General features: G+C 33.7%; 4 protein-coding genes across 5 annotated transcripts in view; all 4 read left to right on the forward strand.

Annotated features, from left to right (window-relative positions):
• The window catches only part of LOC149478586 (nose resistant to fluoxetine protein 6-like), an 11,338-nt gene extending 2,174 nt beyond the window's left edge, over positions 1-9,164 (forward strand). The window contains exons 2-12 of the mRNA XM_089708971.1: positions 2,401-2,537; positions 3,296-3,581; positions 3,944-4,055; positions 5,198-5,285; positions 5,784-5,950; positions 6,309-6,494; positions 6,967-7,146; positions 7,470-7,620; positions 8,003-8,180; positions 8,641-8,783; positions 9,044-9,164. Of these exons, the coding sequence (XP_089565097.1) occupies positions 2,401-2,537; positions 3,296-3,581; positions 3,944-4,055; positions 5,198-5,285; positions 5,784-5,950; positions 6,309-6,494; positions 6,967-7,146; positions 7,470-7,620; positions 8,003-8,180; positions 8,641-8,783; positions 9,044-9,154 (1,739 nt within the window). The 3' untranslated portion in view covers positions 9,155-9,164. The remainder of the gene's footprint in view (positions 1-2,400; positions 2,538-3,295; positions 3,582-3,943; positions 4,056-5,197; positions 5,286-5,783; positions 5,951-6,308; positions 6,495-6,966; positions 7,147-7,469; positions 7,621-8,002; positions 8,181-8,640; positions 8,784-9,043) is intronic.
• A 12,340-nt stretch (positions 9,165-21,504) lies between these two features.
• LOC149478587 (nose resistant to fluoxetine protein 6-like) lies at positions 21,505-40,118 on the forward strand. Its single transcript, XM_089708375.1, has 12 exons — positions 21,505-21,604; positions 27,277-27,413; positions 30,297-30,612; positions 33,304-33,415; positions 33,939-34,026; positions 34,383-34,558; positions 34,806-34,991; positions 37,325-37,504; positions 37,879-38,029; positions 38,450-38,627; positions 38,995-39,137; positions 39,725-40,118. The coding sequence occupies exons 1-12, from the start codon at positions 21,550-21,552 to the stop codon at positions 39,833-39,835; spliced, it is 1,833 nt and encodes a 610-aa protein (XP_089564501.1). The 5' UTR covers positions 21,505-21,549; the 3' UTR covers positions 39,836-40,118.
• A 1,931-nt stretch (positions 40,119-42,049) lies between these two features.
• On the forward strand, positions 42,050-57,389 carry LOC149478588 (uncharacterized). Of its 2 annotated transcripts, XR_016317378.1 has the most exons (12): positions 42,050-42,429; positions 47,492-47,554; positions 47,837-48,003; positions 48,353-48,473; positions 48,576-48,697; positions 48,942-49,119; positions 51,281-51,441; positions 51,737-51,877; positions 52,324-52,495; positions 52,852-52,938; positions 54,722-56,352; positions 56,966-57,389. XR_016317378.1 is itself a non-coding variant. In XM_089708970.1 (11 exons), the coding sequence occupies exons 1-11, from the start codon at positions 42,253-42,255 to the stop codon at positions 54,812-54,814; spliced, it is 1,482 nt and encodes a 493-aa protein (XP_089565096.1). In that variant the 5' UTR covers positions 42,050-42,252; the 3' UTR covers positions 54,815-56,957. The 2 variants fall into 2 exon arrangements, 1 of the variants encoding a protein (XP_089565096.1); XM_089708970.1 differs by lacking the exon at positions 56,966-57,389 and having other exon boundaries at positions 54,722-56,957.
• An 8,131-nt stretch (positions 57,390-65,520) lies between these two features.
• The window catches only part of Pex12 (peroxisomal biogenesis factor 12), an 11,907-nt gene continuing 5,338 nt past the window's right edge, over positions 65,521-72,089 (forward strand). Inside the window, exons 1-4 of the mRNA XM_089708397.1 lie at positions 65,521-65,757; positions 66,114-66,222; positions 66,583-66,785; positions 68,558-68,781. Of these exons, the coding sequence (XP_089564523.1) occupies positions 65,638-65,757; positions 66,114-66,222; positions 66,583-66,785; positions 68,558-68,781 (656 nt within the window). The 5' untranslated portion in view covers positions 65,521-65,637. The remainder of the gene's footprint in view (positions 65,758-66,113; positions 66,223-66,582; positions 66,786-68,557; positions 68,782-72,089) is intronic.

Genomic DNA, 72,089 nt, shown 5'->3' on the forward strand with positions numbered 1-72,089 from the left:
GCTAAAACCCGCACAGATAATATAATACGATAATACCGGTATATTTCAGTTAAATTATTTCTAAATAAAAAAAAATTATAATTCCCAATCTTTTACACAAATTGTCAACAACAATTTTCAGTCACTTTCAGATTTAAAATAACTTGTGACTAAGTAAAAAATCCATAAAACGTAAGTGAGCGTTTGGCAAATCATATTTTACAATTGAGGGCTAAGAGTTACCAAGTAAGGCAAATTATGCCTATTTTTCTTTATTTTTACATATATATAAAATCAACTTAACTTGTTACAAACAAAAACATAATAAACATTTAAATTGTGAGTGGAAAAACAAGGATATAATTATTATTATCTTAATTTTAATGTTTAATTTCAATTTAACGTAAACACTTTTAAGATTATTTTTTATAAATAAACGGAATATTTTTATTGGCATTATTTGAACGCATTTTTTATAAACTTTGTTCAATTGCTCTGATTTTGTAAATGTGTTAGTTACCCATACTCTGACCTTACTTTCCGTGAGACGAAGCTTCCGAGGCCGGTGACCCCGCAAACGTCAGAGCTTTGTAAAGTTCACCTTTCTTCGACGAATGACGTCTTCGCCTTTCTTTTAACATTTGATGAGTGAAAATCCTTCCCTAGATGAAATAATTGGACACATTTACGGATGTACATCGTAGATTTGATATGTAATTGAAAATTGCGTCATGAGGCAGTGGTAATAGCGCTTACCATCAGGTGACCCACCTTCTTTGCCGAGATAATAAGAAACATTTTTATCTCATGGTTATAGCTCACAACATAATTTATACGTTATGTATGTATGTATCTGAATAGTGTTGCGAATTAATAAACAAATAAACTGTAAAAGTTTGAGCAGCGGCAATAACAAGCAATTAAAAACGGTGTTTTTAATCAAATTGTTTCGCTTTCATTAGGCGATGTCCTTTCATTAATATAACACAGCTTCCGTAATTAATTATCAGTCATCGATTGTGTCTAAATGTCGCGATCTGTATGTCTGTAGCCGACTTCCGCTGAAAGCTTATAGTTACATTCATCTTTGTTCCTTCATGTTGCTATAATCAATCTTTTAAATTCCTTGAAATCGATACGTAATTCATAATATGCCTCTTTGCTTTAATTAGGACAAGAAAAACTTGGACTAAATATTTTATTATCTTTAAACAATTCTTAATTACCTATACAATTTCAATTTGAAAAATTGAAAATGTAAAAATAAACTGCGGTTTCCTTATGTAATTAAGGATAGTTATAGTTTTTAAAATAAATAACATTACATAAGACAGTACATTCCGCAATTTGCGACAAGTTCAATGACGTTCGAAAACAAGAAATTCGTTCATAAATAAACGAAACAACAACGAAAATGTTTATTTTTGTAAAGCTCTGATAGTTGTTTTATACTAAAATGTGATAGTGGACCTTCAAAATGTAACAATATTGTTATTTTTAAGTATGTTTATGCATATGTTTTTAACTCGTCTACTGAATATTCCCTATTAAAAAAAGAAAATGACATAAACATATTGCTTTTAAAAATAATGTGGTCTCTTTATTTTATGAGAAAAATATCGAATTTCTCTGATTTTCTTTCCCGTAGAGGCAGTATTCGAATTTCAAACTCAAACTCAAACATTTATTTATTCAATTCTAAGACTTCTTCTAGAAGCACTAACTTACACTAACTAATTGATAGTAAATAAATCGTTTTTATAATACACTAGCGGTCCGCCCCGGCTTTGCCCGCAATAAAAGGTAGTCTATGTTCTTTCTCAGGGTCTAAAGATTATCTGTGCCAAATTTAATCAAAATTTGTCCAGTAGTTTATGCGTGAAAACCATACATACAAACCTTTCCTCTTTATAATATTATTACTATAGAAGTATACATATATTATGTATCATAAATCGTTGCAAAGATAGCTTGATAGTGTGATAAATGCATAAATAAACGGCAATAATTTATAGTTTGTTGAAAAGCGGACGCAGTAAATTAAGAATAATATTATTTTACTAAGTTTAAGAAATTAAAATCTTTTTTTTTTGCATTTATGATTTATGTCCCGTATTCAATATTAATGCCTATAAATTAATTATTATTTGCATACATTTACATAATTGTTATAATAATTATCAAATAGTTAACAACTTGATTCATAGATTAGATCTTTGTTGACATTTATAAAGGAGCAAAATTGACACAATTAATAATTATGCTTATATAAAAACTGCTTTATTTTTCTCTTGGTTAGATTAATAAAAGAACACAGTATTTTATCATTTATTTACATAATTTGTAAAAAAAAGTAAAGCTAAATACACATCCCAATTTTGGCATCTTAAGTGTAAAACTAATAAAAGTATAAATTTGTAGAGTTGGAGCGAAGTCAGCTACCGCGTCTGTTCCACCTGGACGACTACGAGCGGTGCGTGGGGCTCGGCGGGCTCTACTGCACCGGGACCTTCCGACTCTACCCAGAGAAGGACTCTATGGCTTATAAGTTTATCAAGGTAGAGCTTAATTTGATAATAAATGAGCTTATTAATGTTGTTTGTTGTTCTACTCAGAAAAATGAAATGAATGATAATTATATGATGGCAGAAAAACACAGAAGATTATTTCTTACGAGGGCAAATGTGTGTTTGTGAAAAGGTTTGTAGAGTCATTGCTATAATGTTCATTGAATGGGTTGTTACGTAATTAGGAACAAAATCAAATTTAAATTCAAATCAAATTGTCTTTATAGTTTATTTCTTTGCAAAATTTTCTTTAAAAAAATTTAAACACATCCTTATTAGCGTTAAATCTACTTAATCTACGCTGAGGTTATCTAAATCAGGATGAATTATGAATTAAGATTTTTTACGCATTCATACATTTACGGGTACGTGTGAATAACCGACTGGAGTATTCGCTTAGATTAAATTAAATTTATAATTTACTTTAAGAGTAAACAAACTGAATTATAATATAATAATATTATACTATAAAATAAAATAGAGTAAAATTAATCGAACACTAGGTGCCTATTTGTATTGTCTCAAATCTTAAACCCAACTTAGAAAAAAAATGTTTAAAATTGTAAAGCCTTCTAAATAAATAAACATTTAAGTAAATTCTGAATAACAAATTTAACAACGCAATTATACAAATCCATTTATATCGAAAATGACTTAAAATCGATTAATTTCACCCCATTTTTATTCAATGCAAAACAACCACATCCTTGATGTCTTATAATGCAATACAATGATATATTCTTCTCCAGGAGTATGCCTCCGACCGCCGTCACTTCGACCGCACACTCCTTCACCGGGGCTACTGCCTTTCGGCGCGCTGTCCTACCCATGAGGCCAACACCACGCTGCGCTTTGAGCGTTGCGTGGAACAGCACGCGCTGGTACCCGGGCTGAGGGCCGCCATGGTGACCCACTCGTGTTCCACCCGCGTGGAGGAGGTGGACACCCCACAGCGCATCTTTTTGTACGTGGTTGTGCTGTTCGTGGCGCTTAATGTTGTGGGGACGATGTATGATCTGGTTGGGGGGGAGAAAAGTGAGTATTTTTTAATCGTAACAATTATTAAATAAGACTTGTTTTTTAAGCGCATGCCTGTCTTTATTTACAGTGTTTTAAAATGGAATTTGATTGCTTGATTACAGAATAGAGCTAAAAAGCCCAATAAAGAGAGCTTTAAAATATTTCGTGTTGAGGCAAGCTTTAAAATTATCATCAACTTTAATGAGTGCGAGAAAGCACTTCACAATTATCTTAAAGCTTTTTACAATGCTAGCTTTATTATACTTTCTACTCGATAGAGTGATTTCACGATAGTACACAAAAATTACCTTCTACATAAAACTCATTAGAATCTCGTATGAAAACGTAAGCTCACCAAATGAATTGAATATTTTCAGAGAACAAGTTCATAGTAGCATGGTCGGTGCGCGCGAACTGGCGGCGGCTGGTGTCCACGTACGAAGACGGGGACCCGCGCCTCTCCGCGCTCGCGCCCATACAGGGAGTCAGGTATATACTTTCATTATTTACTCAACTTTTATAGTTCAATGTACAAATCACTTCATAGTATAGAACAAATCGCTGACGCTGTCTGTCCGTCCCTATGTAAACTTAAATCTTTACTACGCAACGGATTTTGAAGCGGTTTTTCTTTCATATAGATAGAGTGATTCAAGAAAGTTAATGTATATTTTGTTAACTTGTAGACAATATTATCACGTAATAATAATTCTAAAAACAAAATTTCTTACTATCGGCAAGTTTTAAATAACCATCAGCTGTGAGTCCACCTTCGTGTATAAAACATCAACGCGCGCAAGTACTAAATACAGAAGACAAATTATGAAATGTTACAAGACGTAAATTACTTACTTAAAACGTTTTGCCTTCAAGACTGTACTATTAGACATTATTCTATATTTACTTATTACTAAAATCTTTTTTTCTCCCCATTCAAATATAAAATTGAAAATAATTTTTCATATTAAAATTAATAAACGTCAAATCCTTCATACTATTAATAACTTAACAATTAAAAATTTCTCGGAATGCAAACATCAGTTAATTATTGCAAAAAATTACGCAATATCAACATAATTTAAGGCCAATCTCATTGCAAAAATATGTTATTTACATATCACACATCGAAAGCATTCTCTCGATTATAAAAATGTTTATGAAAAGCAATGCGGTAAACAATATTATACCCTTAACCTTGCTATTCTTTTTTTTATTTGAACGTTATATTTGTTGCAGATTTTATATTGAGTACTTTTTTGCTTCCTTGAAGATAATAATTTTTTAGCTCATAATATAATAATATACTGCGTAAAATTTACAGGGCTTAAATACTTTTATCATTGTTTTTTTTATTATGTTCAATAAATTAATGACATCGTTCTTCATTTACGCAAACTCTTATGTAAATAATCAAAGTTCGTTTATTCCAACATTTTTCGCTTGCTTCTATCGTTTAATGGACATAAAATATTACCATGCGGGTCAACATCAAACATGTTATTATTTGTATCGCTTTTATTTTAACATTCTGTTTTTGTATTTAGTGAGCAATAGAGAATTTGTTCATTCATTCATTCATCAAAGATTTCGCTATTAGGCATTAATTTGTATTTTTCTCTATGTATCCGCAGAGTGGTGCTTCTAGTGCTGGTGATGATGACGCACTCGGCGGAGATACAGCACAAGCTGTATCAGTACAACCCCAATTATTTAGAGCAGGTAAGTTATGCAATTTAGAGTCAATTTTTCAATCCATATCCATCCAACTTTATCCGCCCAATAAAGTATTACACGATAATATTAAAATGTCACCCGTAAACTGTCAAAGACGGGCAAAGAATACATTTTTGAAATGGTAGTTATTCGACGAATAAGTATTAACCAAGGATTGAAAAATCAGCCCTTATTATAATTGTAATTCTTGTTTTATAATAATACAATATAAACATGCGGCTTTATTTCATTTAAACAACACGAAATTTAATTTAGTGATTTTTTAACTGTATATATTAATTTTAGTACACACATAGTATGGAAGTTAGGTATCAATAGAGAGGAAAATAAATTTATTTACTGTCATGCTACACAGAAAAAAAAATGAATATGAAATACACTAAAAATTAATGCAATAGAGTCACACATCTTTAGTTCAAGATATATTATCAGGAATGAATTAACGAAATTAATAAAAATAAAATAATGAAATGGTTTCTTTAGATCCTGAACCACCCAGTGACAATGCTGATCCGCAACGGCTCGGCCCTGGTGCAGGGCTTCGTTGTGATCTCCAACTTCCTGTTCGCGTACAGCCTGCTGCTCATCGCGCGGAACCGCCAGCTCGGCCTCGCGCACCTACCCATGTGCTTGCTGCATAGGTTCCTCAGGTAATTTAGAAACGCTGCTTTAGTCTTAAATAATATAAAACATTATCATACAAATTTTGCGATGACGATATCAACACCGAATACTATTTATTTATAACAAGGGCAATCATTTGATACCTACCTACCTACGTTCAAACTTAGAAAATGATAAAAGAGACCGAAAAAAGATTATTGCCTCCGTATTTGTTGAATAATTAATAAAATTTAAGAAATTTTATGACATTGAAGTTAATTGTATCCACAGCTTGGTAGTTACCAAGCTTTGGATACAATTAACTTAAGCAGTTGGTTACAGTTTAGTTTAAATACAACAATCTATTCACATAAAATAATTATCAATTGCATAATTTAATTCCAGACTAGCGCCAGTACATCTATTAGTAGTGGGTTTCGCGGCGACGTGGTGGCGGCGGGCCGGAGACGGCCCCCAGTGGCACTCCATCGTTGGCGCTGAGAGTGATGTCTGCAGACGCAAGTTCTTCAGCCACGCTTTCTTCCTGCACAATCTGGTGAATGCTGATGAGCACTGCTTGCTGCAAACTTGGTAAGTAACGTTAACGTTGAAATAAGCGTTCGAAATGTTATTTAAAAAGTGTACCAAATCAGATGCCTTACCAAAAACTGCTTATTATGTAATTTTAAATTTCTTGTTATGGTGATTGTTTTGGAAACCACTAAGCAATACGTTTTAAAATTATAAGTTGCTATCTACTAATAATATGTAGGTATGTAGTATAGAGGTAGCCACAAGATTGAATAAGTCGTTAAATTATAATCTAATTGGCGAGATTGCAAATTGTCAAAAAATTTCTATGCTATATAGTTTTGGTATGATAAACGTATTTTGCATAAACACCTCGTGCCGATGTAACGTTATATCATATTGAAATATTTTTCTGTATAATTCTAATTTTTGCATTTTACGAAGTAATAAAAAAAATCACTTGCTACTTATTTTAACACACGTGGGCAATGTCAGTGTTTTCATTTTTCATGAAGTAATTTATTTATTTCAGGTTTATTGCCGTCGACATGCAATTGTACATAGTGGCTTCCGTTCTGACTCTCTGGCTCATGGAGAAGAAAAAACGTGCTGTTCCACTTCTGACGGCTCTGTTCTTTGGCTCCTGTCTCTTGAATATGTGCCTGGCGTACATCAACGACTGGAAATCATTGCTGTATATTATGTTGCCTGAGTGAGTACTTAAATAATGCTAAAATAATGCACCGCTGAATTTAACAAATGCACTTTTATACTAATTTTGAAATGGTTTCATCTATAAACGAAATGTAGAAAGGATTTCAGTTTGGATGGAATTATAATGAATCAGAAGCTGAAGTTTTTATGATGGCTTGTTTGAGCGAGTTAATTTCAAGAACAATAAAGAATATTGAAAGCATACTTTCTTTTTGCAGGCTACAGATTACAATTTGTTGTTTTTGGATGAGAATTATTATTATTTGCTTTATCTACTTGCGTAGGTTATATTTAAGAAACTAATATTACTTCTTTACCCAGGAACGTCCGCACCACGTTCCGCGGCGTGCCGTCGTTCTCTCGCTTCTACGTGGCGCCGTGGGGCAGCCTGCCCGCCTGCTTCCTCGGCCTGCTGCTCGCGCACCTGCACTACCACATGCAGGAGAACGGCTACAAGCTGGCTAAGAGCAAGGTGAGTGTGGGTTGTGCTAGAGTATTTTTACTGATGCGGCATTGAAGGCAAATTTTGAAAATGATGAGCGTCATCATTGGTATTTGCGTCTGTTGATAAATGCGATGGATCTTTAAACACAGCAGATCATATTTGTTGCAATCCAGAAATGTTATTTATCAACAGGAACATAAAATAATAAAGTTTCATCCAGTGCTACACTTTAACTTTTTACTTCTAACAATATCAAGAATATATTGTCATGTTTTAAATCGGTCATATTGATCGATTTAAAATGTGAAGGCTTCGTAAGTCGAGTAGAAGTAGAAATGACTTTATTACACAAGCATACAGTTAACAATTTTATTACCATTTTTAACGCCATAAATTCTCCATTCTTCAGATCCTGTACCTATGCAGCCACTCAGCAGTCCCTTTGCACGTGGCGTGCATCATGGCGGGCAACTACGTGCGCGCGCACACGGGGCGGCTCGCCACCGCGCTGTACGCGGCCGTGGAGCGCCCGGCCTTCGCCCTGCTCAGCGCGGTCTATGTCATCGCGCTGGTTAACCATGTTGACAGTGAGTGAAATTAAAATAAATAAATTGTTTATTTATTTCCACAACATACATGTATATAGTTTTTGAAATTTAATTTCCAAGCTTTAGGTGTAAAAAGCTGGTGCCTTCCTAAAGCTTTATAATTCGAAAAGAAACGAACTTAGTAAAATGTTGCAATGTTTGATTTATATGTGTAATTTGTTAGAAAGAGTACATTTATATCTCTATTTACATAATAATAGAGATAGAAATGTACTCTAAATAATCTATAAATGATTCCCGTGAACGGCTGGACCGATTTTCACAAACATTTTTTGTTCATCCTTGTCAAGAGAAAGATCTTATGAAAGAAAGCCTTACAAATTTTCGCCATAAATTAGTAAAATTAAGAAATCTCAATGGCCATTCTTGACAGTTCGCTCGAAGTCAGGACTACGTGTGTTGGGTCAGCTAGTTAATTATAAATAAATTCCTCTTACAGACATATACCGTCGGCTGCTGTCACTGCGGCTGCTGCAGGCGCTGGGGCGGCTGTCGCTGGCCGTGCTGATGCTGCACTGGTGCGTCAACATGATGCTGGTCGCCTCGCGCCGCACGCTCTCTGAAGTGTCCGTGGGGAACATTGTGAGTACATACCGCCAGATTGTACTATGTACACATATTATACCGTCGACTGCTGAATTTAAAACTAAGAAATAATTTTATTTTTTTACTTAAATGCACATAAGTAAATTGAGCACAACATCTGAAATAAACATGTGGCTGAAATAAACGATGGACAAAAATAAGAAACTACATTTTTCTCATAATTTTAGCGTTTATAGTTTTTACCGTTGACTTTAGTGCCGTAATTTCACCAGAATTAAAAATATTCTTTGTTCCAGGCCTCAGATCTAATATCAACAATTTGGTGGACGTACGTGCTGGCGTTGCCTCTCACCCTGCTCGTCGAGTCGCCCATACAGAAGACGTTCAGCGCATTCATATCTTCATAAACTTACCTTAAATTGAATTGTGTGTGTGAAATATGGATAGGAAATAATTCCGAATTTCAACAACGCCATCTAGTCCCAAGATAAGGAAATCTTGTAGGTATTGGTTGCATTATTGACGTGACAACGTCTTATAATTCGATAGAGCTGGCTGCGCGCACGAAATAACATGACTCATGCGGCGTTACCTCGCTCTGAGGCGTTCCATGTAAGGCTTGAAGTGCAAGCGAGAGCGCGGAACGAGCGACAAAGAAGCACAATCGGACGTTGTCACGTTCAACTATCGTCAGTAAACCGACTTTATAGACAACCAATTTTTTTAGAATTATTAACTGATATTAACTACTAAAAACTTTGTAGTGAATTGTTAAAAAGTTTAATAGAAACAACATTTACTCGTACAACAATTTTATCCATCCATTGTTCAAATGATATTTTTCTCAAAATTTAAAATATATAAATTATGTTGAAAGTTTAGTTTTCGTAGGTACTATGTTTGGAATATGTAAATTAATTTGGAAGCGTTGCTTATAATGGCCTCATTATTTATAAGAATTTAACTTTAAGAAGTTGCCAAATATTATGTTAATTTATAAGTAAGCATAAATACTGTAATAACAATAATATTGTATTTTAAAGGACTAATTTGAAATAGTAATGACTAAAGTTACTTTGCTCGTACAAAGTCAACTTTACGTCAAAGTTAAATTGTTATTGTTCTTTTTTTATTGAGCATTTTTATCTTCTTTGCTGAATAATTTGGAATTATTCAGTTTTATGAAGAAAAGTTTTGCCTCTATCTTGTGATCGATTGTAATGAATTATAGTGATTAATTATAATAACTTAAAGATTGGTATATTGTATTATTGCTATTGCTGTATTTTTTAAAGTAAAATATTAAAATATAATAAATGTTTTATTTCCAATAACCTAGAGAGACCTTCATAAATATTTTCCTGTTGGATCAATATACCATAAAAATGTGTTTTTTATCATCACATTAAAATAAGTCGTTGTACAAATAAATCAATAAATCAATTTTTTCGTGCAGTTCATTCTTATCTCAAAAATAAAATTGCACCTTAGAAATGACCCGTAAGAACCTTTAATAAATACCATTTATAAGAGTTGATTTTTATGACGGAGAACTATTGCGAATCTCACACATGGAATTTCAAAAACTGCGAAATATTTGTCAAAACATGACCATGGTTTTTGACCGTGTCTTGCTTAACAGCTGGAGTGACGCCTACATCCAATGTCAATCATTAAGAGTTGTGACTGATGTAAAATGTAGGCGTCGAATTAACTAGATTACCGATTGATTAGATTATTAGATAATTAATGATTAATCGAGTTTACTCTTCCTATTAATTATTTGTTACTTTTTTGCAAGAACATATTTTGATGCATGTTATATTTATATTGTAAGAATCACTGTAAACAAATGTTGGTTGACCAAATAAATAAATAAATAAATATTCACAATTCAATATCTGCACCCGTAAATATAAAAAATATAGTTTTTTTTTACTTGTTAATACGTAGTTAATCAGCACATAACACGTTCTATTGAGGACACTGACACTGATCTGTTTTTATTTATGTGTATATAGAGTCACTATCAAATATCAGTAGAATCTACATTCTATAGGGTAGGTATTTCGCTAATTTATTTTCGATTCAAAAGTTAAGTTCGTCGATACATTTTCTCCTGAGGAAATTAATTACATAACTGTAAATATTTCAATCGGACTGCCAATTGACATCTTCCACAAAAACTATTCTATGAATTTGTTTAGTTATTTAGAATATAATTAGAATCGAAAAGCTTTCCAGCTTTTCCATGTTATATTCTTACGCAAGTTAAAATCTAATGGAGATGATGTAGTGTTTGTTATAATTGAATTAACAAAGATAATTCTAGAATTATTATAATAATATATTATTATTATTTATTATAAATATTGTTCATTAGTAATTAGTGGAGGTATGTTATTAACTTGTTTACACAAATGTCAACGTGTAGTGTAGAGCACAGTATTACAATATTATTTGGTGTAGAGGCACAGACTAATAATTATATACTACGTATACAAGTAGAGGCACATATATGAAGTACACAATAAATACTTAGAGCAAAAAAGTGCATTTTTCTACAGCTTATAATATGGTATAGATTCTAGTACCTACATAAGCAATATCACTAGAAAGTCTCAAAATCGGCTCAGTAGTTTTCGTGTGAAAGTATAACAAATATAGGTAGGTACGTTTGCAACAAACCCTCGGACAAAATCAAGTATTTCTGTAGTTCATGTGTTATTCTGATGTATAACCTATACTTACTTCTGTAAAATTTCATTTAATTGCTTCTAGTAGGGTGGGAAAAATATTTAGGATTAAGTTGTTATGTTGTTCATTGCCAAAAGGTAAGTAAATATGAGTCACATTTTAATTGGGATATAAAAATTCAGTGTTTTTGAATAAAAACGAGGAAATTTTTTAAATGAAATACCTATATTTGTGTCTATATCTTGAACTCTGATTAAAAAACAAATCCTTGAGACATTTGTTATCAATGGAAAACTTTTAAAGACGACTTTATTTTCTAGTTTTTCATGTTTTATTTTATATATAATAATGATAATAATACAAACTAGTATGTGCGAAGGGAACGTAGTGTTTCCGGTAAGTTGTAATAATTAAAACAGCAAAAAAATTAAACTAGCGGTCAATGACCTTGGGAGTTGGGATACAGCAGCTATTCTTGTTAAGATCCTTGTATTCTTGAGAGAAAATAATAATATATTAAAACGTGTAGATTTTTTGGTCCTGAAAATATCTTCATTATTTATCTAATCAAAAATATCTGGTTATTTGAGGCTGCTTCTTTGTTCTATAAATAATATGAAACCGCGCAGCGTAGAGGGTTGATAACTACCACTACATACAATGTATTGAGTATTGTTACGAAAATTTGAATTTTGATATTATAGAGAAATAATATAGAAAAATAATTGTATAGAAAATAGAAGAATTGTAGTGCGTAAAGATGTTTTCGAATACATTAACTCTAACAGACGATAAACTCATAAATAGATAAAATGGAAGATATTCTGTATTTTATAACCTTATAAAAGTTATATGTTCTAAAGACAATAATAACGATAATAAATATTACACACGTGTAGCATTTAAAAACTTTTCTTTCTATATTTTGCTGATAATCATACATAATTTACGATGCCTATAATCTGTAGCCAATTTTCTGTGGATATGTGAACTATCCCGTAGCAAAAGTGACCAAAAGCACAAACATGTTTCAGGTTTTAGACCCTTAAATTCATCATACTCATGGTATATCACGTAGGTACTAACAGTGACGGTTCACATTAGTGTTATACAAAAAAATTAATAAATAGTATATATTATCTTCTCAACAACCTGGTTATACTTACATGCGTGGTCATTACGATCTCGTTTTGACTCATTAAGTAAGCAATGCAAATTTTATAATTCGTGTTTTACTCACAAGTTTATGGGATTTTTTATATATCCGCGCAGAATGTTACTCATTCGAAGGACAATTGACATTAACTGTCCTTTTTGAAATTTTAATTAATCGGAAATTCAGTTTCTGATCGGATATAATCTAATTCATTGTCAAATAACCTGTATATATGGAAATTGAGTGTAATTTAATTGTATTTATTACGATTTTAAAAATGCGTGGGTATTTCAAAATGCGTAATGGTCGGCAAGGGCATCATTAAGATTGATCTAGATGTAATCTAGGCCACAATTTGCTACTTCCGTCATCTCTTTGCTGTAATAAGGGCGGTACATACACAAAGGTTTAGTGCAAAATATGTGTAGATAGAAGATACTGCGCATAAAATCGCGATAAATATCTGAAATAAAACAAGACTGTTTATTTAAGGACCGCGTTATTACCTAGTTAGTCATAATGGTAGTTTAAGCGATTATTACTTAATATTATTATATGTCTACTACTAGATACTCTACTACGCCAATCGCCCCGGCTTTGCGTGTGTGTTGAACGATATAATAAAGCTTACAGTTTGGTTGCTATAGGTTGTAGTTCTTGGCAGATTCAATAATTTGTTTCAGTTCTAAAAAGACCGGCAAAACAGGCAACACTAGGTTGATAGAGTGGGCGATGATGAACACTAAACATCCAATGCTCTGGTTGATGCGTGCTCCAAGTAATTTAGACATAATTAGGTGCTCTAAATCTAAATCCTTTACAAGACAATGTAATCATTGAGTTTCTGCAAGCCAATATGGTACATACATTATTTTCCTTTATTTAACTCTAAAAATCAAATTTAATCTACGTATTTCAAATTTTATTATAATTACTTCACTTACTCTTACTCAAAATTAAAAAAGATAATTACGTCGAATACATGTCGAAATAAATCTGCTTAATAAATCCTTCATATAAGTAAACTATAATTTGAATTTTATGACGTAGCTACAGCTACGTTGTGATTCTTTGTTCTTGAATTTTATGTTAAACTACTAGAGATACTACTACTGAAAGTGTTAGGGATTTCAGTTGTAAGAAATGAATGCTGAAAGAAAATAATTTGAATACTTATCTTAAAATTCTACGTAATAATAGATATGAACTGGTGGTGTTCTTAGTTCTTAAAGCCTCGTAGACGACTAGGCTATCTAGTTACTAATACCAGTTATAAATAAAATATTAATTTAGATAATCATTTATATCATGGACAAAATTACAACAGGTTCTTTCCACGTGTAATTATTTCTCAAAATTAGTGAGCTAAAACATAGGCGTTGAAAGGCCATAATATATTCTTAGACATTCTGAAAACCAGTCTAGATGACCGGACTATTCGTCTACAATATGAAAATATCTAACTGAATAAAGTTAGAATATCAATGCAAAATTTATTTTAGTAAATTTATTTTTGACGTGACAACGTCTTATAATTCGATAGAGCCGGCTGCACGCACGAAAAAACATGACTCATGCGGCGTTACCTCGCTCTGAGGCGTTCCATGTAAGGCTTGAAGTGCAAGCGAGAGCGCGGAACGAGCGATAAAGAAGCACAATCGGCCGTTGTCACGTTCAACTATCGTCAGTAAACCGACTTTACAGACAACCAATTTTTTTAAAATAATATGTCTCCTGTAATTAAAATCAATTTATATTTATTTAATATGTAGGTCCTAACCATCGAAACCTTTGAACGATTTTCGGTGAGAACTAAGATATTATAAAATATTTAGATATAAATAGTCATTCATAGAAAAAATAATTATAGGTAACAAGATAAAGTCGAACAAAAGAAAATATGCACCATGATTGCAAAACGTCATAGCACGTCACTGTATGGTGTAACATAGAAATAGTATATTAATGCTAATCAGAGGCGGCTCGTGACAAAATTTTATGGGTGTTCACTTGAAATAAAACACTGAAAATACATGGTGTAAAGCAGTACATTTATCAAAAAAATTACTTATAAAGGAAATACATACGTCTTTCTTTTTGGTGTGCAAAAATATCTATAACTTAAAGCGACAAGACATTCGTAAATGTCTGTTGTTGCTTTCATCACAACCACATAACCACGGTGTTTTCACATATTGTTCAGATTTAAACACACGCGTATATGTTTTCGTTTTTGTCGTACATTTTTGCGTGATCAAGCCTTGGCGGTCCCTTAGCTTTACATTCAAGCCGAATTTGTAACGTTTTATCACACTTTTTAATGAACGCCACATTATAATTATTGTTCATTTTAACACTCACAAGTAATACTGATAACTACAGACTATTTCAACACGTATTTTATAATTTTAATTAGAAAATTGCATGAATCGCGCGCGTGCATTGAAGTTGACTCGAGTGTTTGTTTATATTATAGAAGTGGCAACTTGCAACGTCGCAATCGCTGTCCTGCCGGGCGGTAAAAACGAACCGGCAACGTTTGCGGGTGCGGCGCTCCGAATTTTGCTACTTTTCCATAGAAAATCTTCTGTTTCACGCGCAGGGCTCTGGCAAAACCCTCTCTTTCACTCCTATTGGATTTCGTATTAGGAAATGTACTAAATCTTTTTTCATTGGAGCGCAATCGTGAGCGCTCCGCTTCGCGCGTTACATAATACAGTAGGTATTATACAGGTGTATGGGATGATGGAACGATGGATATATTCATGGGTATTAACAGTAGTTTTAAAGATTACGATTGATTTTAAATAGTAATAATTAATGTTAATAATTAAATTAAGGAGTATGATTTTATTATAATTATTTATGGGAGTTCACTGCACCAGCGCTCCTTAGGGCGAGCCGCCTCTGATGCTAATCAATAACTATTATTTACTAAATAATTCAATACCATTTACATTCAAAAACTGTATCACGCCGAGGATTTCCTTGAAGCTAATCTCAATATTAAATCACTATAAACTTTTGCGTTAATTTTAATAAATTCTGTAAGCCGGTTTGTTCAGAAAATTCGTTTATTTCAAGTTTGTACAAAAATATTAAAAAATAAAGATAATTCATTTATTTATGCGTTAATTGTATTGTTTTACTTGTTCTATGTTACACATGGTAATTAGTGACCATTAATTAAACTATATCCGCGATTGTTGGTATATACACACATTATTTTATTAATTAAGTAGATTTCAAGTTTATATTTACTAAGTATAACAGCCTTTAGTTTTTCGCTGTATTAAAAAGTAACTGCCCTTTTCCGGACAGTGCGTAAATGAATTTGCTAATTTTATAGCACATCCTTTTTCATTATAAATTAAATAAAAAATATTATATATTTTTAACATTCATAATTAATACGGCCTATATGGGTTCTGAATAGTTTTTTTTACGGCACAACAAAAACTGATTAAATTTATATTTTGTTGTAATGTAATACATACCATATTTATATAATTTAAATATTCCATATTATATCCAACTGGCACGTGTACGTGAATTCTGTTCTTTGTATTAAACCAGAAAATAAATAGATAAATAGTACAAGCAATTCACAGAAACAAAAAAAATGCTATGTCAAACATATTGTTTTCCCAGACCAATGTCCTAGACGGAAAATGCAGTGAAAAGCGCACGGTTGTTGAATGTCACTCATTTAGATCATGATATACATAGTACTACATATACACCTAAAAATGCACTTTATAAATAAATAAAAGTATCGCTATAAACAGAAGAAAATTTGATTGCCGAAGTTGGGTCGTAATTTTTCAATGTAAGACATTCAATAAAGCGAAATACACGGTTTCTTTCATTGAAAAAGCTTGCTTCGTAGTGTAAAAATATTTCCGTTTATACATTTAAGCTACTATGTATATGTTTCAAGATTAAATGTGAAAAATTTTCATGGGGATCACTTAAAGATCTTTAAAATATAAGGGGTCAGAAAATCGCAAAAAATTGAAATTTAATTGCAAATGTAATCAAATTCACATCGCCGACGAAATTACTTGTATGTGAGCCGGAACAAATGAAATAAAATTACACATAATAATTATACGTAATATTCTGCAATGAAAAAGCTTATACCTAATCGCTTAAGTAAATAGAATCCTTTCAATTATTATTGCATATCAAATCGAACAATGTTTTAAAAGGATAAATAATATATTTTTACTTATAATATATGCCTTGAGATAGTGTTTACATAAAATATGCAAGTGAGTTAGCAACTCGTTTTTTCCTTTCCGTAATAAAATATATTCAAATTTCGTTATAATGCCACGCACAAAGTGCGTTATTGGTTTTTTATTAATTTTTCACGAACTCAAATTAAATATTTCAAGGCTAGAAACTGGGCTTATAGTGAAACTAGGCTTTGTTTGCGGGTTTATTTGTAAACGAATATCGTTTAACTAAAACTTGTAAAATAATGAAAACTTATAAATGTTTATCTTTATGATGTAATTTTTTTTTTGAAGGACTAGAAATCGCGTTAATGGTATTCTTAAAACATTCTCAATCTTATAATACGTTTTATGCGTCTATCTACGGCCATTTATTATAACATAAAACAATCAAAGTATAGCATGTCTATTAAAAAAAGACAAAAATAAAATAATGTTGGCAATCGAATCCTAATTTATTCTCACCTTACCATTTGGAGCCGTGACTGCAAATTGCTCAAACGAGACAAAACAATCGATATTCTGTAACACACATATGAAGCGATTTCTAATGTTATATTTATATGTAACACTTTGTGTGTAAACTTGTCAATTAAAAACGACAGGTTTACGCATAAGGTGCCCCGCCCCGTCAACTCATAATTAGTATTTTTTATATTATTATTTTATAAACATTAGCTTATAAGTCACGTACTAACATAAATGGGTCTCTGTCATCTAGTTGCTTAAAATAAATAGTTAAATAAATACATTCAACATTTTTATGTTCGACGACTCAATTTTTCCTACTTCTTCATTAGCAGACGCGTTTCGCTAATAAGTACTTTACTTTGTATTATGTGGCATATTTGTGCATCTATTAGCAATATTCTTATCTGGTCTGATTAATATTCTTTATCACAGAACTAATATAATTAAAAATATGAAGACATATTTCTAATTCCCATTAATTTCAATTCAAAACCGTTTACTATATTTTAGACAAATCATTTTTTAGTTTTCCTGTCCAATTATGCATAAAACAAACACACTGTTTGACTGTTTTTTTATTATGTTAAGTTAACAATGCATTCACGTTTTTGCATATATTGAAAATATCACAAACGTACGATAAAAAAATAGTTTTATTATATTTATTGTAGAATAGGCTTATTTTTGCAACGCAAGGTTCTTTGGTACGCGTCAAACGACCGCCAAATATATTAAATTGAACAGGATACTAATGTATGTGAATAATAAATTAAAAAAAAAACAAATAGCTAAAATTCTATTAGTTCTACGCTAATTAAAATGCGCAATTTAAAAACAGAAAAAATGGTTCACAGCACCTTCCCTATACGTTTGTTTACAATTTACGCAATGCGAAACAAATGAAATAAAATGTTTTGGAACTTGAAATAATATGTAATATATATATGTTAATTTGATTCAGTTGGAGGCTTTGATCACGCGGTGTGTGGATGAAAAGTAGCCTAATATTTTTTTGACGTGACAACGTCTTATAATTCGATAGAGCCGGCTGCACGCACGAAAAAACACGACTCATGCGGCGTTACCTCGCTCTGAGGCGTTCCATGTAAGACTAAAAGTGCAAGCGAGAACGCGGAACGAGCGACAAAGAAGCACAATCGGACGTTGTTACGTTCAACTATCGTCAGTAAACCGACTTTACAGACAACCAATTTTTTTTGACGTGACAACGTCTTATAATTCGATAGAGCCGGCTGCACGCACGAAAAATATGACTCATGCGACGTTACCTCGCTCTGAGGCGTTCCCTATGTGGCTTGAAGTGCAAGCGAGAGCGCGGAACGAAGACAAAGAAGCACAATCGGACGTTGTCACGTTCAAATATCGTCAGTAAACCGACTTTACAGACAACCAATTTTTTGCTTTCATACAATCTGAGTTGTTTAACACCACAGAGGAGATACGAGCACTGAAGTTATAACCACATGCGACTTAAAAATCTCTGATTTACCCTTTTTACTGTAATGAAATATTTTTAACAGTACGACGTCAGAATTTTTTTTATGTTAATTTCATCATTTTAAAATTGTATAAAACACATAATATATAAAAAGTAACTAAAAATTCGATAGTTTTTTTTTTTAAAAATCCTAATTCATGCAAAAGGTTTTGTTTAAAAAAAATAAAAAGGGTTATTACATTATATCGATAAAAATGTGACATAAAAAAATTTTTGGTTTTATTAAAAATTATTACTTAAGTAGATGTTTTTTTTTTTTTATCTTGGCCCTTGAATATTATTTTAGTAGTGCAAACCTACGAACATATTTAACAATTTTAATTAATTTATGTTTTGAACTGTAAGGCCACGTGTAGAGAATTAGCCAAGGTCATATTATAGAGCTATAACCCTTGATTTCGAGTTGAAAAAAAATCTGGTTTCATTTATTCAAATATAAAACACATTTGATGGAAAACTGGTTTCTAACGTCACTTAGTACCTTACAGTAATTTATTTTGTGACGTCATTTTTTCAAAAGAATTATAAATTAAATACCGAATACTACGGAAAATCTTGAAACTTGATCACAAAAAATATTGACGAATAAGCAGGTAATAGGAAGATTATTGAAAGACAAGCCGCAAACGTAAATGGAACAAAAACTAGCACCTATTCATAATGCTTATTAATTACATAATAGACGTATATATTCATAATCTCTTGAGGGCAAGGTCCTTACCACTGATATTTGCTTGGTGATTATTTTTTACAGGAACATGAAGAAGACTCTGGAAATTTATGTTTATGGAATGTTATGAGAGCCTCCATGTAATAAACAAAAAAAAAATGGTTGCCTGTAAAGTCGGTTTTACGGGCGAAGATTTTACGTGACAACGATCATAGTTGAGTGGGAGAGAGACGCAAGGCATTCGGCGGGCCTCTCTCTCGTTCGGTGACTCATCGTAACGTTACCGAGCGTTACACTTTTTCATAAGTGACTCCCAGCCGCAACCTAATTTAAGACGTTGTCACGTCAAAATAGATGAGTAGTTTTTAAAATATCACTAGTCTATTGAGATCCTATTATAATTTATAATACACTCTTTACCTAAGTACATAGAGTTATAGATTGTAATAACATAACGCTGAAAAGTTTGTTAGTTTGAACGCACTAATTTCAAGAACTACTCGTTAGAATTGAAAAAAATATTCTTGTGTGGAATAGTCGATTTAGTTAGGAAGGTGATTTTTGCACGCCTCATAAGCGAAGCGTTGAGGTGGGTACTACTGTCACTTCGCGCAAAACATCTGATTTTTCAAACTTAAAATGTCTTTATGTATCATACATTGCACTTGTAAGATAATACATACACACACATATTAAGAAAAAACACTATTTTTAACGTTCATGATATTTTTGATGTCATTTTTGTTATTTAAACTAGTTAAAAAACAGTTTAAAAAAGTTCTGTCTTGGACGTCCGTGTGTCTGTATGTGCGGATCCTTTTTCTTGTTAACACGATAGCGACCGAAATACTTTACTAATCGAGTCTTTTTTTTTCTCTTACGCTTGAGTATGCTCAGGAATAGAACCCTTTCATTTTTCAGGGTCTGATTCGATGTGGTTTAATTGTTATTAAATAAACAAAAATAATAATTAATAAATATTTATTAAAAAAAATTATGAGGCGTGCACTTTTGGATTTTCCAAATTATTTTTTATATTCTTAGCATTTATGAATAAAACCACATTTAATTATCGATAAACTATAAGTTCGTTGAAAATATCTAAGGTCTAAAATATGCATTTTATTAATTCCTACTCATCTATGTGTCATTGACCACACGATTGATTTTTAGCGTGTCGTAGACTTAAAATAATTTATTCTAACAAGGTCAAATGTGCATTATGCAATCATTATCTATGCTATTAATATTATGTACTTTTAATTAATTATTATTAATTAATTATTAGATTTATATTAAAAATGTCAGCAGTAAGGGGCAGAATGTATCAATCAATCATGATGACACAATAAAGGTTAGTAATATACTATAGGTTATGCAAAGTTCACACATCAGATACTATAATCTTAATCTTAATATGTATATATAAATCTCGTGTCACTATGTTTGTCCTCAATGGACTCCTAAACAACTTAACCGATTATAATAAAATTCGCACACCATGTGCAGTTCGATCCAACTTGAGAGATAGAATATGTAGTTTTAACATGTAGGTAGGTACCACGGGCCGGAAGCCGGCCGTGCCGCCGCGATTCTTCGCCCGTTCCCAAAACTGAAGCAAGCTTTAAACAGGATTATTTCCTTACCAGTTAACCACATGTCAATAACATTTGGATTTAGAAATAAACGTCGATGCTTTCAATAATGTTAATGCTCTATATATATGCCATATGTAGTAATTTAAACAGCTGTAATAAGTTAGAGTTGCTCCTCTTGGAACACACAATCAAACTAGATAATAAACAAAAGCACGTAGGCGAAGCTCCCCGGTTGCCGGCCTGCCTTGAAACTGCATACTTTCCCTCCTTCCTCCGACAAAGGTCCCAAAATGATAACACACGCTAACACCGACGTAATCAACGCTGTAATAAAAATATTAAGATTCTGCCACACGCACGGTTAAATAAAAGTGCGGAAACAGAAGTGGTCGAGTTGATGTCTGTGTGTGGTGCGGCTCAATCGTGACAGTGTTGTGTGGAGTGCCAGTGATGGGGTTGCTGCTTCTCTGTGTGCTCACCGTGGCGGCGGCGGTCGAGTTTAACGGTACGGCTGCTTTTAACGCAAGGAACTTTATATTTATAAGTTTGTATCAGGATAATAAGGACCGTAGTTAGGTTTAAGGGAAAGCGGAAATTTTCTTTAGAGGAAGGAAGTTTAAGTCAGGTTAGGTTAGAAATGCTGAATTTTTTTTACAGGAAGTTTTTAAGCGTTGTTTTAAAGGAGTTAAATATAAAGGACAACATTTGCAACAATAAATATCTAAACAATTGTAAATAAATGATTTAGTAATTTCGTTTTAGGGAAGAAATATCAAAGTAGTGTTTGAAAGCATTAGAATTTCTAAAAAATATTTAAATTATTCTTCTAATAAGGACGTCTAGTATACCCTATAGGTTATTTCCTGAAAAATTAAGCTATGTTTAACTATTTTAAGTTCAAGTTATAGAAGAAACCATAAAATATTATTATTTTATAAAATTGTATATATAAAACTATAGCGTATATTTTCATGAATGAAAAAGGAAACAAAATTTTAACAGTAATAATTAAATCACAGTGTTATTTACTTTACACTTTATACAGTAAGCTATTCTTGTCGAAAAATATAGTTTTTTCGTAATTATTCAAGAGGATGATTTTTTTGTTGATTTTACATTTAAATGTCATTGCTTTAATTGTATTAAAATTCCTTTGTTCCCTCTAAATGAGTTTCGAAAAATCAAAACAAATTATGATTGGAAAAAGAATTACACGACTCTTGAAGGTTGAAAGGACGAAATGTTTTATGTTGTATTTAAAAATACATTAAAATTGTAGTTAAACACACTCATAGGTTAATACTTAATCGAATGTCATATACAAAAATATTTAGGTATCTTTATAGATAGATAGTTACTTGAAAAAATAACATTTCGGCTTGAAAAAAGTAGTAAAATATTATTAAACATAACCTATTTGTATATAATGTTTTTACATTTAAAGTACTCCTCCGTACTGAATTACGATAGAGTTAACTACTCCATCAAAAAACTTAATAAAATGGATACAGTAGTTTTGCTATATATTTTAAATCAACAATTCATCTAGATCAGAAACTCGTTTATCAATATCATACGATGGTTTTCCGAACCAGTTGATTAATGATGAAACGTATTGGTTGTTAATAAAATGACATACAATCATAAATGTGGTGTGGCTAGCATTGTTTTGTGTTTCCAAGGCAAAGGAAAACTAGTAAATTTAGAGTTTTCAATCTTCTATACTGAAAAATGAAAAACAAATGAAAAATCGTTTATTTGCTTCATATCAGTGCAACATACTATAAAAATGAGTCGCAAAATGTGTCGGTAAGCGCATATAACTCGAGAACGGCAGAACCGATTTCGTTAATTCTTTTTTTATAATATTCCTTGAAGGACGAGGATAGTTCTTATGGAGAGAAACCGTAAACATGTACCACGGGCGAAGCTGGACGGACCGACAATGACTTTTATAGTCACCTATTAAAATATCTTATACTTAATCGTGATTGAAAGGAATAACTAATGTCCATTTTAATTCTTAGATACTAATGAGTGGAATTATTTTTTTGATTGTGAGTTGTATATCAAGTCCACAGAACATATAAAGAGAGGTATATGTTCTGTGATCAAGTCGCAACGGAGCTATTTAATAGTAGATACGATTTTGTATCTGGATATCGAGGAGGCTAGACAGTGGCATTGGCTTCTTTTTACCGCTGGGAAACATAGATATTCTGATTTACTCCGGAATTTCCTAAAAATTTATGTACTTATGTAAGAAACACCGCCTCCTTGGTACAGTGGTTGACGCGTGAGCGTATAACCGAGGGGTCCTGGGTTCGATTCCCGGTGGAGACGAAGAAAAAAAAAATGTCTCGGTCTGGCAGGACACAGAAGGCTGATCACCTACTTGTCCCTAAAGAAAATCGATCAGTGAAACAAATGTTTAATGCATCTGCCCCTTACCCCACTAGGGGACATTTGACTTCACTTTTTTTATGTACTTATGTATGACTCGTTCAAATCGCATATATAACATAAAACAATGAAGAAGCGGATAAGAAATATTTTAGTGCTAATAAACTTTAAATATTAAAATTATTTCCTTTGTTAATTTTAATAATGAGACGGTAATTACGTGGGAGACTCCTCGTTAAATGTAATGTATGTATTAGGGAGTTATATATACGTATCTAGTATGTAGCTACGTATTATTAAAAAAAATTAATCAGTATAATAATATGACAAATGTATTTTACGTCTGACTATCACCGCCCAAAGCAATGTCAAACAGTATCAAGATTTTTGCTCAATGTCAATTAAAATTTAAAATACATAAAAATAATATGTAAATCATCGTTTATTTTATAAATATATACTAATACCATCTAATACTAATAATATTATAAAGCTGAAGAGTTTGTTTGTTTGTTTGAACGCGCTAATCTCAGGAACTACTGGTCCGATTTGAAAAATTATTTCGGTGTTAGATAGCCCATTTATCAAGGAAGGCTATATTATATCATCACGCTAAGACCAACAGGAGCGGAGCAATGCGGGTGAAACCGCGGAGCACAGCTAGTCTAGAATGTTCTCCAATGTTCCATGATCTTGATCTTTGGCTGAAAAATATATGAACAGAGTTCTTTAATTTGTCTGTAATGCTAATTATAAAGGTCGCGTTACATCAAGGAGGTTACGTTTTTACTTTAACTCAAACTCAAACATTAATTATTTATTCAATTAGACTTCTTCTAGAAGCACTTTTGAAACGTCATTACATATTTTTAACATTTACCACCGATTCGGAAAGCAGTATCTATGGAGAAGAACCGACAAGAAACTCCATAGTTGCTCTTTTTAATCATGTCAGTTACAAAATACATATTATGTAACACCATATATTATCGTAATATGCCAAAGAACTGTCCTGTGGTTTTTACGCGACAACCCTCCATGGGTTTTTATCGTCCATATATTCCTTAATACTGTAATAGGCTCTCTGAACTAGTACTTTTTTTATATAAGTTTTAAATTTAGAACTACTAAACTCTTTAATATTATGAGGAATTCTGTTGTAAAAGCACCTTGACCCATAAATGAATTTTTAACTTTAGCTAGCCGGAAAAATGGCATTTCAATTTTATTTCTGTTTCTTGTGTCATAACAATGTCTATCTCCTATAAGGAGCTAATAATAGATTTACTATTTAATAACCATCTAATATGTACAACATTATACCTAATGTTTATATCACAACGTTATTACAATTCGTTTTTCCTGCTCACTCGGTTCAATCACTTACCTAGATTTTAAATTTAAATGATTCATTCATGAATTGTAACTTATAACTGTGCTTATTACGTTAGATATTGTATCACAACTATCAAAAAGATAAGAGAACCCAATAGAATAAAATTAGCTACGGAGCCCTTGCTTGTACAATTTTTTTTGAGCCTTTTCTCTTGTTTCTATTTGGTAGTAATATTATCAACATCAGCATAGATACGTTAATTTCAATTGATTATATATTTATATAATTAATATTAAAATGCAGCATCGCAGATAAGACTTTAAAACAATTGAAACTGTGCATTTGTGCATGACAGTGCTAATAAAACAATTTTTTCAAAACACTACGGTTAATAACGATAATCGCCAAGTACAAAAATATATTTTGTAAAACCATATCGTATCATATTTTTCCTCTTTTGTACACAGCTTAAAATAAAAAACGATAGTACATTATTTAGTCAAATTTTCTAGCTTTAGCGTAGTACTATTATATATGATGTGCTTTAGCTCGTAGCTTTTTGTTGTCGTGTGATTTTTGTAGAATGTTCACCTATGTTGCTAGGAGGATACATGATCAAAGTAACTTCTCACTATTTGATGTATACATAATCATTACATATAAAAAACATAAGATATTATACAAAAGGCTATAATTAGTAGATTTAACAAAGAGTTTTTTTCGTATTTGAACAGCAAAAAATGCGCTGTTTTATTAAAATATTATAGAAGAATAATTGTTTTATCAGTAGCTATAAAATTTAACGGTAAAAACATTGCACATTTTATCTACGATACTGAATCAAATGTCACGATGTGTTTCTTCTGCGACTTCAGTAATGATGCGGAGTTAGTTAAAATTAATTGAAAACTTCAATTTCTTTTTGCAGCAATTAAACTATTAATTTTTAGGGAAAGTTATTTGCTATAATATGTACTCAATTTATCTAAGAAGCTGAAGAGTTCGTTCGTTTGTTTGCTGAACGCGCAAATCTCGAAAATATGTGTCCAATTTGAAATATTTCAGTGTTATAGATAGTCCTGCATTTATCGAGGAAGGCTATAGGCTCTACATCATCACGATCTAGCCAAATTCACCGTAGAGATGCGCGTAGAACCGCGGGGCATAGCTAGTATAATTTATCGGTACTGTTATTTATCAGTATCATCATGCAACTAAAAATTTTGGAGAAAAGGAACAAATGGTACTTAATTATATCAGTCCCACGATGTAAAAAGCCGTGCGTCATAATAAAATTATTGGATAAACCTTTTTGTGGTTTTACTTACAAATAAGGCCTTTTTGATAATGCATGGAATGTATCATACAGTTTAAATCTAATACCAATGTATGTACATTGTCAGCTGTGCCATTTGCATATAGTAGGAAATAATATACAATTAGTTACGAGTACGGTTCGATCAATTAATTGTGTTATTAATCACGTACGTTTGGATATAATATGCAACTATTTATTATTTTTATTTATTATGTATGTATTTGTATTAAGTGTACAAGGAGTGCAAACATGGGTCATAAAATTTTAAAATGTAGTAAAATCATATTTTATACGACTCCGCGTGAAGATTATAAAATAGACGAATATGAGCTAACATTGGAATCTCAGTCTTTATTCAGTTTATATTTGTAAATGTTTAAAACTCTAAATGGATTTTAATTCTACAAAAAATGAAAAATTGCAGTTGCAGAACTGACATAGGTAGTCTGCGTTAAATCCCTACTTCCCCACTTAATATTATAAATGCGAAAGTAACTCTGTCTGTATGTCTGTCTGTTGCGCATTCCCGCTTAATCCTCTCAACCGATTTTGATGAAATTTGGCACAGACAATCTTTAGACCCTGAGAAAGAACATAGGCTACCTTTTATCAAAACACCACGCGGGCGAAGCCGCGGGCGGAAGCTTGTTATAATATAATCATAAGTCACATCCTATATCTAGGTACAACATACTTATAAGATACAAGTATGTGTGTCTGCTACGCCTTGACAGCTAGCAATGAATAGTTGAAGTTAAGCGACCCGAAACACTGACACAAAATTTCGGGTCATTTGTAACAGGATGGCGGTTCTACAGGGGTCTTAGTACGCAATGACAAAAAGAAAAATGATGGTCAGAACGCTGATACCGGATACCTTAAGATACTGTAATATTTTATATTAGAGAATCTTAACATAAAATATTATAGTATCTTCACCGTGTGTGATGCGCTTAAGAGTTGAAGCATCTAATAGGCTGCTTATCAATTATTATCAAATATACGAAATGAAATGATTTTGCCCTTGGTCTGCTAGTGAAATCGCAGGACACCTAGTTTTTCTGAATATATAAACTACCAAGATTAGATTATTAATAAGAACATTATCACACATCAACAGATGACACGTACTACGCGATGCCGCCGCTGTACCTTCAGGACGACTACGAGCAGTGCCTGGCGACGCGCGGCACCTACTGCCTCGGCTCCTTCCACCTCAGCGGATCTGATCAGAACGAAATTGCCAATATTATAAAGGTAGGTTGTTATTTCTACTAATCTCTAATCTTTTGAACCGGGCTGATATTAGGCACAAACAAATCATCATCATCATCAGCCCACATACGTTCCCACTGCTGGGACACGGGCCTCATATGAGGGTACGAACAAATCAGCAGGACATAATATAGACGACCATTTAGTTTGTAGATTACTGTTTTGTTTGTATCTTACTACATTTTTATTACGTAGGTATGTAGCAGATATTTGTTAGTCACCCAGAGACTTGTAACTTCCCTTTATTCAGCTCGTTATCATCAATCATACATGTTATACATTCTCGTGCATTATATTGTTATTTATAACTTTAATATTAAAACTAAGTACTTACCTTTAAATCCGGTATAATAACTTAAGTACCTACACCAGCCTTTGTAACGAATAAAAAATATAAAACCACAAATAAAAATGGACCGTGAAATGTATAATATTCAATGAAGTATTAATCTTACTGGTAGCTTTTAGTGTAATTAAGTGTTAGCATTTTACTTCAAAAATAATAACGTAAAGAATCTCTTACTTTTTAAAAATTTATCGAATATCTTTTCAAAGTCAAGGCGGTCATTTTTTATTTTATTATAAAAATAATAATTAGTAAGTAAACATATTATATAATATTTATGTCTGCGATTAATATGTGATAATTCTAAATGTTTTTCTAACTAATCAACACGTTAGTGCTAAAACCTCGAAAACATATTGCAATAATTTCCCCTATTATAGCATCATGATTAATGTTATTAAACTAAACACGAGAAGGTCAGTCCAAACCCAGAATATTGCTAAACACTATTTGATGCCCAAACTAGACAGTTGAACCTTCACTTGGACGCAGATAATTCGGCAATAGTTAGCTCTACATTTGAGATAAAGCCTTCATCGCGGTCGCCGCTCGAGGTCTTTTTTATTTTGAAATTAATTTAAATTTTAATATGGGCTTTCCGATAAAAACCCGGTGTGAAGTAGTCGACTAAAATATGTTGATCAAGTGATTTATTAGAAAATGTACCGAAACAAATGTTATATTGTAAGATTGTTTCCTAATCCTACTGGTTGTTTAAATTATAATTGTTTTACTATAAGCCTATTATAAATAAATAACACTAACAGTAATTTAATTGACTCGAGCAATATATTTAAAAGTATATAAAAACACCCATTACATAAACATAAATAAAATGATATAAAATTCCTAAATTTTAATGAGTTACAAATAAAAAATAAACATACGGTATTATACATTTGTATAAATATTTAACAGATAATTATCTTCGACTTCAAAACTTAACCACGCCCGTTAACGACAAAAACGTTAAATATTACACCCGGATTTAAAGTTATTCAACAAAAGTTTAAAACCATTAAAAACTCATAATTTATTATAAACACTCCTTACTTCGCCCTTTTTATAAAATTATATACCTATTACACATAGATTAAGTACATATAATAGATGAAGTAGTATTCATCATTGAATGTTTTAATGTTTATCAAAAAACGTAGCATAGATTAAATTTAAGAAAGATAATAATATATAACCTGCAAATATTAATTTTGTTTTTAATAAATTATTAAAGCGATCGCTCTATGTCGATTACATAGAGCTAAAAAAAACTGTTGTAAACTTTTAATTCTGGTTGAAAAAAGTAGAGAGCGAGCGGACAGTGTTTATCCAAATCTGTTGTGTTAGAAGATTTGGCACAAATATCAAAATACACTACAAAGCTTAGGAACTCGCTATTAAGTTTCCATTCCCATACTCGCGTAAGAATAGGTACAAAAAGTTTTCGTAAAATTATACATATTATATTATAAGATATTATTTATTCACCATGAACCACATTAATTTATCATGTTATTTATATAAAAGTCAATGAAAAACTTATACCTATGGAGAGTTACTGATCATCGGAAAATACCCAATCATGTCCTTTTGGACCAATACTAGTTGTGTTATTTTATGTATGGCGCAATATAGTGCAAATATTTCACACAGCCTCAAAATGTCTCTTGTAGGAGCAGGTTGTCTTCTATTTTTAGGTCTATTTTAAGAAACATTGGTATATTTATAAACATTTAGTTATTTTCCAAGATATTACTTGCATACCGAGTCGTCGATTTTTTATTGGTACATCGTTGCAGTTGTAAGCTTTAGATATTATACATCTTAGAATTTTAAGCGGATAATAATATATCAGGCAATATTGTATTTGGCAAAATTGATTGATAAAATTAAAAGATTAGGTTAGAAACTGCTTATGTTAATTTAATTATGTTCCGAAGTTCCCTTACCCCAAAGTTTATCGGCATCGCAACTGGCGGGTGAATGGCCTCTACATGTAACATAAATCAAAAACGTTAACAGCTTAACACTCAAGTCCGGATTGTTTAATTTGACGAAATAAAGCATTAACAATTATTATAACACGTTTGGAAATCATAAGGAAATAAACATTGAGGAAATCGGTTGACCGTTGTGCGTCGTTTGGGTTCATCAGAATTTTCTTAATAATTATTCATTATTTAAAGTTTAAGGTGTTTGGTAATTATATGCGTAATATGATTTATCAATTCACATTGTGATACCTAATAATAATAAAAACAAGCGTTAATATGTACTGAAGTCATGAAATGTTTTTATAGATTTTACATGCTCGTAAACACGTTTTCTTCTATTATTAGTCAACAATAAAGAAGAAAGCATGATTCCATTTTTTTTTATATTTTACGTATTGCAAACAACACCTCTTACCGATTTAAAAACTTAAATGTATATCACGTGATAACTAAAAAAAATATTAGACAAAATATGGACCCCGACTCCTAATTTCCTCTTGCTTTTTTGCCAATCCCCTTCTCCAGGCGTATTCCAGCCAAGTCCACCGCTTCAACCACACGCTCATGCACCGGGGCATCTGCCTCTCGTCCACGTGCCCCCACATCGAGGAGCAGCTTGCCCCGACCCAGCGCTTCGAGCGCTGCGTGCGCAACCTCACGAGCGCGAAGTACGGCCTGAACTCCAAGCTGGTCAAGTTCGAGTACTGCAAGACGAGAGACACGCCACCCCTGGTGCCGATAGATGGAGTGGACTTCGGCTTCCTAGCGGTGTGCGTGGTCATCTTGCTGGGCAACGTCGTGGGGACGTTGTATGATGTGTTTAGAGATCAGAGCAATAAGCGTAAGTATAATTATCGTATGTGCTGCTTAGTGTGCAAACATGTTTATTTAGGTAGAGTTTTAGGATATAGATAAATTAGATAGTGGCTGAAGAGGTAGATTCCAATATAATAATAATTCCTTATATTTTGTATCGTTTTAAAGTACACTTAATACTATACCATCGACTGAGGGTTAAAACACCATCCATAAGGCATAAACATTATTATAGGTATATCTGTTTAATATAACACATTAAAAATGATTATTTAGAAATTAAAGACTTTTTAACGGATTTTAAACGCGATTTATTCATTATATTATTTTCCCGACGTTTCGAACACTTCACGCTTGCTGTAAAGTGTTATAATGAATAAATCGCGTTTAAAATCCTTTAAAAAGTCTTTAATTTCTAAATGTATAATACTCGCGTAAAATCAAACACTAGAAAATACTATGTTATGATTATGTTTTATACACAATTAATAAAACACAGAAAATCGAATTATATGGTAGAATCCAGTTATTATGTCGGATTTTATGACTTATGAACATTTTATTAGTCACTATTTACATAATATTTTAATCAAAATCTATTAACAAATAATTTATAATTAAATTTTAAAATATGATATGAATAAATAAGTATATATTTTTAACTCGGAAATTAGTGGCAAAGTCAAGGTAGCTGATTCATTTTAAATAAATTATAACTCATAAATTGGTGACAGAAAACACCCTAGAATGCATCGTAAATAATCCTATATAGTATGAGGATGTTTCAATTTGTGTCTCAATTTATATTTTTTATAGAAAAACTGGCTCAAAACACAATACCTAGATATTATAGCTGGTACCTAACCTACACTTATTCAAAGTGAAGAAATCCTTAGAACAACATAACAATTATAAACAAGTAAGTAAGAAATAGTAAAACTACAAATCAATTGAATACAAATCACTGTGAATAATAATCAATAAATGACCCCACGATTCTTAACCTGTTTCAGTAAAAACAAAGATTTACCGAGAAAAATCTTCATAAGCAGTAGTTCTAAGTATATGATTATAAATAATTTTCCGATTTAATCTGTTTAGTAGTTAAATAACCAGTTCAATAATCATCACTTCGCATTATTAAATGTAACACTTAATTGATTCCGCGATTTGTTTTTATTATAATTACATATTTTCGTACGTAAGTATATGATAGGAAGAAAAAGAACATTGCGACAAGATCAAAATAATAGATGTATAAAATTGCTACCTGTATTTGATTGTAACACTTTAGGATAATAAGCTAATCTCTTACAAACATTCGTAATTTATAATGTAACTAGCGGTCCGCCCCGGCTTCGCCCGTTGTAGGTACAACATGTAGGTACATGTTTAAACTACCCTATCTCTCAAGTTGGATCGAACTGCACATGGTGTGCGAATTTTATTATAATCGGTTAAGTGGTTTAGGAGTCCATTGAGGATAAACATTGTGACACGAGATTTATGTATATTAAGATTTATTGCATAAGAAAATATGTGCATTTGCAACTATCTAGTAAATTCTTTTATGGTGGCGATTTTTAGAGCCACACCTAATATTGTATCTAATTATAACACTTTACTTCAAAGTTCAAACTCAAACAATTTCAATTAGATTTCGTTCAGAAGTGCATTTGAATAGTCAGAATACATCTTATCTTAATATATATATATAAATCTCGTGTCACAATGTTTGTCCTCAATGGACTCCTAAACCACTTAACCGATTATAATAAAATTCGCACACCATGTGCAGTTCGATTCAACTTGAGGGATAGGATAGCTTTTATCCCGGAAATCCCACGGGAAAGGGAACTATGCGGGGTTTTCTCTGAAAACGCGGGCGAAGCCGCGGGCGGAAAGCTAGTTATTTTTAGTTTTACCACCAGTTCGGAAATCCGTTTCTATAGAGATAAGCAAATCACGTCATTATAAATAATCCACAAAGAAATTACAATACAAAGTATTGATTATAATAACGGATAAACAGAATGTCAGCGGAAATCCCAGGCATTGTGTGAACAGCAAGGTTTAGCTCAGAAACTGGTTGGATACTGCAAGTTTTACTTGACTGACTTATATTTTTAACGGCGGAATTTATTTATTAAAAAGCGTGTCACTTTCAATATAAAGGTCTAAATAACTTTAATAGGTAGGTTCAGTATTTGCTAGAATTTAAATATTTTAGAGAGCTTTTTAGAGTAAACAAAGTAGGTAGGTACTTTTTCTCGTTCATGAATTGAAAAGTTTATACTTTTTTAATATTCGAACATAATAATTTTTAACATTCAAATCATAAGTAATTTCCATGCCTATACATATTTTTTAGGATTTATTTCAGATTTAATATTTTGGCAAATTATGGTCGCTCTATTTTCACAAGTCATTCGTTTATATTTGCTTACATCTTGAGAAACAATCCAAATACATGATTTGACCTTACCATAAAAGTTTTTGGATTAAAAAGAAATATCTTAAATTTCATTATTGTTCACAATAAAGTATATTGATTGACAAATCAAAGTTTTTATTGTTTTCAATTTTAATTGAAAATGAACGTAATAATTGTTGTGCAAAAATGATCACATTATAGAATAAGATTTTGAAAGACGTAAAAACATGTTAGTTATTTATGTGATATTCGACGCATTCTATTCCAAACCCTTTCTTTCAGCAAATCGTTTACTGGTGGCTTGGTCGCTTCGGGCCAACTTCAAACGACTGGCCAAAACATTTGAGAACGATGACACCAATATGTCTCGCCTCAACCCAATCCACGGCACCAAGTATGTATATAGTAATACTAGCTGTTCCCCGCGGTTTCACCCGCATTGCTCCACTCCTGTTAGTCTTAGCGTGATGATATATAGCCTATAGCCTTCCTCGATAAATGGGCTATCTAACACCGAAAGAATTTTTCAAATCGGACCAGTGGTTCCCGAGATTAGCGCGTTCAAACAAACAAACAAACAAACAATCAAACAAACAAACAAACTCTTCAGTTTTATAATATTAGTATAGATTTACAAGTATATTATGTATATTATGTACTTATAAAGAAAAGTTAGATTACAACACTAATATAATAATACAACAAAATGATTAAAATCAGTGTGGGCAGCTTGTTTTGTTTATATTCGATTTGTAAAACATCCCAAAACAGTACCTATTTATGAAAAGGCGGAAAGGACGGAAGATTCTTTTGTTTAAGGATTTTTTGTGTTAGATTTATTTTCGCATGATTTGATGAAATGATTTTATTAATATTTATGCGATAGGATAAATTATATCTGAAAATGTTGTTTTCAGAGCCATATTCCTGATGTTGGTGATGATGGCTCACTCGGTCATCATCTATCATTCTGCGTATCTCTACAACCCACTTTTCTTGGAAATTGTAAGTATTGAAACATAGAATAAATAAATAAATAGAAATTAATAATTTTTGTCGGAAATCATAGTGATAAATTAGCTATGAAATAACGTATCTAAATAATATTCTGAATCGTTAGCTAGATGAGTTGTATAAATAAATATTTAAAGTGATAATATGTTCTATGCAAGAATGCTTTTTACAGCAAGATCGCTATAATATCGTCTTTGCTATAATATATTTTAAGTCCATCTTGAAATACAACAGCAGCTTACGATACTTCTTTTACTTGATTAATTATTTAACCGAAGTTCCCAAAAAGTGACGTAGTATCCAAAATGTCTTTTTCTGTTAATGACCATAGACTATGTATTCCACAGAACCGCCAGCACCCCCTAGCGGCGATCCTGCACAACGGCTCAGTGATCGTGCAGACCTTCATCATCCTGTCCTGCTTCCTCTTCACGTACAACTTCTTGCTGCATGTGGAAAGTAATCCGGAGAAGAAGTTCGGATTTAGAGTCTTCTTTGGCATTATTCTGCATAGATTGGCCAGGTAAGAAACAATAAAAAATCGTTTAACAATTATGGTACGCATATGTAGAGCTATAGGAAAATGTGGCGTGTACAAAAATCATGAATTCATGTTCTCTCTATTTTCTTTCAAGTTTTGTTTTCACAAAAAGCATATATTTTGGTGATAATCACAACCCATCCAGCCAAATATGTCTTTACTTCCAAATTATTAACCTTGAAATAAAATCAACATTTATTTGTCATTAAGTTAATCTTCCAAATTGCAGGATAACCCCGATATCCCTGTTCATGGTGGGCTTCACGGCCACCTGGAACCGCTTCGTGTCCGACGGTGCGCTGTGGAGGCCCATCATGGAGAAGCAGTGCCAGAGCTGCCGGGAGAAGTGGTGGGCGCAGGCGCTGTACATTAACAACTTCTACAAGCCAGACACAAAGTGCTTGTTGCAGACTTGGTAAACAATCTTGCTTTTATTGTTTTAGTTTTTATAAAAAAGATATTGAAAAGCAATAGCCAAGCGAATTTTAAGGTTGTGGTAAAATTTCCAAGTACTGCTAGATTTCATGTTTCTATTTTTTATGATTTTAGAATTACACCTAGAATTGATATTATTTAGGTAATTGGACATCTGGACTTAGATTTACACTGATTATTTAGTATCTATTAATCTATCTTTTGAAATATCTACGATACTGAGTAGTCTTATAAATTGTTAGATGTATCATGTATGTATATCTGCCTACCCACTTGAAAAACCTTTTGGCAACCAAAAATGTAACAATCTTATGCTTATTTATTAAAGTTTTGAGTAATCATAATATGCCATCTGATATTTAAGCAAATAAAAATCTATACTAATATTATAAAGAGGAAAAGTTTGTAAGTATGTATGTAAGTATGTATGTATGTATGGTTTTCACGCAAAAACTACTGGACCGATTTCAAAAATTCTTTCACCATTAGAAAGCTGCATCTTTACTGAGCAACATAGGCTATATTGCATTTTCAAAAAAATTAGAGATCCTTACCAAAAATGCAATAATGTAACCCAAGGTGTAAAAAAATCCTCAATAAAACTTCTGTCATCGCGTGCGCTGCGGAATCTATTGAAGATAGAACAAAAAAATGTTCTACAGTATTATAGAATGGATCAATATCTACAAGAAAGTCCGCGATACCATATGTCCATCTTCAGTAGTTATGTTACTACAACAACTTTTTTACGTTTTCAAAGTAAATAGAAGTGCCGACAGTAATCAAACCATGTTATCCATACACATATATTAATCCTTATCCCATTAAATGATGTTTTATTATAGACTGTTTCAATACCAGCAAAATACTTTTTAAATGAAAAGAATTGGATATTCCATTCAAAAGATATAACGAATTTAAAAGTGTCAATCTACAGAAAATAGTACTGTATACTGTTCGAGCAGGCCGTAGTGCGGGGGTCACGGAGGAATTCTACCAATATATATGCGTCTTGACGGAACACAGTGGGGTTTTGGTCGGTAGGAATCCGACATAACCCACGGCCCCTCCCCTGGAGGCCGTGGGTATCTATGTAAGATTTCCCCACTAAAACAAAAAAAAAAAAGGCCGTAGTGCGGGACGGGGTAAAGGTGATTTTCATGTCCGACCTATAGTAGACTTTTCACTGTAAAGATATCGCTATCTATGCGGGTGAAACCGCAGGGCATTGCTAGTAAATAATAATTTGCGTTCAACGGATATATCCTGATGTATATTTTACGCACCTGTGTAATATGTTCCAATCGAAACAACTATTTTTTGTTTTATTTTTAAGTTAACTTTTGACTTATAAAAATAAAATAAAACTCTTAACCATAATAACCTTGATAAGCTAAGGAGTGGAATTGCAAGCATTGCACAGTTGAAAATAAAACGTATTGTTTTTTTAGATGTATGTTAAAGTACATACCTACTGTGTGCATATTATAGTATTTTACGTCGCAAGTTTTTGTAAAGTTCAGACGAAAAAACTTACAAAATATTTTTCCTATTTATACACTTTTTATTAGGTATACCTAATTACGCGTATGTTAAGTTCCTTCATAGAAAGTTTGTATGTGTCCTTTTCAGTAAAAATAAATCAAATTCTGATGAGATACACACTAAGTACAATGAAATTTTGGTTTTACCGTTTTACCCTTAGAGCATTAAACCAATAAAACGTTGGTTTAATGCTCTAAGCCTAAAACAGTTTCATGACTACTGAAGTATGGCAACAAAATTGAAATTTATGATAAAATAAATACACAGTAATTAAAGTTCGCGTTATTTTATGATACCAAATTAGACTTTATTTATTTACTACCAAATTCGAATATAATATGAAAGTCAAGGGTAAAATAAAAACCTCAAGTTCGCATAATTTTGCAAGGTTATTTAATAAAATTTGCAAGCATTGCTAGAACCTTCGTGTTAAAAATTTAAATAAACTAATCTTATAAGCCTTCTGAACTGCCCAAAATAATTTTATTTCTTTTATTTTTTACTTAATGACACATTTATTATTATGTAATAATAACCCGATTTATACAAAACCATGACTTTTATAATAAACAGGGATTACATAATTTTCAAACTATTAATGGGTTTCTACAATACACGTCTATTTTAGAAGCATTCTTGTTCCATCTTTTGCACGTGTGAACCCGAGGCAGACCGCTAGTAATAATATATGAAAAATATTTTACATTTTATTTTTGTACATCGGTACCGAATTTTCATCGATGATAACCAGGATGATCAATTATCCAGGTTCTTAGCAGTAGACATGCAGCTGTACGTGCTGGCGGTGATCATCACCATGCTGGTAGTGCGGTGGAAGAAGACCGCTGTGAAGATACTCGGTGGCCTGGTGATCACCGCGATTGTGGCCAACTTCATTGCCTCGTATTACTTTGATTTGAAGGCTATCGTCTTTGTCACTTATCCTGAGTGAGTTTATGATACTATGTTTACAATAAGTAGATAGCAAAATTCTTGTTGTTATAGGTGTCCTAAAATTCGATGTAGATTGTGTTATTTGTAGTGGTAGTGTAACAAACATCCGTTGCGAACTCTTGCTTTTAAAATATGTATTATCGAATCAAGAGATTTTTTTATCGAATCTGAATCCCGCCTCGTGATCGAATTTTTCCTATTCTTTATAAAATATACTAATTCATAAAGCATTTGAATGCTATAAAAACTTATCTAATATCGAAGTGAATGCACAATATCATAATATATTTGCAAGTATAATAATGAAGGTCTTCTTATAAAAAAATGCACTGACCTCGTAAACTTCAATCCCTATATTTAATTTTTAGATTGCTCCGAAACATCTACGAGGGTGAGCGTTCATTCAATTGGCTGTACGCGGCTCCATGGGGCAGCCTGCCCTGCTCCCTGCTGGGTGTCCTTCTCGGCTTCCTGTACTACTACCTGAAGGCTGATGACGTCAAAGTTTCCGAGTATAAGGTGAGGAAAGATTAGGGGCAAGTCGTATATTATTAGGAATGTGGAGCAAATAGAGATGATGTGTTCTAATATGATTAAGTGGCAATTTTTGTAAGAAGAATACTAAAATATAAGAAAGAGTTCAAACACAGTACAATCAAAAATAAAAGAGTCTAGTGTTTGTGGTTATGACCATTGTTTTCTTATAAATAAGTAAATGATTGAACGAAATTATTGATGAATAATTATCAGTTTACTTTTATTTGACTATTATTGTATAGTATACTGTATAGTCTGATTTTTAAAACTGCTATTATAAACTTTATCCCTTGCAACTACAGCCTTTTCCTTACAAGTTACAACCACTAAATCTTCTACATCTCATCTCATTCAATTCAAGAACCACGTTAAAGTCTTTCGTCAATGATATCCCCATTGCAGTGGTTCCGCATAGTATACCGGTTCACCACCCCGTGCATGCTGGCGTGGATCCTGTCGGGGTACTTCCTGCAGGGCGACCGGCCGCGCTTCGTCACGGCGCTGTATGCGGCGCTCGACCGGCCCGTGTTCGGGGCGGTCATGTGCACCATGCTGCTGGGCATGTTCTATCGGATTGATAGTAAGTGTTCCTGTTACCGACATAACAACCGATCTTCTAAAACAGCACAAGAGTCGGTGCAAACGGACCATGGTGATGGACCACAGCCACTAGTGTCTAGCGATAGCCAATTGACACATTTTTTCGTATATTTTGACGCGGACACTGTAGCGTGGGGTCGCCAGCGGCACGTGTGCGGTGCGTCAATAGCTGAGACACATAGAGAGATGACATGATTGTTAGAGCAGTAGTGGTAAAGGTGGGTAACGGTATTGGTACTATGGTGAGCGAAAAAGAAACAACTGAAATATTAGCGGGTAAGCAATATATCAAAGGGCTATTCCCGGAACGCTAATAACCTATTTAAACAATTTTAAACTATTTCCAGATTTCTGGTGGCGCTTCCTTTCGTGGGGCGGTTGGCAGATCCTGGGCCGCATGTCGCTGTCAGTTCTGATGACGCACTGGTCCTTCAACCTGTTTCAGATTGCTATCCAGAGCAATTTGAGCAGGATATCTTTCTTTGACGTTGTGAGTATCATGTTGCGTGTATTATATTTGATTTTAGTATTGTTTATAAATTATAAGTAACTGTTTTAGAAATTAAAGCTAGCGAGTAATTTAAAACAACAAAACATCTATCTTACTAAAACTTTTAGTATTGACCAAGCTATATTATTTAAAATTAGCAAATATAATTTTCGATTTCATGTGCCTACCTGACAAACAGCGCCATCTATTGATAAATTAGTTAAAACTTAAAGCATAGTAACTTGATAGCATGGACTAATAGCTTGATAGTAACCAATAATCAATATCAAACATTAAATAGTTCGATGATTATTATTGATTACAATAATATAGTATCGATGGATGGAAGTTGCCTTTTATGAATTAATATATAAGTTTTTACCCTTAGAATAATTACACATTGTGTAATTATTCTAAGTTTTTACCATTAATTTTTTCGATCATGGGAAAAATGAAAGAGATTCAATTATTAGATACGTCCACACTATGAATATTTAATAATTTACATAAAGATAGTAAGCAAAAAAATAACTTCGCATAATTACATACCGTAAAACTATAATGTTTAACTCACGTATTTATTTCAGGCGGGTCATTGGTACGTAACAATGTTCGCGACATACACAGTGTCGTTCCCGTTACATCTCTTGGTCGAAGTGCCGCTGCAGAAATTCCTACAAGCTGTTCTAGGAGTATAATACTTAGTTTACTTTAACTTTAAGTACTCAGTACTATAGTATTATAATATAATATATTATATATACGTGGATAAGGACTATGTTTAATGTGAAATCTAGTGTACATATTATACGTAAGACGGTATAATGTAAGTAGGTATTTATAGTTAAAGGGTATATTAGATTAGAACATTACTTACGTAAGAATGGAACTGCATTTCAATTATATAAACACAAACAAAATAATTTCTTGAAAATAAAAAATGATGGCAACTGGATAATGGAAAATATAAAATCAAGCATATATTTTCATTTTAGTATAATAATTATTTATAACTACTTTGTATTGTTACCTCTTGACGCAACTGCATTTTATAGTTAAGATTTTTCAAAGAACGAACAATTCACTAGTTGCACTTTTATTTCGATTTTTATTACAAAAAAAACCTGCGACTGGTTGGCGGTTTCTATACATAATCGTCAGGTATATTATATTATTATCATAGATTTAAAAATCGAATCATCTAGGTAGCTTGATTTATTATCTATTCAGGTTTTTCATTTTTTTCTTAAGTAGAACTTGCCAGATATTATTGTCAACTGTTTTAAAATTACGAATAGGGTTCTATTTATTTCCAGAGAGACAATCATATAAAATTTTTATAAATCCACAATTATTTGCAATTTATAACTTTGTAATTTGTAGGATTATCTTCTAGCAATTCAATAATAAAGACGAGAATCCCTGAAGCCATAATATGACATTGAGATACTATTACTACGTATGGAGAAGACACCGCCTATATCACTTATGTTCCGCTCAACAGAGGTCAACCGGCTACACTGCACTCAGTCGCTTTAGCGCGATGGTCGCGTTCATGTCTTGTTTCTTTTAAAGCAAAAAAACCATGAAACTTATCAAATAGTGTCCTCGAGTGTGTTACGATATTGCACTAATAATTCAAGTAATGCGGCAAAGTGCAAAGAAATAACTTTTCATCGGTAATTAACTAGATAATCATTTTTAAAACTTGGTTCGAGAAAAATTTTTGGCGGGCGCCATTTTGTGTCATTTCTCATAGACTAAAAATTTAAGAAATTGCATTGGGTATGAAAGATGTTTAGATAATAATATTAGATGATGTAAATTTTTATAGTGGAAAATAATAATTTGACACATTTAGAAAAGAATGTACTGTGGATATTATTTAAAAAAAGGTTAAATCATGAAAGATGAAAATCAATTACCTACGTATAATTTTTTTTTGTTACATTGATTGGTTTAAATGATAAGTTTATTAATAATTTCTTTATAAGATTAATTATATTATTTTTTTTTGTTACATTGATTGTTTTTAATTGATAAGTAATAGGCAGAATATTTACAAAGTGTCGCCTCTATAGCGGTGAGTCGATGACATCGCTTAATCTTTGACTCACTAGCCGCCCAGCGCCGCCGCGCTTGCAGCACAGATTTTGTTCGTGGTGTCTTCTCAATACGTAATAATAGCTCAATGTAATATGATAAAAATTGTAATTTTTATTCCGTATATCTTTACTCTGTGATAATTAATTATTGTTATAAATAAATGTTAAATTATGCCAATAAAAATAATTTAGTAATTGAAACATGTTTTTTTTTTCTTATTCATGAACCCGTGCATGAACCTATACCATATTGTAATAGAAAGTGAAATATGTACTATTATACGCGGGCGTAGCCGTATGATATTTATGAAAAAAAAGCAGCATAAGCTGAAAATATAAAAAATTTAAGATTCTAATGCTAACTAATTTTTTTTTACCGACGATAAAATATCAGAACCTTATTACCAGATACCTTGAAAAAAAAACCTTAATTTTTTTTATAAAAATATAATAGCAGTATAAAGTACCACATAGCTATATCCTGGCTATAACGATAAAAAAGAAAGCGCACGCACGCACGCGATTACTTTTCACGAAATTAAAAAAAATATAGAAAAGAAAATCGATCGATTGTGATCATATTACATAAAACAAAATGAAAGTATTTTAATAAGTTAATATTGATAGATCATAGAATATTGGACGAACGTTCGGTAGTCGATATGTAGCCGAAAGTCAAATTATTTAGAAAATAATTGAGAAAATAATAGAAAACCCTTGAAAACCTCTGAACAACGAATAAAACTGTTACCATATATAAATTTAAATGTATACCGCCGTATACGTCAGTTTCAAATGACAGTTGACAGCTGACACATCATATGATTCACGAAGAATTTGTTTGTTTCGTCTCGACATTATTTTATTCTCAAACAAAATCAAATCACTTGAATTTATCTTGTCTGTGAGTGCTTATTGACGGGCTTATTGTCAAGCCATTGTGAAAAAAATTCCAAGAAAAGTGAACTCAGTGTTAAAGCGTTTACCAATGATATTGTAGTGTTTAAGTGATGGGTAATCATAGTAGTCATGAAAAGAGTGCTACAGATGGTAGTGGAAGTGGGACCAGCACCCCGCGAGGTTCCACTCGTGGGACGAGATCTGGGTCCAGCGGGGAGCTGCAAGGTCAGCAAGAAAAAGCGGAAAGCCAACCTTTGTCACTCGTCCCTGTAGAAAAACTCGGCAAGGTAAGGTTATGATTTGATTAGCATAACATTACATACAATATAAACGTTTCTACTTACATTTACGTTACTGATAGGTAGACAGGTCTAAGAATAATCTTGGATGATTGACGAATATTCTATTTTTATTTAGTCGCGACCTATATCGTCCTTCGAGATTGTGTATTTTCGTTGTAGCATTGATAAGAACTGCTCACAACAAACAATGACGTCAATTCGCAACTTCACAAATATTTACCTAATAATTTTCGTAATTTACAAGTGAACTGTATAATTATATTGTTACTTGAAATGAATTGTTTTTCCATTTAAACTAAAGAAAAAATAGTTGCTACTAGTAGAATATTTCTACAAGGTTAAAAGCTGGCAAACAGGGAAGGAAAGGTAAGAACAAAGCCGTGTTACCAAAACAAATAAATGAATTATCCTTGAATCAAAACTGTGCAAGGTGCAATATTGGAACAATAAAATTTATTGCAAATATTAAAAAACAAAGATACACAAATGACAAGTTTCTATTAATAACTTTTTAACTTTATTTTTTATTGCACTATGTGATGATAAATCATAAAATACCAAGAATACTTTTACAACATCCTCAATATCTTTTAATCTCTCAACCACCGAGCGGCCAGATCCGACCGCGACACAATAGATTTTCTATTGTGTCTGTGATTCCGGGGCCTGATGGATTAACATGTAAAAAGGTTATGTCATTGTTATTAATAAATTTTAACAACAATGAACTTTTACAGAAATGAAAAATAAAACTGATTACTCAACAAAATCTCAACTACATAAGAAGATATCTATCTTTCTCTGAATTTATTCATTTATCTATTGTCCTATCTTATTATCAATAAACAACAAATCATTGATTCATAGTTTTACTAAATACCTATCAGAAAAAGGTTCATTCTTGCATAGTTGCATTAATTGAAATCTTCTATCTATATATCTCTAAATATAAAAATGAATCCATAATTCCCTTTGTCACGGCATCATGTGTGAACGGCTGGACCTATTTCGATAATTCTTATTTTGATGTATTTGTAACTGTCTGGAAAAGGATCTTATGAAAGAAAACCTTAAGAAACTTGCACCAAAAAGTTAAGAAAATGCAAAAAACATGACGGTCATATAAACTTCACAGGTTTGACAATTTGTCCAAGACAGGTCAATCTGTTGGGTCAGCTAGTATTAGGTATTAGATATTGGACACAAAAGACATCATTAACCATTCAAATGTAAAAATTGTATTTGTTAATAAAAACCTGCAAAATTGTAACTAGTCTACTGTCTATTTGACTTGGGATGATACTTTAGATTATTCTTACTATTCTGTATATCTTATCTCAGTTACTTTACAGTTTATATGATTATCCTGCAATATGACACGGTATTTCCATGATATTTGTATATTTCTAAGTAACAAACAGATAATATTATCATAATAGTTATACTAGCTGCGCTTCACCCGTGTGGCTCCACTCCTGTTAGTCTTAGCATAATGATATATATATCATTACACTAAGATCTATAAGCCCATAGCCTTCCTCGATAAATGGGCAATCTAACACCAAAAGAATTTTTCAAATCGGACCAGTAGTTCCTGAGATTATCGTGTTCAAACAAACAAACTCTCCAGCTTTTTATTATGTATTAGTATAGATAGACATATTGTTGTAGTTGATATAATTGTTAAAAGAAAACATTGTGTTCTCATCAAGTTACTTTTGTAATATCATAGTTTAGAAATTAAAGATTTGAAACGGATTTAAAACACGATTCATACATTATATTATTATCCCGACGTTTCGCACACTTTGCAGCGAGCGTGAGCACATGACCACGTGACCAAAATCCGCGTAAAATAAAACACTAGAAAATACTAATATCATAGTTGACAAAGGAGCTTGTGGGTCGCCTATGGTAAACGCTAATGTGTAAGACACAACTTATGTCGTGTAAATTTGTACGAGAATTCACGACACTAAAGTGGAGCCGCCATGACATATTGAAGTAAATTATAAAAAAACTAGCGGTCCGCCCCGGCTTCGCCCGTGGTACATATGAAAAATAGATGTTGGCCGATTCTCAGACTTACCCGATATGCACAGAAAATTTCATGAGAATCGGTCCACCCGTTTCGGAGGAGTATGCAGACTAACATTGTGACACGAGAATTTTATATATAAGAATATTAATTATGAGAATAATAAAACAAAAGCAATGCAATTAAATACAACGATAAATTTGTATAATTATTAATTACAATGTGCGTACTAATCGTATAGTCTAAGAGCCATTAACGAAAAGAGTAACTGAAATAAAAACAGAAAATCGTTTTTTCATAAGTATAGATTATTAACCTGTTGCCTCCATAGTTGTGACGTCACAGCGCTGGCTAATTTACTGAGAGCACTCACGTCGCGTAATGATGGTGATTAATTGCACGGAATGTTACTGATAAGTGAATTCACATGATCTAGACGTGCCCGAGAGATGCCGAAGTACGACACGTGGGTTTTTGATGTGCGGAAATAGTTCGTCACTTTATAGTGGGTTATTTATACCCACATGTATGACGGTCTCTATCTAATTGGAAAAAATCGTGTGATACAATGATACGATGTTTGCGTTCAATAATTTGCAAGACAAATAGTAACTTGTGCAGTAACTTGCTGCCTAGCAAGAGGGAAAGAACTGATTACTTATTATTATTAATATCCAAAAATCGGGTAACTGCTCTTGAAATCACCTGCTAATTATTTTTAATGGCACAGCAACATTTATTTTTCTATCATTGCTATAACAAATTAGGAAAATGATGAGCGCAAAAAGCACTTTACAGTTTATATCCACCTAGCAATAATATAGTTTATCACACATGTCACTAGTCACTACGTATTATTTTAATAAAAACTTACCCATAAAACAGGAAATTTGCGTGACAGAGATGCAGGAAAAACTATAGTGCAGCAGTGCTGAATAATGCTGAGCAAACAATTATTTTTTACTACACTGATTTCATCTGCCGTAAATACCTAACTACATAAAAGCAAATGACTGTACAACATTTTCTTAGATTAACAATCGTAATTAGTCATTCGTAATCTAATCTAAATCTAATTACTATAAAATTTAAATAGAGGTAAAAACTATACGCTATCTGTAAACATATTAACGACAATTTACGAAACGATATTGTGACACGAGATGGTTTATCATTTATTTCAGCAGCTCTTGCACTAGAGTGCATTTACAATCAGAGTTGAACAAAATCACGATGATTACAATCGATCAGTTGATATCTTATCGACAAATCCCAGCATTGTGCTGTTTATTTGTTTAGTGTTGAGCGAAACATGTGTCGCGATGGATCGCACGGTAGTTAGTGACTTGAGATACACTATTATTGGTATACAAGTAAAGAATTTACGGCGACGGAAGAAAGCCACCGCTAAACCCACTTGTAAGGTACGGTGACTATGATTTATGATTTTGTGGGATATTTTTGAATGGGCATATTCCGTTGAGGTTTTTTTTTTATTTGAGTGACCATTTTGTTGTATTAGTTCGACTTTAATTGAGTATAATGTCAAGTGACGGAAAAGGGATTCATTGATAAGTGAATGCTAATAAAACGTATGTAAATGTTGGTAAGTACTCTCTCAACTGATTCTTGTTCACGGCTAAACGTATATAATAATATGTAATTCGTGATTTGAATCGAACTATAACAAGCAATGACAACTTTTTATGTTTAAACCTTATCTAAATTAGATTAGAGTATTAGAAAAAAATAGATAAACAGATATACAAATAAATAACGAGTAAGTTAATCTATTAAGAACCTAGAACCCTCAGTATTATTAATATATGTACTATGTATTTGTTTGTGTTAAAAATCTGTCTGGTCGGTTAATTGAAAAAAAAAATGCCACCCAAACTTATTTATATGGTTTTGGGATGTAGTTATTAAAGTATGCCCTAAATAGAGAAAATATGAATTGTATCGTTTCGTTTTCATTAATTATACTTGATACATCGGGTCTTTCCCTGCTTTATCTACGTTGAAATACTCAGGAGTTGATTCCGATAACTTGTAACAATTTCAATGTTTCTTCATACTTACGAAACTTACTACATATAACTTATAGTACTTATATGAATATAAATATTGCCATTTAAATACACCATGTTTTTTTTGAGGAAAACAAACTACTAGCATGGTTAAATGTCAATACAAAATTATTGTCTCTGGTGGATTTTAAAGTAAGATTCACATGGGATCAAAATTGTCATAAAAGAGCGACGTAAACAAGTGCAATCTGCACTTGAAAACTGCTTGTATACATATTAGTTTCTCTTTGAACACAATCTATTCATTAAATACATTTATCTAAAAATGCATCAATGGAATTAACTTCTTGAATATTGAATATTCTTGGATATTTTTAAATCTAGTCACTAGAACTACATAATTTGATGTATCCAACGAACATACGACTAAAAATAGCAAATTGCACTGTTTCCTTATTTAAAGCATAGATAAAACGGCAGAAGATCATGTGATACAAATTACCAAAGTCATGGTCACCGTTTTCGATCGATCAGGATTACCGTCGTATTTATATTATTAATTAAGACTCAAGCAAATTGCTATCGGTTGATTACATTGTTACGTAAATTGCAATGTTTTTAATCGCTTTTAAATTAGACATTTCTATTCGATAACCAAATAAATTTCCATTCAATAAATAATAACACTAAAATCTTTATTGACAAACAAAGTATTCGTTTGAGGCAGCTATTTGGATTTCCCTTACCTTATCACAGTAGTAAAATGAATGATAGAGAAAATTTTTTTGGATACCAATGAAATTTATCAAATTTATTTAACGCAAACTATAACTTGTGTTTATTAAAAGTCTGTACAAAATTTAAAACTAGTTCGAAGTGTGTTTGTAGATGAAGAAAGGAAAACTATAAACTTGATGTAAACTGATTTCATTTCAAAAAACAATTTCATGAACAAGTATAATTATTATTTTACTTGCAGTTACTGGTTCAACGATCCCAAAAAGAAGATGGCGTCAATGGTGTCACAGAAAATTCATTCACAGTAAGTTGTACATATATTTTTTGACGCATATAATGGAAATCGTTACAACACTCGTTTACAGTTTATTTCTCCAAAATATATATCTTACTAAATATCGTTATCTACTTCTACTTATATATTTTTAGGTACTTGCTCTTTATTTATTGTACTCGATCAGATTTTTAAAGAGTTGGTCAATGAAACAATCAATGTACCTCTATATTTATTCTGTGTTGAGCCAGTATATAACAATACATGCATAGATAGAGCAGTAACAACATATAATGTTCTGGAATCTTCCAGAAGTACCTGTTCCCGCGGTACCCGGAGCTGGCACGGCAGTTCTACCGCTACATCCACAAGTTGGGCAAGTGCAAGAACAAGCACATCCCGCTGGCCGCGTTCCGCCAGCAGTGCGAGAGGATACTCGCCATGTTGGACGATAGTGTCATCATCGAGACTTATGTTAGGTAAAGCTATTTCAGGACCCAATTATTTTGGCCCATCGACAAAAGTTAGTACATTTTATATATTATATATTGAGAAAGAAGGGCCAGACAGATAAAATTGAAAGGCTGTGTCTCGAGTTGTCTTTATTTTAATATTTATCATTTTAAGCTTGTTACGTATACTCAGAGTTTTTCAAAGACCATCATCACATTTAAATATCACCACTGCATTTATTTTTTAAATGGTTAATTCTATTTGTGTACCAACAATGTTATCCTTTATAATTCAGTCGGTTGTTTAGGAATCTATCGTCATCTTACATCATGGAACTCGCCATCACCGGGGATTTATTGTTGTATGTATTTTTAGAATGTTCTGCACCGACACAGAGGAGGCTACGGTGACGCCAGACGATTTGCGAAGCCTCCTATATGTTAGCTATAAGTTATCTATGGACTACTACCCTGAAGGACCACAGACTTGTTTACTGGTATGCTTTATTTTAGTTTGGTTTACCTAAAGTGCGTAATTATCTTCTTCAAATTGTTGTCTCTATTGTATTTGTGTTTTGATGTATATTATACTATTGCAGATAAACAAAACATTAACAACAGTGGTCAAAGGCTGCTTTAACAACAAGGACTCGCACAGCGTGGGCTTCGTGGTACGCTGGTTAGAGGAGCACTGTCACCGCCTTATATTCCCTGTACACAGGTAATAGAGCTCCATTTCGGATATGTTATTTTAATGCTTTTTAAAAATTATTTTAAGCATGTCACACATTTCATTAGCTTTTTAGCATTTTTTGAGTGATTTTTTCCAAAAAAATAGTTCCTGAAATGAGTACATCGAACTAACTTGCATTTTTAATACTTCAGTATCGATTGTTAAATTTTTACATGATACATGTGTCTCGTATCGTACAATTTTTACATTATGCATGTGTTTGCTGTACCAGGTACTGCGTTCACTTATTGGCCACGCGACACCGCGAGCTGGAGACGCAGCTGGAGGCGAGCCCCGGCGAGAGCGGCACGGGCATCGAGCTGGCGACCCCCGTGCTGGAGCGCGCCGGGCCCAGCGCCGCGCTGCTGCCCACCTCCGCGGCCTGGCTGGTGGCCGCGGCATTGCCTCAGGTGAGATCCGCCTCGAGGGACCACTTCGCAGTTTGCAGAAATCGCCTCGAAGGGTCAGTAATGCCCTAGGGTAACATTCGGCTCGAAGGACCACTTTGCAGGTTGTAGAAACCGCCTCGAAGCATCTACTGATGCTCTTTTGATTTGATGATTTGACACATGAAGCTCTGCTTTAAGTATGGAAATTAGAATCCGGCTCGAAGGACCATTTAGTTTTGAGCCGCATCTCCACTTGATAATACGTTTTAGAATCTAAAATGCCCAATATTGTTGATGAGATGGAGATAAAATTTAAAAAGTGGGTTATAACCGATTACGGATGGTCCTAGACAGACAGAGATTTAAGTAAAGCTTTTGATAAGGTTGACCACGACTTTTTTTGATAAGAAAGCTACGCAGCCATAGTACTAGTGGTTCTTTTCTGTCTTGGCAGGCATCTTATGTTTCGAATAGATTACAGAAAGTGAAATAGTCCGTGGAAATTGTGGAATCTTGTATTAGTATGTGTGGTGTCCCGCAAGGTTCGTTACTTGGACCATTGCTTTTCTAAGTTTTCATAAAAAATACCGATGAATTCAAAATTGTAAAGACCAATTGATGCGCATCATGATGCTTCTTTTCCAAAACGATTTGCTTAGTTTTATTTGTGGTCGGGTGGCTCTCTGAAAATCCAATTTTGTTTTTGTAATAAATTTTTCGATGCAGTTACTAGACATTCAGTACGAGGGGCATGCCAAAAAAAACTAGATACTCGAAAACCATAATATTTATTATTTGTTACTTATGTCTATCTTTTCAAAGTATTCACCACGAGCACGTATACACTTTTCCATGCGTTTAAACCACTTGGAAAACACCTCTGACCACTCTTTTCCAGATACCTCGGAAATTTCCAAATTATAGGCAGCCAGTGCATCTTCCTTGCTCTCAAATCTATTTCCTTTCAAATTTTCTTTAATTTTGGGGAACAAGTAAAAATCACAAGGTGCCAAGTCAGGAGAGTATGGCGGGTGAGACAGGATAGACACATTTTTTGAATTAAAAAAATCAAGTGTTCTGGCGGACGTGTGCGCCGAGGCGTTGTCGTGGTGCCAAAGAAGGTGCCGGATTCCTGACTTCGGTCGCTTGTTACACCAAGCTGACAATACTGAGGGGGCCCAAATTGACACATATCACTCAGAATTAACTGTTTTTTGATCCTCTAGCATTACAGTAGCGATATGACCGGTCTTACAAAAAAACGAGGCAATCATTTGTTTTTGCGTGCTGCGTGCACGACGACATTTCGTTGGTGTTGGTTCATTATCGAAGCACCATACAGTCGATTGTCGTTTTGTTTCGGGGTCGTAGTTATACAGCCATGTTTCGTCACCTGTAAGTATATCGTATACGTTTTTCTTCTCGCCTCCGTCAAATTTCTCTATCATAAATCGGCACCAATCTACCCGGCGGTCTTTCTGCTCATCGGTCAGTTTGTGCGGCACCCATCTTGAACAACGCTTACGGAGAGAAAGGTGATCATGAATAATGGTTTGCAACGCTGCTGATCCATTACCCAGTTCTCGCTCAAGCTCTACATATGTAATTCGTCGGTTTTCGCGAATAAATTTTTCAGTTGCTTGAATATTTTCTTTAGTGACTGCGGTTGGCGGCCGACCTGTCCTCGCTTCATCTTCAAAGCTTCCCCATCCTCTTTTGAATTCAGCAAACCAATTAAAAACTGTTGCTCGTGAACAAGCAGATTCACCAAAAGTAGTAACCAAAAGTTTAAAACATTCTCGCGGCTTTAAACATTTTTTATAATCATAATAAATCATAGCGCGAAAATCTCGTCGATTGAGTTCCATTGTTGCAAGCAAATTCTCGCCAGATTGTCACAAAAATAAACCTTTAGGAGCAAAAAATATTTGAATTCAAATATGTTCCATATTTAAATTTGACACTAAATAACTAGTGTTTACGATGGTGTATAACTTGCCAGTATAAAATTATTAAGTAAAGAGCATCTAACCACTTTTGGCATGACCCTCGTAGCAGTACCATAACAGTGTTTTTTTGTGAAATTATTTATGTGAAAATTTTGTAAAAAATTGTGATTTTTTTTTTAATTTTTTGAATTTGATTTGTTTATTTGTTGGACGTGTATCAATGTGGTGTGCAGGTGTACACACGGCCGCTGCGCCCGCCGCCGGGCACGAGCGCGAGCGCCGCGTGGCTGTCGCGGCTCGTGTGCGCGCTGCCCTCGCACTGGGCGCCGCTCTACTCGTCCGGCGAGCACGGGCTCGGCGCCAACCGCTTCCTGCACCACACGCTCGCCTACCGGTCCGTGTACACACACACATATACGTGATACTTGCATAGAATTGTTATAATATTTACGTACATAACATCTTGTAAATGTCTCCCTTAACACAGGTCATTTCCTAGCATAGGAGACATTGTACAAATATGGCAATTAATTGTACCTATGGTTAATCTTTTAGTTGTGTTTATGTAAGTTATCCCATAATTGCATGTACATACATGTATATTTTTTGTTCTCAAATAAGGAATTATTATTATTACCATACCTGAGTTATTTCTGTTTATTTTGTTAATATAATGAATACTCCCGCAGAGGCCCGACGCTAGTGGTGGTGTCAGGCGGGAGCGCGGGCGACGACGAAGTGCGCGTGGTGGTCGCGTCGCCGCAGGAGTGGCGCGAGACGCACACGTACTGGGGCAGCGCCGACTGCGCGCTGCTGCAGCTCTACCCCAAGTGAGCACACACACCCGACCCATATACACACACAGTTACCAATACTACGATTGATTGCGAGCTCTTACAGTACGGTAGCTGCAAACACGTATACATACATACATACACATATGTACAAACACGCGCGCGAATACACACGCACACTCATGAGTACTGTGCTCGTGCCGATTGCGCGCCGCTACAGTACGTATAACACTCACGCACACACACATGCTACAGTACTGAATCTTATACAACATATACGCTGCTACAGTATATGTTGTTAGGTACACGCGTAACAGTACATGTTGTTACGTACACGCGTAACAGTACATGTCGTTACGTACACGCGTAACAGTACATGTCGTTACGTACACGCGTAACAGTACATGTCGTTACGTACACGCGTAACAGTACATGTCGTTACGTACACGCGTAACAGTACATGTCGTTACGTACACGTGCAGGTTCTGCGTGGTGGAGGTGGGCGCGCGCATGCTGTACCTGAACACGCACATCCGCGGCTACCCGCGCGGGCTCCGCGCCGGCTCCGACCCAAGGGCTCCACTGCTTGACATTAACGACGCCTTCGACGGCTTCCGCTTCCAGGGCGTGCCCTACCAGCTGAGGGCCATTGAGGTTAGTGCATACAGTACTTTGTTATGCTGGAATTTCCTTATATTGAAGGTACGGCAAACCATGTATTTAATTAATAAATGAATTTGAATTTAATAATAAACTATGTAAAATAATATATTATTTTGTGCCTGTATCCTTTGTTGAAAATTCATAAATAAATACAGGGTTTTCAACTGGGCGTGGTAGACGAGATCGAATTTGTTTTCTAAATTTGCTTACCATGCCCAATTGAAAACTTCACCCTGTATATTATGTTGTGCTATTTTTCATGAATTATTTTGTTAATTTCTATGGTAATCTGTGGGATTTTAAAGTAACGTTTTAATGTAATATAAAAGTCCATGATTGTGGTGTAGGTGTGGGGCTGCGGAGACCAGGCGCTGCGGGAGACACAGCTCGATATCAAGAAGTGGCAGGTGAAGGAGGCCGAGCGGCAGAGGAATGTATGTAGCTGATTATTTAAATGATGATAATGGTGTAATATTACATTTGTTTGATGACATATAATTTAGGAAAAATAAGATCAAATTTAATAATGATTTGCTTATTTATTTTAGAGATTATTTTCATTGCCATGTATTTGTGATCAAATGTAGTGTGAGTTTATTATTACAATTTTACACGTGTAGTCATTATATTTTCAATAATTTTTAAATAAAAAACGGATATAAATGTACAAAAAAAAATTTCTAGCCAATTAACATTAAGAATCCTTATCGATTTTAGAGTGATTTTGACTTGTTTCTGTAATTCTTTAGGAGCACGTTTAACGAAACTAAATTAGTAACAATGTGTTATAATATCTTAAATTAAAGATTCATTCAATATCTAAAATATGTTCCAGACAATTTATTGATATTCATTGTCCAGTTTGTTAAATAGCCAATAACGTGAGAGGTGTTTCAATTTTTTCCATGCGGGACGTTCGTGTCTTTGTAGTTTACACGGAATTTAAAAGAAGAAGTTTTCTTATAAAATATACGACAGTAAAGACCATAGAAATCTAAATAACAAGACACATAGAAGGGCTATAATGTCATAATTCGTATGAAAACCGCTGTCGCCAAAATCAACACATTCAAACCGAAAGCTAAACAGTACACACAAGTAAACTATGCCTTTTATTGGACAGCTTGATTTGAGTGAAAACTAACTTATCTATTAAATTAAGCTTTTGAATATGTATCCTAACGCACGAATTTACGGTTTATTTTAGAATAACATCCCTAAGTATATGAGACTTTTTGCTCCAATACGAACAAACGTGATAATAAGAATGGTCGACTGTGTCATTCAATGTTATTTCGATTACTATGGTGACACTCGTAATACTTGTAAATATTCTATAATTTTAAGGAAAAACGGCATTATTTCTAAAAAAAAATATTTTCCGATGAAATATTATTCCTTTATAAGTATAATTACAACTTGTGGAAGAATTTCCGCAATGGGAATTGCTGAAACACACCATGTATACACTCATACGTCTCCAGAGCAACTGAACAGTGACGAATGCACTGGTGATGTGCAAATCACCTGAGTGGCGACAAGGTCACGCACGCTTACGACTTCTAGTGTCTTGTTATTTAGATTTCTATGGTAAAGACACTGAGACATCCTAAAATATGCTCGAGGCAATTTAAGTACTTTTATTCAAAAATTCAAAGAAAATCTAAGTTAAAATAGCCTTACTTTGATGAAATTTTATGTGTATTTGGCGTCGAATTTTTATAACATACAACAGAGTAAAAAATAAATAAAAAATACACATTAAATGATAGATTTATGCTTAAAAATTTGCAATCAAAAAAATACATATTATATGATTTATGAAAGTAATGGAATATTTTAAAGTTCTCTAGAATTTTCGATTATATACGGGAGCGCAAACGCTGTTACGGCAGACCGCGCTCCGCGCTTTAGGGAGTAGGACGTGTTGCGCTGCTCCGTCAGACACAAAATTACAAAAGTACGTTTTTCCCGCGCGTAGTAGGCGGGAAACCCACGATACTAGATTAGAATTGGTGGAGTAGACGATACCGAGATAATAAGGTCCTATAATGTTTCCACTTTGAGCGCTTTCAGCCTTTGCTACTCGACACACGATGATCGCGTTCAAACGTAAAAAATAGCTTTCGTCCAGCGCAATTTTGTATTAGGACTCTTAATTTATTGGAAGGAAAAAATTTCTTTATAATTAATTATTTTATTATTTTCGAATTCCAGGTAAAGATCTCAGCAGCGGACTGGATAGAGCATCCCGACAGATATTTACTAGAGTTGGCGGGTCGGCCGCAGTACAATAACTCTGCGTCATAGATAACTTACAAAATACACCATTTGAATAGATACAATCGATATCATTTGACTATTACTAGGCTACCTAGGACTTGACAAAACTTCACATATGACTAGATTTTGTATAAAAATCAATATCACACATGTTTGACATTTCATACAGCGACATCTGTACGGAAATTAAAAAATAATAAAATTTTCACTTTTTGGCGCAACGCCATCTAGTGACGTAAGAATTTAGGAATTGGCCTAATAATGTATTTTTTATTTAATTTTGTTTTCAGTTCTAGTTGAGTGATTTATTCGTGTATAAAAACTATATACAAGTACTAATCAGATATACTATAGATTTTTTACTTTTTTGCCTTATGTTTTATTTTTATCGGGAATCATAATCCAGTGACGAGTTGTATTTTTTTACGACTAGTGATGAATCAAAATAAGAAGAGTGATGTTATGGTGTATACATACAAGTGAAACGTGATATAATATTTTTATAATAATCACGAAATAAATCAATTTATTCGCATCTTTTTAAATAAAATAGATTTTGTAGTATTTAATATGCTCATAATATAAATAATAATATGCAATAGATCTATAATAAAATTTACACATTTAGAAACACTACCATTAAACATAGTTGGCTAGGTATTTTTAATAAGTTTTGCAAAATCTGGATTGTCTATGGGTTCATTTGCGCGGGAAAACTGACGTAGATAAATATACAATACAAGGTATATTCACTAACAATTTCAGTAAATATAAATACACCTTGTATTTTTTTATGTTTGACCAGTTTTATGCTTTTGCTTCCTCTATTTAGATTCACTGCCATTGCATTTCATAATCTTTCGAGTGTCAAAAGTTTTCACTAACACTTACACACCTATAAGATATATTTTCTTCTATCTACTAAGAGTGAATGTTTTCTTATTGACATTATTTTTATCATCCTTAATTTTTCTGCAGTAAGGTTGAAATCAGTCTTACTCATTTGCAATTGATATTTCATAACAACTTAGAATGTCTATCTTATTATGAAATCTTCATTATTTTTCAGAAGTCGGTTTATTAATATGTAGATGACTTTCTAAAACCTCAAATTGGGTGAAGAAAAGACCTTGAGACATTTCTCTCTTTGATCTGATCAAATGTGATATAAATTAAATTATTATTGAAGCAATGTAAATATAGTAAAATACAAAACTTACTTGATTGGTATATTACATTAATTATTATTATTTCCTTCAGGACACAATGGGAAATATGTTATAATATCAATAGAATGCATTCTACATATTTTTTTACACATCTTGAGTAGACAGATTAAAAATTCAGAAAACTTTTACGACTTTCCCGCCTGGCATAAAGCCAAACTTAAGTCTCGCTAGGATATATTTTCCGTATTTTCTCTAAAATTTTATAGGTAGGTAAGTAATTCGTGTGTATTCTTTATTCTATATAACTTTGTTCCTAAAGCATTAAGCCATACATTGACCAGTCAGATTGATGTAAGTGTAAATATTTATTTAAAAGACATTAATTGTTGTGTTGTAGTCATAGAAATCTAAATAACAAGACACTAGAAGTCGTAAGCGTGCGTGACCTTGTCGCCACTCAGGTGATTTGCACATCACCAGTGCATTCGTCACTGTTCAGTTGCTCTGGAGACGTATGAGTGTATACATGGTGTGTTTCAGCAATTCCCATTGCGGAAATTCTTCCACAAGTTGTAATTATACTTATAAAGGAATAATATTTCATCGGAAAATATATTTTTTTAGAAATAATGCCGTTTTTCCTTAAAATTATAGAATATTTACAAGTATTACGAGTGTCACCATAGTAATCGAAATAACAATGAATGACACAGTCGACCATTCTTATTATCACGTTTGTTCGTATTGGAGCAAAAAGTCTCATATACTTAGGGATGTTATTCTAAAATAAACCGTAAATTCGTGCGTTAGGATATATATTCAAAAGCTTAATTTAATAGATAGTTAGTTTTCACTAAAATCAAGCTGTCCAATAAAAGGCATAGTTTACTTGTGTGTACTGTTTAGCTTTCGGTTTGAATGTGTTGATTTTGGCGACAGCGGTTTTCATACGAATTATGACATTATAGCCCTTCTATGTGTCTTGTTATTTAGATTTCTATGGTTGTAGTTAATTAATATTTCAAATGTAAGGGAAATCTTTTATTATTAACAAATCAATCATACGTATTGTAACATTGCTTTGCACAAAAATGTAATTTTATTACTTTATCCAAACTCATTGACATTTTTATGTAATATCATATCGTACATTGCTAAAAACTGTAATGAAATATTTAAATATCATATCACACATACACAGATAATTAATATGCTATAGATAAAAATATATACGTTTAAAATAAAGTGGGTGCTTGAATGACGTGTTCATATTACTGGAAGGGTGCTCGGATTGCTATTATTAATTAATTTAGCTAGAAATATACCTGTGCAAAGTTCTGCTTGTGCTATCTGTGCTTGCATTAGCAAATGAGAATTAGTGGATTAAAAAATTAAGATAAAAATAAACAGCACATTTTTTCAATATGATAACTTTTTAACCCTTATTCAAACGCGAGCCTGTGGAGGAGCTAACAAAAAAGTAAGATACGTTCCTGGGTAATTTTGGGTCGTAGATTTCAAAAATACACTCAAAAAAGGGGTTAGTGGGGGGGAAATACCCTTTTTTCGGTGGGAAGTATATATCCCGTCATCTGTTCTCTCTTGTAAAAAGTTTGGATAGGTGGGAACTATAGCTCCCAGTGTCCACTCCAGACATCAATATTTTAAAACACTAGTTAGTTGCCCTGACTCCACTTGTGAATTTAATGTTATCGTAAAAAATTATAAAGATCAAGTTTTTTAATAAAGAAGGTGAAAGTACTCATCAATGCAAGTTTATTTTACTGAGGGAAGAATCCGGGAATTGAAAAATGAATGACTTCAACATAAAAATGGCATTTTTCTAAAACAAAATGAAAACAATAGGTAAATACTAATGTATTGAGTTAAGATTTCTAATTATCTGATCAGGAAATAACGAATAACAATAAATAAGTTGCTTATACCAACTAAAAAAGATTTTTTAGACACACAGATTTTATATATAGAATTTCCGAATGTCGTGTGCAGTGACGAACACTGGGATGATATCTTCCCACTTAAAGACTTAATTTCAATCGACTCTACCAAGGTATAAACGAAAGATTCTGGGCATATTTTTACGTTTCACGCAACCGTAATATAGTCTAGTTTACATAGCTAGAACTCAAATCTACTTATCTAATTTTTTTTGAGCACTACACCAAAAACTAAAAAATAACGGTCGTTTTCGGCTGCAAAATCACGTCACCTGACTTTGACGTGTGTTTACCATGACATGTAATAATTCTCTGAAAAGTGTTTCGATGAAAAAAAGTTCTCTGAAATGTTAAGGACGCGTTTACGAATCTGACAAAAATACGCAGTTTTTCGGTGCATTTTGCGGCGAAATAGTACAAAACCAAATTTAACTAATAATTACCATAAATAGATTACTCCTTAATCTTTAAAAGGTACTATATTTTAAGTCGAAAATTTTGGTTTATAATATTGAAAAAAATAATTTCCGTTGCCTCTTCACCCAAAATTGACAATATCGTGCTGAATAAACGAACATTTTTCTTGTATTTAATAAAACAAATTGATTTATTTAAAAATATTTTAAGTAAGTAGACATGTCTAACTCAAAAAGGTACTAGATAAAACTATCAAAATGTTACAAATAGGCTGAGAAAAAAATTAAAATCAAATCTTATTTTTTCACATATTTAGCTGTAACGCGTGATACTTATTGCATTGAAATAAGGGTTATTTTATTTGTCACTACCTTGAATTATTGCAACACAATTTGTAATGAAATATTTTAGTAATTTAGTCTGCGCTCAGCCGCCGTTGTGAGTAGACACTGTGACGCTTGTAAGCAGCTCCTCGTTTACGAAAAGATCACTGTACGAATACAAAATATTTCACCTAATAAACTTGATCCTTCACGCATTTATTTTATTTATAGATTTTATACTTATGGGATTTTAAATTTCATATTTAGTTTCTGACTTGATGGAGTGACCTGAACGTGTACTTCGAAGACTGCTACTGGAACTAATAAACGATTAGAGCTAGGTATGCCGAGTTTGGGCTCGTTTTGTTAGTTATGTTGAGAGTTGAGACCTTACCTCCGGACTTGATGGAGTGACCTGAAGGTGTACTTCGAAGACGGCAACTGGAACTAATAAACGATTAGAGCTAGGTATGCCGAGTTTGGGCTCGTTTTGTTAGTTATGTTGAGACCTTACCTCCGGACTTGATGGAGTGACCTGAAGGTGTACTTCGAAGACGGCTACTGGAACTAATAGACGAGTAGAGCTAGGTATGCCGAGTTTGGGCTCGTTTTGTTAGTTACGTTGAGACCTTACCTCCGGACTTGATGGAGTGACCTGAAGGTGTACTTCGAAGACGGCTACTGGAACTAATAGACGAGTAGAGCTAGGTATGCCGAGTTTGGGCTCGTTTTGTTAGTTACGTTGAGACCTTACCTCCGGACTTGATGGAGTGACCTGAAGGTGTACTTCGAAGACGGCTACTGGAACTAATAGACGAGTAGAGCTAAGTATGCCGAGTTTGGGCTCGTTTTGTTAGTTACGTTGAGACCTTACCTCCGGACTTGATGGAGTGACCTGAAGGTGTACTTCGAAGACGACTACTGAAACTAATAGACGAGTAGAGCTAGGTATGCCGAGTTTAGGCTCATTTTGCTAGTTATGTTGAGACCTTACCTCCAGACTTGATGGAGTGACCTGCAGGTGTACTTCGAAGACGGCTACTGGAACTAATAGACGAGTAGAGCTAGGTATGCCGAGTTTGGGCTCGTTTTGTTAGTTACGTTGAGACCTTACCTCCGGACTTGATGGAGTGACCTGAAGGTGTACTTCGAAGACGGCTACTGGAACTAATAGACGAGTAGAGCTAGGTATGCCGAGTTTGGGCTCGTTTTGTTAGTTATGTTGAGACCTTACCTCCGGACTTGATGGAGTGACCTGAAGGTGTACTTCGAAGACGGCTACTGGAACTAATAGACGAGTAGAGCTAGGTATGCCGAGTTTGGGCTCGTTTTGTTAGTTACGTTGAGACCTTACCTCCGGACTTGATGGAGTGACCTGAAGGTGTACTTCGAAGACGGCTACTGGAACTAATAGACGAGTAGAGCTAGGTATGCCGAGTTTGGGCTCGTTTTGTTAGTTACGTTGAGACCTTACCTCCGGACTTGATGGAGTGACCTGAAGGTGTACTTCGAAGACGGCTACTGGAACTAATAGACGAGTAGAGCTAAGTATGCCGAGTTTGGGCTCATTTTGTTAGTTACGTTGAGACCTTACCTCTGGACTTGATGGAGTGACCTGAAGGTGTACTTCGAAGACGACTACTGAAACTAATAGACGAGTAGAGCTAGGTATGCCGAGTTTAGGCTCATTTTGTTAGTTATGTTGAGACCTTACCTCCAGACTTGATGGAGTGACCTGCAGGTGTACTTCGAAGACGGCTACTGGAACTAATAGACGAGTAGAGCTAGGTATGCCGAGTTTGGGCTCGTTTTGTTAGTTACGTTGAGACCTTACCTCCGGACTTGATGGAGTGACCTGAAGGTGTACTTCGAAGACGGCTACTGGGACTAATAGACGATTAGAGCTAGGTATGCCGAGTTTGGGCTCGTTTTGTTAGTTACGTTGAGACTTGAGCCCTTACCTCCGGACTTGATGGAGTGACCTGAAGGTGTACTTCGAAGACGGCTACTGGGACTAATAGACGATTAGAGCTACGTGAAGGTAGTCGTGATGATACACCCGAAGGGCAACCGGAAAGATATGACGATCAATTTTTGAAGGAGAACATGAAGACACATTTAATTCGATTTTATAAGAACAGCCTCCTTCCAGAATTGACCGATCCAAGATTCAAAAGAAATATGGAACTACAGGAACATTCATCAAATTGCCATAGTAATATAATGAAAACTAAGAATTAATTAAAAAGAATTGTTTTTCTTGAGTTTTATCCATTTTTTTATCTTTTACCCTACATAACCCTACCCTATCTATCCTACCCTACACTACTCTACTCTACACTACTTTACCCTATTCTACCATACTATACACTACTCTACCTTACCAAACTTCACATAAACCATGTACTTAATAGTCTGAAAAAAGCCTAAACATTTTGTTTGGATAGGTGAGCCTGTTCTTGAGTTATAAAATTACAACGCAAAGTGGCATCATCATCACTACATAGTATAAAACAAAGTCGCTTTCCCTGTCCCTATGTCCCTATGTCCCTATGTCCCTTTGTACGCTTAAATCTTTGAAACTACGCAACGGATTTTGATGCGGTTTTTTTTAATAGATAGAGTGATTCAAGAGGAAGGTTTATATGTATAATAATATCCATTAAGTAGTGGAGAAGTACTGTTATTTTTGAGGTTTCTAATGTGATGTCGTAAAAAATTACATTTATTCCGCTTACATTGCAAACGCAGGCTGAACCCTACGAGTTTTATCAAAATAATGTACTAAGTATTATACACATTGAAAAGGTCTACAGAAAAGTCCGCGATGGTATATGTCTATCTCTTTTGGATAACCCACAATAACTTTTTTTTGTCATTTACTTTTTACGACAAATAATGGCTAATTTTCGAAGCGATTTTAACCAATACAGCATTAATCCTTAAGCAATTAAATACCATGGATACATTGTTCATTTAATATAGATCTATATGGCCCTTTACACCGCATGATTTAAGTGAATATTTTCGAAGATATTACAGATTTAAAAATTGCGGGACGTAGCGTTTGCGGCCGCCCGGCTATGTATTTTATACCCGTGCGAATTGCGATGCCGGAGCGGGCCGCTATATTTTTATACCTATACAACGTTCACAATTTTTCTGTAGTGTATTTAGTATCAGCATTGCACCCGTGCGAAGCCGGGGCGGGTCGCTAGTATTATTATAAAGAGGAAAGGTTTGTATGTATGTATGGTTTTCACGCGTAAACTACTGGATCGATTTTGATGAAATTTGGCACAGATAATCTTTAGACCCTGAGAAAGAACATAGGCTATGTTTTATATTTATTGCGAAATATGTACCACGGGCGAAGCCGGGGCGGACCGCTAGTTGATTATAAATAGATAGATACATTATATTATCACTATCATCACTACATAGTACATATAAAACAAAGTCGCTTTCTCTGTCCCTATGTCCCTTTGTACGCTTAAATATTTGAAACTACGCAACGGATTTTGATGTGGTTTTTTTTTTAATAGATAGAGTGATTCAAGAGGAAGGTTTATATGTATAATAACATCCATTAAATAGTGGAAAAGTACTGTTATTTTTGAGGTTTCTAATGTGATGTCGTAAATAATAACATTTATTCCGCTTACATTGCAAACGCAGGCTGAACCCTACGAGTTCTATAAAAATAATGTACTAAGTATTGTACACATTGAAAAAGTCTACGGAAAAGTCCGTGATGGTATATGTCTATCTCTTATGGATAACCCACAATTACTTTTTTTTGTCATTTACTTTTTACGACAAATAATGGCTAATTTTCGAAGCGATTTTAACCAATACAGCATTAATTCTTAACCAAATACCTTAAATACATTGTTCATTTAATATAGATCTATATGGCCCTTTACACCGTATGATTTAAGTGAATATTTTCGAAGATATTACAGATTTAAAAATTGCGGGACGTAGCGTTTGCGGCGGTACCGGCCGGCCGCCGCGGCCGTGCCATTGCACCCATGCGAAGCATGGGCGGGTCGCTAGTTAGATATAAATAAAGATACATATTATATACGTATGATATAAGATTTTTGATAGATTTTATTAAAGTGAAACTTTTATTACATCGTCTCAAACTTTTTGGTCTGTGTAGCGCATGTCGCGTGTATCGCGGCTGCCGAGTAGGTATACCTACTCGGCACGCGACATGCGCTACACAAAGCAGTGTTCGGAACCGTTCGAACAGTTTCACTTTTACCGTGGTTTCATAAAACCACACAACATTTTATTTATAGTAATGTTTCAGTATATTGGAACTTAAAAAGTATTTGCAAGTACCTATCAGTGGTATATGTATGTGCCAAATAAAAGTATTTTCTTTCTAGTTTTCGAAAACCCACTTGCATTTGATACCACAACAAAATTATATACTAAAAAAACGAGCCCAAACTCGGCACACCTAGCTCAGCTCGTATATTAGTTCCAGTAGCAGTCTTCGAAGTATACCTTCAGGTCACTCCATCAAGTCCGGAGGTAAGGTCTCGACATAACTAACAAAACGAGCCCAAACTCGGCACACCTAGCTCTACTCGTCTGTTAGTTCCAGTTGCCGTCTTCGAAGTACACCTGCAGGTCACTTTATCAATTGCGGAGGTAAGGTCTCAATATAACTAACAAAATGAGCCCAAACTCGGCACACCTAGCTCAAATCGTCTAGTAGTTCCAGTAGCCGTCTTCGAAGTACACCTGCAGGTCACTCCATCAAGTCTGGAGGTAAGGTCTCAACATAACTAACAAAATGAGCCTAAACTCGGCATACCTAGCTCTACTCGTCTATTAGTTCCAGTAGCCGTCTTCGAAGTACACCTTCAGGTCACTCCATCAAGTCCGGAGGTAAGGTCTCAACGTAACTAACAAAACGAGCCCAAACTCGGCATACCTAGCTCTACTCGTCTATTAGTTCCAGTAGCCGTCTTCGAAGTACACCTTCAGGTCACTCCATCAAGTCCGGAGGTAAGGTCTCAACGTAACTAACAAAACGAGCCCAAACTCGGCATACCTAGCTCTACTCGTCTATTAGTTCCAGTAGCCGTCTTCGAAGTACACCTTCAGGTCACTCCATCAAGTCCGGAGGTAAGGTCTCAACATAACTAACAAAATGAGCCCAAACTTGGTACACGTAGCTCTAATCATCTATTAGTTCCAGTAGCCGTCTTCGAAGTACACTTTGGCAAGTACTTGTTTACCAATCAATCACTGTCCAATGAAATTAGGTAAATGGTATCTACTTTTGTGACCATTCAACGTTACAAACAAATCAAAGTAAATTAAAAAAAAAAACATGGCAATAAAAATAAGTTCAATTATCAAGTCGTGTCAGTTTAGTCATAATTTCGTCGTTTCTCGCATTTCGCTGTGTGTGTGAGCCGTGCACGTGTAGTAGTAAGACTCAAAACGTAAAATTGATGCGCGTCAATTTGTATATGCGTCCTTAAGATTGCGTAGATAAATATTACACTGCATTAGGTGTAAGCATATAAAAATAAAACACGATTTACTTCAATCTGAGACGTGGGAAGTATAGCTCCCAGCGTTTTAATAAGGGTTAAAGCTGTGATAGGTACTACCTTGTTCTACATATTTTACAGTGGGTTTCTTTTTGTAATTAATAATTATAATCAGAAAAATAAATGAAAAAATATTTTAAAGTGCACAGGTAGGTACTCAGTTTCATTGCCTTTTTAAAAATAATTAATTTATGAATTCCTTTTGTACACGTGTATTTGCTGTATTGTATTGAATTGTATATAAATAAAGTATTTTTAATAGAAATTGCGTTTTATTTAACCTTTATTTTTTTGTATTACTGTTTTTAGAAAAAATTTAAAGAAATAATTAAAATTGTCGCCAAGGGACAACTGACAAACACTATGATGCTATGAATATAGGTCCTTTGTGAGGTCCAAACTCCAATTACTTGCTCTGTATATACAGTGAAACTTGGTTAAGTGGGACCTGGATAAGTGAGAAACCTCCATAACTGGAACTCATGCTGAGGTCCCAACACTTTGGCACTGAATTACCTCTGTTAGTGGGACGAGGCAAACCTCTATATCTGGGATTTGTTCTTTCGATTTATCATCATAGTTACCTCTATAACTGAGACAGCGAGTAAATTTTATATGCATAAACCTCTGTAACTGAGATAACATTGTTTGTTTACTCATTCTTATTCTACCCACAAATTCCACACGTAATTCCAAGTACGTAAGTACAAATTTTGAGCTTCAATTACCTTTAGTTTTAGTTTCGCTTTACTATCATACAGATGTTTATTTGAAAAATGTCAAAACGAAAGCTAAAATCGTTATCACCCCTCTGTAAATGAGACAGATATTTATATATACCTGTATATCTGAGACACTGGGTAAGTGGAATACCTCTATAAGTGAAAAACGACATTGCAGGTCCCTTGATGTCTCACTTAACCAGGTTTCACTGTATATAATTTAATGTGACTAAAATTAATATTCAAAGTCAAGTTACGTTTTAACAAAATATTTGTAAGGTAAGAGGCAAAATTATTTTTTTGTAACTGCAAATTACTGGAGTCTGGAACTTGCTTCCTAATTAATCTGTGTTCCTCGACGAGTACAATTTTCAAACGTAGAATCACGTAGTGATTATATCCTCTTTAAAAAAGAAGACTTTTTCCACGGAACACTTACTCAATTTTTATCGAGTCATTTGATAGGTAGGTAGTCATAAATTGGAACGTAATGTCACAATTTCACAAAATACATTGTCACTTTGAGTTGTCAATGTCGTTGATAATAATATTGTCATTGTCAAGCAAAACAGCTGATAAGCGCAGCACGAGTGATATCAAAACATTAAGGAAAATGAATAAATTCTGTTTAACGCCATGAGTATTTGATTCAGAATTTTGTAAAGTGTAATTTATAAATATGGCGGTTTACGCGGCACATTTGACACGAACGCTGCAAGGGACTCCGTCGGTGTTTGAAGTAGCAGCTCAAGAGGCTTTGGGAGCTACAGTGAAGCCAGCTTTGCGTAAACTTATCGAGGTAACCTGGTGCACATGTATTTGATAAATTTATAAGTGGCATCTTGCTCCGGTTTAATTGGGAAAAACTGAAAAAAATTTGAACTTTGCCACTCAGGAATTCTATACCCATTTATTGCTGATAGAGTTGTTAAAATATTCAGATTTAAGTTTATAATAACAAAGTACCTAGACATTCAAAAAGTTACTCTTGACATTGTTTGGTTTAAAAAAGCATACATATATAACGAAAGCTAACGTTAATCTTAAGCATAATTTTTTAATAATTTCTAAAACTTAAACCATGTGCGTAATACATTAATATGTTATATGATTATATTAATAAGATAATTCTAAAATACAAACATTATATTTCAGTATGTAGCATCCGTGTACCCAAACAAATGTGGCTGGTGCGAGAAATGGTATGATGAGCTGTATCTACTATTTGACTGTTGCCTGCAGTACCACTACCTTAAGCACTATGGTAAGAGATTTGAACTTTTGTAAAATAATCAAAGATGTGTGTATATAATGTAAAAGTTACGTTTGTGTTTCTGTGTACAAAGCATGATATATTTTTTAATTTGTTAGGCTTATTGTCATATTATGCAACAAACAAAATACTTAAATCAATTCAATAACTATAGCTTGTATGTTATTTCTCTCTAACTACAATATTTCAATTTTCATTTTCGCAAAGCATGTATTTTATGATTATTTAAATTTACTACTTACCTCTCCTATTTTTTAATTCAAGTAATCATGACAAATTCCATTATTTTTGATAGAATATAATAATAATTATTATTACTGCACACTACTAACATCACAGAATAACTTCCAGCTGCATCATTCTCTGAATCATTTTACGGTCTGATGCGTTGCCCAATATCGCCAAGCTCGGAGTTCAACCTGGGCTCCCGTCTACCTGACACCCTGGAGAAGGGATCCCTGGCTCTGCTGGTGCTGCTGCCGTACCTGAGGGATAAGCTGGAGAAGGTGGTGGACAGGTGGCGGGAGGATCTGGAGGATGGCCGGTTGGGGAAGGTAAGAAATGAATGTTTGCAACCAATCTGTTTATTTGTGTGCTGATCACATGTATTAAGAAAATATTTTTTTTAAGCGTGTGTTTTACGTATGTGCACTACTCGTTAAATTATTTCAAATAGTTAGATTGATTTGAATGAAATTTTAATGTGTCTTGAGTTGAATTCGAAAATTGTTTATAATATAAAAAAAAAAAAACTAAGCATCAGGCAAAATTTAATCTTTACTAATATTATAAAGCTGAAGAGTTTGTTTGAACGCGCTTATCTCAGGAACTATTTTGAAAAATTCTTAGGTGTCACATAGCCCATTTACCGAGGAACGCTATAGGGTATGCCCTATAGCCTATGGGCTATATTATATTATCATCACGCTAAGACCAACAGGAGGAAGAGGGGAGCCACGCGGGTGAAACCGCGGAGCGCGGCTAGTTAAATTATAAATTCACTATACAGGGTGGAAGGTTAAGATGGGGCATGAAGGGCAGGTACCTTAACCGTTGTAGCTACATGAAAACGTTCTTAGGAGACTATCCTTAAATTCTTGAGAAATTTTAATCTGCATTCACAGATTTTTGAAAAAATGTACGGTCAGCAAGGAAATCGGCAGTTTTCAAAAAAAAATTTTTTGATGCCAATCGATCCAGTTTCTCATGGGGATCAAAACACTCTAAAAGACCAACTGAGGTATGAGTACTAGAAAAGTCAGAAATCGCGAAAAACTATTTCCACACATTCACTAAGAAAATAAGTGATTCAAAAAAAGATGCGCTAATAGAAAACTCATAAAATCATTATCTCTACTAAATTTGCCCCGTAACCATCTGCAAAATGCAACTCTGCGTGCATAGTCCCCAGATTGCAATGCTTGGACTAATCGCCCATGGCGGTAGCATTTGTAGCCGTATTTCTTCCATGTTTTTAAAACTATCCAGTGCGAACAACCAACTTCGACGGCAACTTGTTTTGAAGAAATTTCGGGATATGCTTCCACAATTAGTGCTAAAATTGCTATCAACGTATTCATGTCGCATTGGGTATTTATTCCTGTACCATTCCAATGCAACTGTTGGGTTTTTATTATTTAAAAAGTAAGCCTCTAACAGATCTAAACGTTCTAAATTATTTAAGGACATTTTTAGTGAAGACAGAGTGACTTCTGGTAACTTTTGTTTTCTATGTGTTATTGTTTACATAAGCCATAAAAATGTGTCGTGTTCGTTCGATATTCAAATTTACATAATTTTTCATCTCGTGCACGAGCTGCCAGCCACCGCCCGCTCACGCCCCGTGTCGCTGGCATGTTATGTTGCTGTGCCTTTGTCTTTTTACTTGTTCATGAATGAAAATAGTTTTTCGCGATTTCTGACTTTTCTAGTACTCATACCTCAGTTGGTCTTTTAGAGTGTTTTGATCCCCATGAGAAACTGGATCGATTGGCATCAAAAAAATTTTTTTTTAAAACTGCCGATTTCCTTGCTGACCGTACATTCTTTCAAAAATCTGTGAATGTAGATTAAAATTTCTCAAGAATTTAAGGATAGTCTCCTAAGAACGTTTTCATGTAGCTACAACGGTTAAGGTACCTGCCCTTCATGCCCCATCTTAACCTTCCACCCTGTATTTTTACAGAGCAGCATTATAAGCATTTTCTTTTTCCATATTTCATATACTTATTAGCACTATTCATAATAATTCATTTTCACTTGCAATTTATATTTCCATTTTCATAATTTCGAATTCATATTTCTGTTTTCTTAATTTTGTCCACAGAGCAATTCCGACCGTCTCCGCAAAGCATCAATCCACGTATACTCCACAGTCCACCTGGTGTCCGCTATCTCCCGGCTGGTGGTACTGGCCCGCTACCTCACCGGGGGCAGTTCCCCCAGCCCCGAGCTGCTGGTCCTGGGCCTCACCCTCACCAGTGCCCCTCCACCCCCTGAGGAGGATACCTGGGGGGAGCTGCTCAGGAATCTGCTGAATGGACGCTTTGGGTCAGTGTTAGAAAAAATATTACTAACGAAAAAGTTCGAATTGGTTAAAAGTTAAATGGGATTTGTTAGAGGATTAGCTTTCACATAAAAAAGGATCATCTAAATCAGTTCACCTAATCGAAGGTGCTGAGATAATATAAAAGAGTCTAGCATTTTAATGTATTATATTATTTTATTAAGTCGCGTCGTCGCGCGATCTGTCATCACGGGTGTCACGTCACGCATTACATCTTAAAGCTAAAATTAATATTTAAAAAGTTTTTATGTCTAAATGATTGTAAAGTGTGATTTAAAACTGATATAATACATAAATACATATAATAAAGTGGTTTTTATAATCATTAACAATGGATTGCGGCAAATGTAAGAAAAGTATAAATGACAAAGACATTATGAAATGTAGTTCTTGTGACATCTTTTTGCATTACCAATGTGCAAATTTGTCAGAGAGTGAATTTAAGAAGATATTACCTATGAACAAATGTAAGTGGAAATGTATGTTGTGTAAATCAAGAAAACAAGGATTGTTTATTGGACCATCTTCCCCTAAAGACAGTGTTGCATCAACTCACAGTAATATAAACCCCCATGTGCTCATGCAGTATCTCGACGACAAATTCGAAAGTTGGCAACAAAAGTGGCGGGACGACCTCCATGCAGCAATTCAAGAAGTAACATCATCATTCAAAGGCGATATTGAAAGATTAGAGGCGCGTTTACTGGAGTCTGAGCTACGAATTGCGGAATTGGAACAAGAAATAAAAACATCGAAATCTTCTATACAGCCCGATTTATCACAAGAGAATACCCAACTTCGCGCAGACCTGAAAAATCTTCAGTCTAAGTTCGATGACCTCGATCAAGCTTCCCGCAGCTGTAATGTAGAAATTCAAAATTTACCTGAGAAGAAATCTGAAAACCTCATTCACCTCTCCATCGAGGTTGGTAAATTGTTAGGTATAAACATTACCGAGGCAGATATAAGATCGGTACATCGTATAGCTCCTGGTCCTACTGGTTCTCCTAGTAATCGCCCAAAAAATATTATCCTTCAACTCAACACCCGAAGACTACGCGACGATATAATAGCTGCGGCGCGGGCGCGCCGCACCCTCACGGTCTCGGCGCTGCTGGGCACACCAACATCTGCCTCTGCTGCCACAGCCGTCTCCCAAAATGCACGGTTCTTCATAAATGAACATTTAACGCTTAAAAATAAAATTTTATTTCGCTCCGCTAGGCAACAGGCTAAAGCTAAAAATTATAAATATGTATGGGTGAAAAACTGCTGTATTTTGGTTAGGAAATCTGATGAATCGCGCGTTATACATATACATAACAGCAATGATATAAACAAAATAATATGACTATGCTATTCAAATTTATTGTTTACATTTATAATTTTTATATGTTATGTGTATAATATTTTCAAAGGTTCTCCTAATTTTGTGTTGAAACTGAGAAGCATGAAAACATATCTTAATCCCAAAACAAAAACTTACTTATTTTTACTTATACATTACTTCTGTTTCAATAATGCATTACACTAAATTAACTATATTTTACCAAAATTGTGGCGGCTTAAAAAGTAAAATTATGAAATTAAAATTAAGCTTACTTACTTGCAACTATGATGTTATCATCCTGGTTGAAACTTGGCTATCTACTTCCATCTTTGACTCAGAGTTACAGACTGACACTTATTTTACATTTCGTAGGGACCGAAATTTGAGCTCAACTGGTAAGAAAGGGGGCGGAGGCATATTAGTATTTGTAAAAAAGTCCATAGACGTCTTGAGACGACTCGATTTAGAGGCTCACGATCTTGAGGAGATATTTCTACACTTTCCTTCATATTCTAACTTACTTTTATGTGCTTGTTACATTCCCCCGGCTTCCAAAGCTTCAATATATGACAAATATTTTTTTAAACTGCATGATATTTATATGAATGGTATATTCTCAGATGTTGTTTTACTTGGCGATTTTAATTTACCTTATCTTAGCTGGTTGCCTAATCTCCCCTCTTTACACCCAATCACATCTGATACAGATGTGTCTAAATTATTAACTTATACCATGGCTTTTCTGAACATGAAACAATTCAACATAATTTTAAATGAAAACAATAGAATACTTGATCTCATTCTCTGTACTCTTGATGAAACTAGTGTTAATATTGCAGATGATCCTTTACTAAACCCAGTTCCACATCACCCTCCCTTGGAGGTAACATTATGCTTTTCATATCATGTGGACTATATGTGTAGTTCACCTATAATAAAAAGAAATTTTTATAATGCTAATTATGATTTAATTAACAAAGAATTGTCAAACATAGATTGGAAATCTCAAATTGGTCAACTTAACTCCGAGGCTGCAGTTGAATATTTCTATAAAGTTTTAAATAACCTTATTGAAACACATGTTCCGGTCATTAAACCAAAATCAACTCGCTACCCTATATGGTTTTCCAGACCTTTAATCTCTACTCTCAGGCGTAAAATAAAAATATGGACACGTTGGAAAACCTATAGATCGTTACGGGACTATCAAGAGTTTAGTTTACTTAGAAACAGAGTTAAATTACTGATTAAGAACTGTTATACAAAATATATAGAAAGCGTGGAGAATTCACTTCGGGACAATATCAAACACTTGTGGAAATATACATCAGACTTAAAGAAAACCAATTCTGGATATCCTAAAGTTATGAAACTATATGAAAACACATCTAATGACCCCATTATAATATGTAATATGTTCTCTACATATTTCAAGTCAGTATTTGAACCGTTGACTCCTGGAGCATACAACATTGATAATCACTTGCATTCAGACAATGCCCACAGCTCACTATGTTTAAATCACATAACACTTTCACAGTCTGATATATATAAAGCACTAACAGACCTTGACCCTAACAAAGGCCCTGGTCCTGACAACTTAAGCCCTATTTTCTTGAAAAAACTCAGTAAAACTTTATCGGTACCTCTCGAAATTATCTTCAATAAATGCCTCATAAATGGTGAATTCCCTAGTCACTGGAAAAAAGCCTACATAACACCTGTATTTAAATCTGGCTCAAATGATGATATAACAAATTACCGTCCTATTTCAATTCTTTCAGTTATCTCAAAAGTGTTTGAAAAATTGGTCCACCACCACATATCTACCAGCCTTAAGCACACTATTATTGAAGAACAACATGGCTTCGTTAAGGATAGGTCTACACTTTCTAATCTTCTTGTCTTCACCAACTTTCTTTTCAATGGTTTGGATAAAAAGGCTCAAATAGAGACTATCTA

This window comes from Colias philodice, chromosome 21 (assembly GCF_061535455.1).
Source record: "Colias philodice isolate Cphi_HAF_F1 chromosome 21, ilColPhil1 Martin Lab GWU primary, whole genome shotgun sequence".
Taxonomy (NCBI): Eukaryota; Metazoa; Arthropoda; class Insecta; order Lepidoptera; family Pieridae; genus Colias; species Colias philodice.

Excerpts from the sequence above, each read along its gene's own strand:
- LOC149478588 (XM_089708970.1), top strand. The coding sequence starts at position 42,253 with ATGGGTAATCATAGTAGTCATGAAAAGAGTGCTACAGATGGTAGTGGA. Across the intron at positions 47,555-47,836 it reads TCACAGAAAATTCATTCACA|AAGTACCTGTTCCCGCGGTA; the intron begins GTAAGTTGTACA and ends GGAATCTTCCAG. Across the intron at positions 51,442-51,736 it reads CACCACACGCTCGCCTACCG|AGGCCCGACGCTAGTGGTGG; the intron begins GTCCGTGTACAC and ends ATACTCCCGCAG.
- LOC149478587 (XM_089708375.1), top strand. The coding sequence starts at position 21,550 with ATGGGGTTGCTGCTTCTCTGTGTGCTCACCGTGGCGGCGGCGGTCGAG. Across the intron at positions 27,414-30,296 it reads AAATTGCCAATATTATAAAG|GCGTATTCCAGCCAAGTCCA; the intron begins GTAGGTTGTTAT and ends CCCCTTCTCCAG. Across the intron at positions 33,416-33,938 it reads AACCCAATCCACGGCACCAA|AGCCATATTCCTGATGTTGG; the intron begins GTATGTATATAG and ends TGTTGTTTTCAG.